The sequence below is a fragment of the Nelumbo nucifera genome, chromosome 8, assembly GCF_055504915.1.
Source record: "Nelumbo nucifera cultivar China Antique chromosome 8, China Antique-T2T, whole genome shotgun sequence".
NCBI lineage: Eukaryota > Viridiplantae > Streptophyta > Magnoliopsida > Proteales > Nelumbonaceae > Nelumbo > Nelumbo nucifera.
This window is the reverse complement of record NC_142656.1, coordinates 33,500,764-33,561,711: the sequence shown is the minus strand read 5'-3', so window position 1 is coordinate 33,561,711 and position 60,948 is coordinate 33,500,764. Positions and strand designations below refer to the sequence as shown.

General features: G+C 37.6%; 1 pseudogene across 1 annotated transcript; it reads left to right on the top strand.

The window, feature by feature from the left end:
- The first annotated feature begins 7,028 nt into the window (after nucleotides 1-7,028).
- On the top strand, nucleotides 7,029-31,562 carry LOC104603176 (histone H3.2-like; annotated as a pseudogene). The gene is made up of 3 exons (XR_016079152.1): nucleotides 7,029-7,720; nucleotides 7,938-7,995; nucleotides 30,611-31,562. The product of XR_016079152.1 is annotated as a histone H3.2-like (transcript).
- Nucleotides 31,563-60,948: the final 29,386 nt, after the last annotated feature.

Sequence of the window (60,948 nt, the reverse complement as noted above, 5' to 3'; positions counted from 1 at the left end):
TATCAACACAAATCGTTTCTTACTACATATACAATTAACTATTTATGAAAGATAAAAAGACATATAACAGACAAATAAATTATGGGTTATTGGGTAAGGATCATGTTTGAGTCTATGAGGAGAAAATCTCACATGGGAAATAAATAAGTGGAGTCAAGGGACTTATATATATGATGATTGCTTGGATGTTCTGTTTTCCCTTATGGTATGTGTGGTATGTTTGATTGCTGAGAAAGGATGAGATGAGAAAGAATGAGAGGAGAAAGATTGGGATGGGAAGAGAATATATTTTTTTTCTCAATTTTGCATCCCGTGTTTATTTCCCAAGAAATGATATGTTAAAAATTCATTTTCTTGTGTTTATTTATTGAGAAAATTGATCAGTTTTGCAATGTAATGTTTTCAATTGCTTCACATTGTTCACACTAACACATGCAATAATATGATATGTTTGCTGACATGGACGTATGTTTTGCCACATGGCATACATATAATATGGTACATATTTCGTCCATTGCCATGTGGCAATGTGGCAATGGACCACGAATTGGTTTGTATTCATCTAAAAAATCAGCACAAGAAATTGGTTTGTATTCATCCCAAAAGTCAGCAAAATAATTGGTTTGTATTCATTCCAAAAAGCAGCACAAAAATTTGATTTGTATTTATCCCAAAAATCAGCACAAAAAATTGGTTTATATTCATCCAAATATTGAGAGCAACGCATCCATCACACGATGGTATTCATCCCAATAATGTGTCAAAGACACCTTGGTATTCATAAGAAATGAAAAAAATAAACACAAAGCAACGGCCATGTGAACATTGTTATCCATCACACGATGTTATTCATTTCTCACCAAAAATCAATCCATCTTCTCAAATCAAATGATATATAGATCTCAACCCAAAAATCCAAAAAATGATACAAATCTCAACCCAAATCATATGTATTTGAAGAAAATGACCACAAAACTGAAAAAAATATACAAATCTTACGGTAGATCTATTGCTCAATCGCGCGATTGAGCAAGGATATTTGGACCCTACAAGTTAGAAAACACAAAAAAAATGTTAGATCCACAAGATACAAGTGTAGACCTATAGAAAAAATCAAGCTAACATGCTGGAAAGAATGGCTTCTGGCCGGAGAGCGACCATTTCTTCCTCTCAGCAAGAGGAGCCTGATGACTGCAAAAATGGTATAAAAAATACTTTCCGGTCATTGGCGGTCATGTTCATGGTCGTACCTTAGCTGGAGATCAATGAGAATGGCACCGATGAAAAGACCATTGTTGACGTAGGTATGCAGTCCGGGTTGGCTGAGAGAGAATAGGAGGAAAAGCCCAATAGTTGATTCTCACAACTTTCTTTTCATACTGGGGTCGCACCAAATCATACGACCAAACAATGGAAAATGGGAATTAATGAGAATATTCCCATTTTCCCTTCCCTGTTGCAGCAACCAAATGCACCATTAGGTATACCCCCTTCTATGTCGTGCCATTCTGTCCTCCCGTAGACTACAACGCTTTCATGTGTAAATTCAAATGAAGGAAGACATCTTCATTATTTCTTTTTTAATCAAAACCAAAATAAAAAACTACCAAAAAAACTTACAACCTAAAAACAATGTCCTACGGTGCACAATCCCTCTTTCTTTGAACAACTAAAACCCTCTTTCAATTGTCCCTCTTGTGTTATTTCTTTATAATGGTTATTGGTTATTTATCTTTTCTTTCATTCTTTCTCCCTCTCCATAGGAATAGTACATCCTTTTTGTTTGTTTCCCTCTTCAATCTACACTTGACTCTGGGTGTTCCATTGCACCATCATCTTCTCTAGTCATGGTGGAATCAAGAGTCAACAAGGTCTTGATAGGACAAAGAAATAGTTAAGGCATATAATGACTCAAAAAGATGAGGCATAATCCTTGAGGCATGGTAGTTAGATAGCGAATGCCCTTAAACTCTAATCAAATTGATGTATTCTAATATTTATTAATGAATAAATTCAAATCATTTTTATTTTGTGTGTGTTTAGTATGTTTCTGTGTATTATCCCTTAAATTGGGCATTTATGAGACTTATGTTACTTTAAAATATTCATATCCATTTAAAAAACTTTAGGAGTTTATCATGCTAAGGTTGATACTAATGTACTATAAACTTGGCAAAGTAGTTTGTCTCAACTATTACGGTTAGACCCAAGGTGCAATTAGTGGGTGCTTACGGAAACACTAAGTAGAGACTATTTTTAGTTATACCCTAGACCTTGGAGATAGAAAGGCAAAATTAAAAAATTATATTTAACTACAAACTTGATAATGGTATTGCACTAAGTGTTGGGCTAGGCTGCTTTAGACGTACCAATCAATGGCATCCTTTAAAGATCAAATAATTGAGTATGTTGGAATAGTTTGGAATACCACTTGAGTAGGTGATCATTATGATAGGATTAGCCACTTTGTCGAATAAAGAGAATATCTTGATCTACACTCTGTTTGATGGAAACCTAAAACTACCAATAGTGGATTTCAATGTATTTTGAAGCCAATTTGCACAAAGTATTTATATTTCTAAGTAGTTTATTATATGAAAAGGATTTGCAAAAGGTTTTAATCCCAAAATTCATCTGTGAAAACAATGTGACACAACATTTTACAATTAAGGAAGATGTCATTTGCTATGATAGCGTTGCATATTATGGGCTTAGAGGTTAAGAGAAAATCTTTTGGGCTGAAATCTGATGAGCTTATTTCTCATACTAATTTCTTAGATTTGGGATTCATAAGGTGGCTGAAACCAAAATCATGTCCAAGTGTTGTGGCTATTCTACTCCAAATTAGATTTGGTAAGAGGTTCACTGGGCATATCTAGTGAATTTGGCCCATGTGGTTTTCTACATGGGCTGAACCCATATGCATTAGTTTGAGGACTAAATGGGTTTTGTGGAATACAAATATTCATTTGATGAGCTAGCTAAACTTGTGATTTAAGCAACTTGGGTCAATGGTCCAATTCACCTTAAGGACTAGTGATTATAAGGGTTTACAAATTGGACTATATAGGTTGAATTTGACTTGGCCTTGGATCTTTCTTATTTTTAATATGATTAGGAGGGTTTCTAAATTAGGGAACTTCTAATTAAGTTAGAAATCAGATTTGGAAACTCTAGAAGGACTATAACTTTTTAGCTCTATATAAGATAGAGTAGGAGAGAATTTTGAGAGAGATCATCACACATTCTCATATCTCCAAACCATAGTTCTACCAAGGTTGAAAGGGGAGAGTTTTCTTTCTTTTTCTCTGACTTTTCTAGGAAAAATACAACATATTCAAGTCATTAACAATTTCACACAAAATAGCTATTGAAGTAGAACAAGTTCTTGGATTAGAGTTGCGCCATCTTCAGTTCTTGGACGTGATTTAGACCTAAGTTGTGGGCATGAACTACCACTTTAGGATCTGTAATTTGTGGCATCTGTATCAAGTATGCTCACAACTCATTCTGAACATCAAATTTGACAATCTAAACCTAGATTATTGATCAATCAAGAAATTTGTTTTTTGATGAGAATTTTGAATTCTCCTTAGTTGGGCTAAAAAAAAGATTTAAATTTCATACCTATAAACCCAACAAGGTGCGACCTTTTTTGGGCACAAATCAGTTCATTTAATAGTGGTATTAGACCATATGGTTTGATCTAGGATTAGAATTGATCCAATTTGATTCTTGGATCAAATCGTTTAGAACTAATCTAAGCGATTTTTGTAGTTTTCCACTATACCTTGAGAATTCAATTCTCATATATTATGGCCTATGATTTGAATGATTTTGTTTTATTTATTTCATTGTTTAATGATAATTTGTGATGAATTCAATAGTTGAATGGCTGGAGTGTGGTGGTGGTGATAAAATTCTCTTTATTTCATTCAAGATGAAAACATAGGTAGATTTTCTATGTTGTTTAATTATTTTTGTTTGTATTTTCTAGAAAAACTGTACTATGTTTTTCCTAATCATTACAAAATTAGGTTTTTCTTCAGATTTTCATAGAGTCAGTAACGAAATCATCTTCAAGATGGTCTTAAATTCGATGCATGGTAGGGACCAAGATCAATGCATAGAAGGGATTTTTTTTCACACCAACCTTAATCACAAACTCCTAGCCCATGATAACATGATATGATTATGTTTTTGTATTGTTTGATGTTGTTTTGACTATGAAAGTTGTGTTGGAATTATTTAGCTCATATATTTTAGATTGTTATGTAAATTGGAGAACCAAACTCTAGGCCGATTTGACCTGGGATGGGTTTAATAATTGGGCCAATTATAGGGTTCATGACCAGACTGTTAACAACCCATTTGCTTGACTGCAAATGCCAATTGGATCACCTTATACGATGATAGGGATGTCATAGATTAGTGGATTTGATCCTGATATGGAAGACTCTTCCATGTGACCTTGGGGCTCCTAATATGTAGGTCAATACATTCCAATTAGAAAGATTTACCTTAAAATGGCTATGAATCTTGTCAAATGGAAGCCAAAGAGGAAACTTATAAAATATGAGAGAACACATGATCTTTTACAAAAAGTGATGGTGATATATAGTTGAAATAATTGGCCTCATGCACCTATGTGTTTTCTTATATTCTTAGAGATGTTAAAGTATCTTTATCACTGAGATAGAAAGAAATCTCAAAAATGAAAAAAAAATGAGGGTAGAACGTAGATAAAAGCCCTTTCTATGATTAATTACATGAAATAATATTAGATTGTGGACAAGTTATACAATTTTGTGCATTTGTAGAACTGACACATAAACCATTTGCTAGATCCTATATGATGATAAACTTAGGAGACCCAACTACACTGACTAGAGATGCAACCTAAACACACTACAAGAAAAATGACTTTGGGCAACAGGCACTTCATTACAGTTGCCAAAAGATAAACATCAACAACAATTGATCAATGCTGTTGCTAAATCAAGGGAACTGGCAACAAAGGTTACTTAATTGTTGCTTATTTTATCTATAACTGTTGTTAAAGCAATGAATTGGAAACTAATGTGAATCAACCGTTGTAAATTCTATCTTTAAATGTCAGCAATGCCATTGAATCTTTAGCAACAATCATTGAAAACTGTAATTACAAACATATTTAATACATCAACAAATGGAATAAAGAGCAAAAATTCATTTTAGTCAAGCTTGGATAAACCCAAATGATGTGATCATTTGACAATCAAGCAATTAATTAATCAAAATAGGATCAACTTATGACATCACAATTAAAATAATAATATACAGAAAAATTTTATTAAATAAGATAATAAAATATAAAAAATTAAAGAAAATATGTAAAAATTATATTAAATATTTAAATATAATGATTGAGATTTTTAAAAATATAGAAAAATGCAGAAAGGGAAGAAAACCCAATGTTTTTGGGTTTTAACCTTTTATTTCTATTTTTGGAGTTCAGATATGATAACAAACTTAACTAGTAATGAGACCTTGAGGCAAGAATGGTTAACCTATACTCTAGTTTTTATCAATGTTTAAAAGCCGACTTGAAGGGAGGTTGAACTATTTTGTCCTATAGGTATAGTTAATAAAAACAAGTATTTTATTAATAAAAATGTATAGTTATTTTTTAGATGTAATATATGCGTATTTAATTAATATTTTTAATTTTTATTTATAAAAAATTACTAATAATTATGATTTTAGATCTCAAAAGATACCTAAAATAAAAAAAAACTTAACCAAACATATGAGTACAAAGTTATGGCCTTTGAAAGTTTGCACATACATTGAGTGTGCAACTTGTGACCTAGTGATTGGGTTAAACGATCAAGAGTTCAATTGCTTGGGTTAGTTGGCTATTTTGAACCATCACCTGACCAAGATTTTGGGTTTAGTTTTGGTAAAACATGTAAAATAGTAAAAACCATTGACTTGGTCAAACCATCTGATCTAGATGGTTGGACCATTGACCCGTTTGCCTTGGTGACTGGGTCACAAGTTGCAAACTAAATGTGTATGCAATCTTTAAGAGGCCAAAACTTTGCACTCAAATGTTTGATTGATGTGATTTTTTTTTTGAGTAACTTTCCGAGATCTATGCATCCCAAGGGGCCTATGGTGGCTTACCTCACTATTTTCGCAAAAAAAAAAAATCTCTTTTTGGTCTCAAATTGCAATTTTTAATATTTTTACAAATAAAAAATTTAAAATAGAAAAAAATAATAAAAAAATAAACACAAAATAATACATATATTACATGTAGGACATAGGAGTGCTCACGGTTTGGTTAACCGAACCGTTGGGCTTTTTCTTGGACCGAACCAATATTACTGGTTTTTGGAAAATTGGTAACTGAAACTAAATCGAAACTAGTTGGTTAACCGATTACCAATTCAGTTAACCGTCGGTCTGGTTCGTCGGTTTTTTAATTTTTTAATATATATTATAAAAATATATAAATATATAATAAAATTATAAATATATATAAAATATTATATTTTAATTAATAAATAATATATCATATATTATAAATATATATTTATATATAACGCATATTTATTAATTTATAATATATACAAAATATAAAAAAACATATAATATATATAATATACATAAATATATATAAAATATATAGAAATATATGTATACCGATTGGTTTGGTTAACCGACTTTTCGGTTCGGTTTTGGTCGGTTTTTTTTATCACCTCTAGTAGGACACAATTATACATTATTTATTGATAAAATACATGGTCTAATCCATTTAACCTAAAAAGTTGAACCGACCTGTGACCCAGAGGCAAAAACGGTTCGGCCTCTGGGTCAGTTTTTAAAACATTAACCTATTCATGATTTAATACAAGAAACCTAAATTATTTCAGTTGCTAATTAAAATAATTATTGCTATTGTTTCCTTATCAAATTAAATCTTGATAGTTTTGTTAAAATAGTAATTAGAAACTTCCCTTTTCCCACCATGAGGCCACCGTGTTTTATACTTTTCCCTCCATTAATGAAACTTACGCTCCAATCCCAATTCTTCCTCCATCTCCCTTCCACTCTTTCTTCTACTTTAATTCAAACACCATCACGCGCCAATCCCAATTCTCTCGCTCTCTCACACTCATTTCTAAATGATAGGTCGAGCCAAACAGGGGCATTATGGATTATGGTCGAGAAAGACAGGGCCTCTATTAGTTTGTGTTTTTGAAGTTTGTAGAGCTTAGAAATCCCTTCATTTTTCTATAATCTAACTCTCCAAATTTCTAACAATCTTTCTCCTCCAATGGCGTGTACTGAGCAGACTGCCAAAAAATCCACCAGAGGAAAGGCTCCAAGAAAGCAATTGGCAACAAAGACTACCAAGAAATCTGCTCCCGCTACAGGTGGCGTAAAGAGCCATACCAGTTCAGGCCAGGAACAGTAGCTCTCAAAGAAATCATGAAGTACCAAAGACTACCAAGCTTCTGATTCGCAAACTTCCATTCCAACTCTTGGTTCGTGAGATTGCTCAGGATTTCAAGACTGATCTTCGGTTCCAGAGCTCCATCGTTGTTTCTCTTCAAGAGGCAATAGAGGCATATCTGGTAGGTCTCTTCGAAGATACCAACCTCTGTGCGATTCATGCTAAGAGAGTCACTATAATGCCAACGAAAATTCAACTCGCTCGTCAAATCAAGGGGTGAGCGCGTGCTTAAGTCTTTTTTATGATGGATTGCTAGTTACTTTTTCTGTATACAAGGGTTCTGTGGTCTAGATCTTATTTTACTTTTGCTTTTGGGAGGGGTAGGGATTAAATGTTTGGGTTTTCTCTTTATGTTTCGTTATGTCTTCTAATCGGTGTTTTGTAAATAGATCTAATGGAAACAAATTGCAATTTTCTTGTTGAAAAAGAAAAGAAATCCCTCACAGGATTGCTATTGGGCTTTGGTGTCAAAAGGATGGAGAAAATCCAAGGTACTGTGTTTCATCTCTAAAAGAGGCTTTTCGTGCCTTGCCCCCTCTTAGAAAACCTCTTATTTATTTATTTATCATTAAAAAGGTTATTGTGCATGATCATTATGGACTGTGGAAAGAGTGAAACAGAAAGATGAAAGCTAAAATTCTTTATTGAATTTGGTTAATTAGAAAATTTGAGCTACATTCTATATTTCTGCAATGTTTGGAGAGGGGAGTTTGGTAATGAAAATCAAGATAGAGTTATTAGTTTTTTCCCCAATAAAATCCTTATTTGTTCTTGCCCTATTTGGGGTTATTAAAGAATCTAGTGTTACAAATTCCAAATAATAATATTGGATGGGATGGTTTCATAGATATAAACATGCCCATGTTTCATGAATAATGATTTTGTATTAATAGTTCAGGAGTATTCTAAATCTGGTCTCATTGAATTCATATTGATAAGATCATTCAAACTTTTTAACCTCTGCATTTGGGTATATTATATGTTGAATATAAAAAAAAAAGTAAATGAGCCTTGATTCAATAATGGGCCAGAAATGAGGGATTGCTTTTAACCCTGATTAATTTCCAATAGTTGTATTCCATATTCTAAATATTCATCTTAAATTCTTCAGGTTGTAATTTGCATTTGTTAGATCTTTATGTAGTCAATTTTATAATAATTGTTTGTTACTATCAAATTTGCTTACTCTTGAAGTCAGAAAAATGGACATGATTAGAGGAAAGTGGATGGTATGACTCATATTTAAAGTTGGAATATTCCATGTATTGCATATACCCAAGTAATGATTTCATTAACAAAAAGAAGCAAATCAAATGCTTCCACCATTTTGAACATGCATGGTTGTGAAAGTGTTAAGCCAATGCTAAGTGGAAGGGAGCACACCTAAGCAACTAGCTGCCAATCTAGATGTTGATTTTGATTAAAAAACTTAGTTAAAAGTAACTTATATTTTCCTACTTCATGCTGGACAAGGTGGACGTTACTTCCTCCATTCATATCATATAATGGATGAGTATTTGATAGAATTTTATTTTAATCTCAATCGAAAGAAGAAATGATTCAATATCCATAAAAACCTGTCTTTTTTTTTTTACCTTTGTAGTAGTTATTTAATTTATGACACTGGATGCATGTTAAATCCATATCATGTAATGCATATTGATTAACATTAACCGTTCCATCTATGTGAATGCATAACAAAAGAATTTCTATATGAAAACATCACCTCTTGCAGTTCAGGTCTCATGCAACTATATTGGCAATGTGAATGCAACATAACCATTGGGTACTTTAGTGTGAAATTAAACTATGGAGATTATTTTGCTTATTTATTTACTTTTTGTTAGATGTCATGTCATCAGTGTTTATCCACTTAGAGAGTCCAAATCCAAATAAAAATTTGGATTAGAAACCTCCTAATTCAATTAGGAGTGGTGCTACTTAAGGCTTATAAAAGGAGAGATCAAACTGCTCTAGTTACACATCTGCTCTCAGTTCTCTCTCTCTACTCTTGCCGTCCTAGATATCCTAATTCGCTCTCCATCTTTGTGATTGATCTTGTTTAGTTTTGATTTTTTATTTTTGCAAGAAAATATCAGAATTATTTCGTGCTCACCTTTCTTGTACGATCCAATCAGTTGAATTGCAGTTTTGCTGAAAACTGCATTGCTGAACCGGCTTTGTTCCAAGCTGTGCCATCTTTAGTGGAGGTTGGTTTTGGGATTCAGTTTGGGCGTGAACTACCACTTTGGGAGCTACATTTGTAGAATCCGTATCAGGTATACTTCTCTCTCTAGTTTGGTTTCAAATCTGGTCTGGTTTTGGTGCAAGAACCATCATTGAAAAATGCAGTTTTTCTAAATTAGGGAATATGATTCCCGAAAGGCTGAAATAAAATTTTTGAAGTTTTGCCCAACCATCTAGCATGGTTCGGCCATCCATATGATGGAATTTGCCTTCCTTCACTAGGAAGAAGCTGCCTCACCCTAAATGACAACGAGGAGGTGGAAAAGAAAGAAGAAAATGAAGCCACATTGTCAGCACAACTAGTGTCCTTAACTTCGCCACTGGCTATTGAGATCCAAATGGCTCCACAACCGAAAGACTTCATGGCCCCTAGCTTGGATTCCTATGATAAAACAACTACCCCGGTCGACCACTTCGATAGCTTCTAGGCCCTAATGCAGCTACACGGGGCAAACAATGCAAGCCTTTGCATGGCCTTCCTGACCACTTTCTAGGGAACAACTTGGATGTGGTATTTGGGGCTACATGTGGGCTCCATTAAGAGTTGGAACCAATTTGTCGACCTATTCACTACACACTTTGCCACAAGCAAACGATGCCTAAAGTCTACGACCTGCCTACTCAATGTCATCCAGCGATCCGATGAGAAGCTCTGGAACTACATCAAATAGTTCAACTTAGAGCAACTTTAGAATCCCAACCCCGATGCATCCATCTAGCTCACCGCAATGGTCAATGGCGTTTGGCACCCTGATTTCCACTAGGAGGTCAAGTTGAACCCTCTGGCCTCCATGGAATTCTTCAACCTAGCGGCCATGCTTACAAAGGCCGAGGAAGTACTTGGACCCTGGTCGTAGTTGAGCAAAAAATAGAAGAGGTCAGAAGATGAGTTGAGGAGAAGCAAATAGCGGTGGAAGAGCAAGTCACCAAGGCATAGTAGGTTCCCCCGCAACCGTCGTAGGTCACCACAAAGAAGAAGCAGGTCTCTGTATAGAAGCAGTGGATCCTCGGGTTGGCTTTCTCGCACCCTTCCTGTCCATAACCGTAACTACACTGCACTAAACATGAAGAGGAGAAATTTTGATGTAGATCAAGATGGCCAGGTACGTTAGATGTCCATATCAGATGAGAGATCCTGCTAACAGGAACCCGAACAAATATTGTCACTTTCATTGGGACATTGGCCATGACACTGATAATTGCTGTAATATCAAGGATGAGAAAGAAGAGTTGATCCACCGAGGTTACTTGAAGCAGTTCATTCGGCAGGAGGACCGAAGTCGATCTACCGGCCAGCCAAGAGAAGTGCCATAGTTGAGCAGGGACTAGCCTCCCCGAGACCCACCACTAGTAGAGCGACCCATCCGTGGTGTTACTAACATGACCTCAAGAGGGCCCATAGTGGTAGGATGTAGCACCTTGGCGGGAAAGAACTCAGTTCGGGAGCTCGAACATGAGGATGAGAACCCATCGAAGAGCCCTCGTGTGGAGAAAGTGACTTACTTCACCGATGATGATGCTCATGGGGTCCAGTATCCGCACGCTGATGCCTTCGTAGTCAAGTTAGTCATAAACGACTTCGAGGTAAAGCGGATTTTGGTTGACTCTGGAAGCTCGGTTGATATTACCTTCTTGGAAGCGTTCGAGTGGATGGAGCTCGAGAGGAAGGATCCGTAGCCAAATAACGTCCCTCTGGTCAGCTTTAATGGAGAAGTGGTGTAGCCCCTAGGCCGGGTGAGAGTTCTAAAAATAGCTGGCTCGACACCAAATTCTGTACGCTTCGATCATGACTTTCTAGTGGTCGCGACCCCCTCACCCTACAACACCATTCTGAGCCAACCTATCTTTCATGCCCTTTGAGCGGTAGTGTCGACTTATTATCTTTCGATGAAGTTTCCGACAAACTATGGAGTAGGAGTGGTGCGAGGTGATCGACTCGAGTATCACAAGTGCTACGTGGCCACACTGAAGGGGATAGGAAAGTAGGCCATCGGTATCGACTTGGATCCACCTCTGGAGAACGGAAATGAGAGAGCTCACCCCATGGAAGACACCGTCCTGTTGCCGGTCTCGGATATCAACCCTAAGAAGACGGTGCGGATTAGAGCTCACCTCACGGAACCACTACGCTCTGAGCTGGTAAGTTTTTAAATTAAAAATGTAGATGTCTTTGCTTGGTTGGCAGCAGAAATTCCTGGCATATACCCCTCTATGATAACTCTAGGTTAAATGTTGACCCTTTGGTCAGACCAGTCCAATAGAGGAAGAGGAGTCTCGCCTAGGAGTGGTGGAGGATAGTAGATGAGGAGGTTGGGAAGCTCCTCACAATAGACTTTGTTTGAGATAGGGGTCGATTTGAGCTGAGCCAAGCCGAATACTTGGCTATTCAAGATTGACTTGTTGAAACTGTGTTAGGCTCGAACTCGGTTCGAGCTAGAGATTTGAGTTCGAGCTTGGCTTGGTTCAAAGCTCGCATGTCAAAGTTCGGCTCAGCTCGAGCTTGACTGCAAGTCAAGTTTTATTCTAAAAAATAAAAAGTAGACATAAAAATATTTTTTTTACATACAAAAAAATAAGAATTATAAAAATTATTTACCATTATATACAAAAAATAAAAATATTATATATAAAATATTATTATATAATAAAAATGATTTATTATATATGTTTATATGTGTATATGTATGTATATAATAAAAAATTATTTATTTATTATACTAGGCTCGTGAGCTTCATTGGGCTCGATCTCGACTCGATTAGCAAACGAGCCTATATATCAGGCTCGAACTCGACTAAAAGATTAGTTTAAATCGAGCCGAGCTGAGCTTTTCACGAGTCGAGCTCGAATAGCTAGTGAGAAGCTCGACTCATGGCCACCCATAGTTTGAGAGGTCCAATACCTGAGCTAGATTGCCAACCCAGTGCTTGTGAAGAAAGCCAATGACAAGTGTCACATGTGCATCGACTACACCATCCTCATCCGAGCCAGCCCAAAGGACAACTTCCCACTCCCTAGGATTGACTGCGTGGTAGATGCGATCTCAAGGTTCGAGCTGTTGAGTTTCATGGATGTACACTTTGGTTACAACCAAATCTTGATGGATCCGACCGATGAAGAAAAAACTGCTTTTGTAACTGAAATGGGCTTGTATTGTTATATAGTTATGCCCTTTGGTTTAGAAAAACACTGGAGCGACCTACCATTGCTGTGTAAACAAAGTTTTACTTGATTTAATTGGAAATAAAATTGAGGCTTATGTTAATGATATGGTTGTGAAAACCCAGTTTTCAAATTCTTTAATTCATTATCTTAATTGTGTTTGACATTCTAAGAAAATACAACATGATGAAGGGAAGGGAGATCCATCGTATGGATGGCCGAACCATGTAAGGTGGTTGGGCGAAATTTCATTTCTCCCTTCTGGGAATCGTATTCCCAGTTTTAGAAAAACTGCATTTTCAAGGATCGTTCTTGAACCAAATAGGACCAGATCTGAAACCAAAAGAAAAGGAGGGCATTACCTGATACGGAATCCACACGTGTAGCTTCCAAAATAGCTTTTCACGCCCAAAGAGGGTACCAAAACCCGCTTCCATTGAAGATGACGCAACATGAGATGAAGCAGGTTCAACAATGTAGTCCTTCAGCAAGAACTGCAATCCAACAGCTTGGATTGAGCAAAGGAGTATGAGCACGAAATTTAATATGATTGTCTTGCAAAATCAGAGGTAGGAACTAATCTCTACCAGTCCAAAAATTGGAGATCAAATTAGGGTTTGGGCGGCAAGAACAGAGGGAAAGAATTGAGAGTAGAAAGGTGAAATCTAGAGCAATTCGCCCCCTTCTATTTATAAGCCTTAAAGATCAGTTTCTCATAATCCAATTAGAAGCTTCCTAATCCAAATCTTTATTTGGATATGGATTCCTTAAGTGGACAAGAGTTATCCTCTTATCTCATTGTTGATCTAAGCCCATATCCATACCCAAATTCACCCATCTCACATGACCGTTTAAGCTGTCATGTGACTTCTTAACTAATCCAGTTAATTATGGGCCTTAGGGCCCTATTCGATTAGGGCCCACTAGAAATCTGGCTTTATGAAAGTCAGTGGGAGACACTTTGGTTTGACCTAAATTAAAATTGAGTGTAACTTTTGTTCCCTCCTGAAATATGAGTGCATGTGATCGGGAGATTCATATGATGAACTCTCTAAAGGCCTTCCATCATTAGTATGAAGATGGGTCCTTCAGTAATGAGGAAACACGCCATAAAATTGGGCTATCAATTTACTGCTAGATCTGTTGGAATGTTTCATAAGATGATAGGGGCGTCATAGACTAATGTGGGAGGGGCCTATCCTAAAATGGAAGACTCTCTCATAATACCTTGGCATTCACGAATATGATGGGTGAGCACTCACTGGACAGAAAGGTTTAACCTAAAATGGCAATGAACCTTGTCTGGTAGAGGCCAAAGGGAAAGCTCATATGATGAGTGGATATGATCCTTTACAGAAAGGTGGTGGGGTTATGCAGCTGAAACAGTTGGCTCCATGCACCCTATGTGATTTCCCACATTTCCAGAGACAATTCGCAATTTTCATCACTAAGATAGGAGGGAAATCTCGGAGATAAATAAATGGGAATGGAACATAGATTAAAAGCCATATCTATGTAGATAACATGAATCAAATTAGGTTGTGGACTAATGTTTGTTTTTTATTAGAAATGACAAACGGACAATTTGCAAAGCTGTTGGATGACAACAAACTTAAGGGCCCAAACTATGCCGACTGGTACCGTAACCTTATGCTGGTCCTAACTTCTGAGAAGTTGGACAAGGTGGCTAAAAACCCGACCCTGTAGCGTCCGGAAGATAGGGCTTCTGAGGCTCATAGGAGGGAATACCTTGAGTGGGAAGAAAAAAATTCCCTAGCCCGGTGCTATATCATTGCTTCCCTAGACAATCTGATACAGAGGCAGTTCGATCAGATCGAGCTGGTCAAGGACATATTGGACAGTCTAAAGACAATGTACGAAGAGCAGAATTGTTCTACTCGGCAGAAGGTCTTGAAACAGTTCATGACCGCACAGATGTCCAAGGGCTAGCAGGTTCATGACCAGTCTTCGGATGATGGGCTACATCAATGAACTTGAGGCTCTTGGATCCGAGCTAGACCATGTCACTAAGGTAGATGCCATCCTGAATTCTTTGCCTTCTTCCTTCAATCCGTTCATCATGAATTACAACATGAACAAGCTAAATGTCAGCATTCAGGAACTTAGCAATATGTTGCAGAGGGCTGAAGAACTCATTAAGAAGGATGAGCCTCTTGCTATGCTTGTTGAAGCTAGCAAGTCGGGCAAGAAAAAGAGGAAGGCAAAGAAGAAGCCCCAAAAGAAAGCCACCAAGTCCAAGAAGCAGAAGAAGGACAGAGCATCGAATGCTTGTCACTTCTGCAAATAGACCGGCCACTGGAAAAGGAACTATCCTCAGTACCTGAAATCCAAGAAAGGTAATTTCGAATCCTGTGTCATAGAAACCAATTTGTTGGTTATTTCTACTTCCTGGTATATTGACTCCGGGCCATCGACTCATGCGTGTAACTCACTGCAGGGGTTCAGGATAAGCAGAAGACTGAGTGACGGAGAAGTAACTCTTTATTTGGGGACTTCTACAAGTGTTGCAGTTGCAGCCATAGGGATTGTAGAGTTAATTTTCAGAGAAGGAATAATTGTATTGAAAGATTGTCTTTATGTAAAAAATTTGAGAAGAAATTTGATTTCTGTTTCAAAATTGTGTGCGGATGGATATTCTATTCTTTTTGGTAATATGATTACTATTAAAAGAAATAACAAATTCATCACATACGGAGAACTTGAGAATGGTCTCTATGTTCTCCATCATTCTCTAGAAATTAACATAGCCGAAACTACGTTGGATAATATCCCCAAGAAAAGAATCCGTGATACAGTTAATCCCACAAGCTTGTGGCATTACCGACTTGGCCATATTAATATAGATCGTATCACAAGGTTGGTAAAGGATGGTCCTTTGGATTTTTTAACTGTAGAAGATCTTCCCACTTGTGATCCTTGGCTTTAGGGTAAGATGATGAAACGACCATTTAACGGTAAGCCTGAAAGATGTACATGCACGCTTGACCTTATACATGTGGTCCTCTGAGTGTTAGGACTGTAACCGGCACGTGTATTTTATTACATTCACCGATGATTATTCTCAGTATGGTTACGTGTATTTAATGAGACACAAGTCTAAATCATTTGAAAAGTTTAAAGAATTCAGACAAGAGGTCGAGAAACAGTTAGGGAGAGAAATTAAGATCCTTCGATCAGATCGAGGTGGTGAATATCTCTCTGACAAATTCAGGGACTACTTGAAGGTCAACGGGATAGTACCATAGTTGGCTCCTCCTGCTACACCACAGCTAAACGGTGTTTCAGAGAGGAGGAATATGACCTTATTGGATATGGTCCGGTCACTTCTCGTACACTCAAAGTTGCCCACATCCTTTTGGGGTTTTGCATTAGAGACTGCAATATACATTCTGAATCGCGTTTCAACCAAATCGGTTCCGAATACTCTATATGAACTTTGGACCGGAAAGAAACCAAGTGTTAGACACTTGAAGATTTGGGGTTGTCCAGCGCACGTTAAAAGAACGAGTGCGGACAAATTTCAATCCAAGACCAACCGTTGCCTATTCGTAGGCTACCCCAAGGGCTCTGTGGGTTACCTATTGTATGACCCACGTGAATAGAAGGTGTTTTGTAGCCGAAATGCCTATTTCTTGGTAGAAGACTATATCCTGAACAATCATCGTCAGGAAGTTGTTCTTGATAAAGAGAGCTCAGGGTTAGTAGGAGGTGTCCCACAAGTTCTAGGTAGTGACCAGCCTAAAAGATCTACCTGGGTATCCAGGCCTCCAATTCGTTTTGGCTATGACCATGATAGTTACCTAGTGAAAGCTACGACCAGTGAGGAGGATCCCGTGACTTACATGGAAGCTATGTTGGACATAGATTCCTTGAAGTGGGTAGATGCCATGAGAGCTGAGATGGACTCGATGGAGACCAATGGACTCTGGACTCTAGTAGATCCGCCCCCTAGGGTAAAAGCAATTAGTTGCAAATGGATCTATAAGAGGAAGAAGGGCCCCGATAGTAAGGTTGAGACCTATAAGGCTTGTCTGGTGGCAAAAGGGTATACTCAGAAAGAGGGCATCGATTATGAGGAAACCTTTTCACCAGTGGCTATGCTTAAATCCATTAGGATCCTATTAATTGTAGCAGTATACCATGACTACGATATTTGGCAAATGGATGTCAAAACTACGTTCCTGAATGGAGATCTTACTAAAGATATCTATGTGCAGCAACCGCAAGGTTTTATAGCTGCGGGTCAAGAACACGTGGTATGTAAATTAAATAGATCCATAGATGGACTTAAACAAGCTTCTAGGAGTTGGAACATCCGGTTTGACTCTACCGTCAAAAGGTTTGACTTTGAGTAGAATCCGGATGAACCCTGTGTGTACGGGAAATCCAGTGGAGATAAGGTTACTGACGGGTTTGTCGAAGCCCTCAAAATTAATACTAGTCCCACAATAAAATATTTGTAGTAAAAGTGGTACTAGGTCGAATCCCACAGGGAGCTAAACAATAACCTCTTAGCAGAATGAATAATATAATTGAGTGGGAAAATTTAATAACTAAAATTAAAAGAATAAGAAAGCAATAACAAACTAAACAAACAAGAGAAAATCAGTCTTACCGAATTCTGGTTCAAAGGTTCGGGTTGAATCAATTGGCCATCGATCCTTGGTAAATTTCAGCATTCTTGCAATTCAAGCATTTAACCTTAGATTTATTAGGATAGCCATAATAAACCTTGTGTTTTCCTAAATCAGTTGACCAAACCCAGCATTCGATCAACACTTATCTTTAATCAATTGGGTACGATAGCGCTTCATATTAATTAATGATAGCATTAAGCTTTGTGAAAACAGTTAAACCAGAATAACAATAATTGAGATAGTTGCAATTATTGAATCTTGTTCCATCGATTCCCTTTAGGTTAAAACATGTCAATACATTGGTCAAAGGCTGTCACGAACAATTGACCCAAAAATATATTAATCTAATTGCTACTTGTACCACTATTCGTGACAATTACGGATCACCAAAATCATGGATAGCAGTAGGAAAATCAACATTAATTCAGTTTGTCAGACTAATTAACATTAACATCCAATAAAAATGTGCACAAGAACCAATGAATACTTGAATTAAAAAGCAAGAAAATAAATTAACTACAGAACCTCACAATGACACAATTGAACCTCCCCCCTTGAACCAGAAAAAAGAAGCTTAGCTGCTCATGATCTGCGCAATCTCCATGCTTTGCTTCTCCATAGCCGAACTGCTTTCTTGAGCTTCTTGATCTTCTTGATGATCTCTTAGATTTGGGAGTGAGTGATGCTAGATCTGGTTCGCCCCCCTCTTTATATAGCCAAAGAAGAGGGCTATTTTCCAACTCCTTCTAGGAGATCATCTTATCTTTAGGGAGTCTTGATCTTCTTTGAACTAATCTTATCCTATCTCTTATCTAATGATCTAATCTCAATCTTCTTATCTCTCTAGGATTACATTCAAGACTTTAGATCTGATAAGACTCTCTCTTTGGAGATTACATTCGAGATTTGGACTCTTGACTCTTGAATTCGAGTTGGACTGCTTTAAAACTTGGGCTGCTTCAAGGTACTTCTGCGAGTTGGGCTTAAGTTGTGAAATGGGCCTGGCTACGAACTTGCTCCGAATTCGGGCTCATTTTCGTACTCGATTCGGGCCGAATCTATCAAAACCCAAAACATAAAAGTTGTGGGCATTCCTTTCATCGTTATAATGCTTCTTGAATTGTCCAATTCGGAGTCCGGAATTGAGAGTTAGGCCCAGATTACTGACTGTCGCCGAAACTGTGCAAAATCACCCGATTTGCCCTGTTTTCTTTCAATTGCCTTCTTTATTGCCCTGAATCGAAATACAAGAGTAATGAGTTCATTTAAATGCTAAAGTGATGTAAAAGAATGAAAATTAGGGGACAAAAATAAGGTTCTTTTCAGTCTCATCAAATCTCCCCACACTTAAACTTTGCCCATCCTCGGGCAAGGCAAAACTCAAGCAAAACAAGAGAACCTAACTACTGATTTTCAATCTTTCTTTTTCTCTACCTGAGGCCTGGTTCATTGCATGCTTTAGTTCAGACTCGGTAACCTTCCTTCTTTCATATCTTTCTCCCCTTCTTCTCGTCCAAGAGTGATCGCAAATCACCCTTTCTCATGGTCCCAGGTTAAATTGACAGTCAAGGAGACAAACCTTCCCGACTGAAACTCCCTGGCTGAACGGGTACTCATTGCTTTTAACAAACCAATACAGCCAGATTCACTTACCATTCTTTGTTTCTTAAACCAAAACAAGGTGTGCTTATTGCCATAAGCTTGCTATGTATCACATCTCCACCACTTAGTATGAATTCCTAGGATCTGAAGGTGAGAATGGGGTTGGGGTTCTAGGGTGAGTGCATTTTATGCTCCATCTCACCCTTGCCTTCTTTTCAAGATGTGAGTGCATTTTATGCTCCATCTCACACTTCCTTTCGTTTCTAGATGTGAGTGCATTTTATGCTCCATCTCACATTAGTCATAGTTTTATTTTCAATGTTTTTTTTTTTTTTTTTTTTTTGCACAAGAATCACAGGGTTTCGCCGCCTGATCCATGAATTCATTGGTCGTGGTCTCAATATGCCTAACACAGCAAGTTCTAGAATAATCAACCCATGTTTGACAGATAATTATGTGAAAATCAATCAAACCCTTATGCATCTTGCCTATTGATCGATTAAAATCATGAGGTACCATATGCAGCCAAGAAAGATTCAGTTAGTCATGCTTGCATCCTATCTTATCTATTCAGCCTGAGCACATGATTCCTGATAAGTTGAAATCGTTCAAGGATAAGTTTCCAAGGAGTAGAAATTTCAAGAAGGTAAGGTATCCCAAATTTTTATAAGATTTCCCTAATCCCCCCACACTTAAGTTATATATTGTCCCCAATGTATGTGATTATGCATAAAGTAGAAGGATTTGGGGGTACTTCCCTGTTTGTCTTGTTGGGTTCCTACTAAACACAAAAAAGCAAAACCAAACAAAATAACGAAATTAACTAAACACAATGGATTGCCTCCCACAAGCGCAATTGTTTAACGTCGTTATGCTCGACATCCTCCTTTGCTACTTTAACTCTCGTGGTTGCAGCTTTCGGTGTGCTCCCCTTCCATCCATCATGGGCGGGTTCAAATCTGGAATAGGAGCCTTGGTATCCAATTGTGCACTCGATTCTAACTCCTCATTCATATCTTTTTCAAAAATTTCCTACACAGTTGGACCAAAAGTGTCAATCGAATAGATCGAATGGTCTTCAATTGGGTACTTCATAGCTTCAAAAATATTAAATTTAACAGTCTTTCCGTCACATTCAACGGAGAGGGTACCCTCATCCACATCTATTTTGGTCTTGGCCGTTTTCATGAATGGCCTGCCTAATAGAAGTGGGGCTGAACCTTTGATCGTGTTCTCCTCCATCTTCAGAATGTAAAAATCAGCTGGGAGAATTAAATTGTTAACTTGCACCATTACATTCTCAACAATCCCTTCTGGGTAGGCGTTAGAACGATCAACTAATTGGATAACAGCTTTAGTATCCCTTAAAGGACCTAATCTCAAAGCATAGTAAATCGAGTATAACATGACATTGATAGATGCACCTAAGTCCAGCATGGCATGCTCGATTCGCTTATTGCCAATCACACAAGGTAGGGTGAACATACCTGGATCAGCATATTTTTCTGGTAAGGTCCTCTTGATCACGGCTGAAACGTTCTCTCTAACTCTTGAGTCCTGTACCTCCTCTTCTTTCTGTCCTTTATCCACCTTCCTTGGTGAGGTAGGTTCTAGCTGCAGTTCCTTCCCGCTTCTCAACACCACTGCACTTACATTCTCCTTGGGGTTGACTACCGTTTGTGATGGTAGTTTCCCGGAGCTCTGCGCCTCCAACTTGCTAACGGCAGTGGCAAGTTGGCTGATTTGGTTCCCCAAATTTTGAATGCTGTCTCTTGTTTCCTGTTGAAATTGCTGAGTATTAGTAGCTAGAGCCTTAACTATATCTTCTAATGACGTACCTGAATTCGGGGGTTGGCCTTGCGTTGTGATGGGTGTTGAATACTGGGGCTGTCGACTGAAAAAATGGGGCTGATATTGCTGCTGTCCTCCTGAGTTCCTGTAGCTCAGATTTGGATGATCTCTCCACCCCTGATTGTAGTAATTGGAGTAGGGATCATACTTTTGTTGGGGCTGGCCTAGGAATCCTCCTACGACACTCACTTGTTGAATCGATCCATCCTGTAATGATGGAAACATGTCCGTAGGATGACCAGGGATCGAACAGATACCACACACCCTGGTTGTTTGTAATTTCCCTGCAGAAAGTTGCTTAATCAAAGCTGTTAGATCTGAAATCTGATTTTCTAAATTGACATGGCTTACCTCATTAACCCGTCTAGTGGTGCCATCTATCCTTGCACCGAACTGCTGTGAATTTTCGGCCATGTTGGAAATTAATTCCCTGGTCGCTTCGGGTGTCTTGTTCACTAGGGCTCCTCCACTAGCTGCATCGACCATACTTCTATCCATGGGCTGAAGCCCTTTATAGAAGTATTGGATCAAAAGCTGTTCGGGTATTTGGTGGTGTAGACAGCTAGCAACAAGTTGTTTAAATCTTTCCCAATATTCATATAGCGTCTCACCACCAAATTGCCAAACTCCACATATTTCTTTTCTTATGTTTGCAGCCCGGGATGCAGGGAAATATTTTTCTAAAAATATCCTGTTCATCTCATCCCATGTGCGTATTGAACCGGGAGGAAGAATATACAACCAATCCTTTGCTTTATCACGTAAAGTAAATGGAAAGGCTATGAGTTTTACCTGATTCTCGGTCATACCGTGGGGTTTCATGCTTGAACAGACGACATGGAATTCCTTCAGATGCTTATGAGGGTCCTCACCTGGAAAACTATGAAATAGAGGTAATAATTGTATCAAATCAGATTTCAATTCAAAAGCTACCTCAAGAGTGGGGTACGTGATGCATAAGGGTTGTTGGTTCATAATCGGTGCAACCAACTCCCTCAATGTTATCTCTCTGTCAACCATTCTTTCTCCTTCTTCGAAGATGGGAAAATCACAAGTGGGCAATTCGCAATCTGAGTTCACCCTTTTTGGTGAACGATCCTTCCTTTGCTTAGCTTCCTTCCTTAAATGACGAGTGGTCCTCTCAACTTCGGGGTTGTACTCGAGTTCACCTCGTTGAGAAGCACGAGTCATAAAACAAAAGAGGTTATCAAAGATAAGTAATAGCTAAGAAATTAAAGTTGCTCCCTGGCAACGGCGCCAAAATTTTAACGGGTTTGTTGAAGCCCTCAAAATTAATACTAGTCCCACAATAAAATATTTGTAGTAAAAGTGGTACTAGGTTGAATCCCACAGGGAGCTTAACAATAATCTCTTAGCTGAATGGATAATATAATTGAGTGGGAAAATTTAATAACTAAAATTGAAAGAATAAGAAAGCAATAACAAACTAAACAAACAAGAGAAAATCAGTCTTACCGAATTCTGGTTCAAGGGTTCGGGTTGAATCAATTGGCCATCGATCCTTGGTAAATTTCAGCATTCTTGCAATTCAAGCATTTAACCTTAGATTTATTAGGATAGCCATAATAAACCTTGTGTTTTCCTAAATCAGTTGACCAAACCCAGCATTCGATCAACACTTATCTTTAATCAACTGGGTACGATATCGATCCATATTAATTAATGATAGCATTAAGCTTTGTGAAAACAGTTAAACCAAAATAATAATAATTGAGATAGCTGCAATTATTGAATCTTGTTCCATCAATTTTCTTTAGGTTAAAACATGTCAATACATTGGTCAAAGGCTGTTATGAACAATTGACCCAAAAAGATATTAACCTAATTGCTACTTGTACCACTATTCGTGACAATTATGGATCACCGAAATCATGGATAGCAGTAGGAAAATCAACATTAATTCAGTTTGTCAGACTAATTAACATTAACATCCAATAAAAATGTGCACAAGAACCAATGAATACTTGAATTAAAAAGCAAGAAAATAAATTAACTACAAAACCTCACAATGACACAATCGAACCTCCCCTCTTGAACCAAAAAAAAGAAGCTTAGCTGCTCATGATCTGCGCAATCTCCATGCTTTGCTTTTCCATAGCCGAACTGCTTTCTTGAGCTTCTTGGTCTTCTTGATGATCTCTTGGATCTGGGAGTGAGTGATGCTAGATCTGGTTCGCCCCCCTCTTTATATAGCCAAAGAAGAGGGCTGTTTTCCAACTCCTTCTAGGAGATCATCTTATCTTTAGGGAGTCTTGATCTTCTTTGAACTAATCCTATCCTATCTCTTATCTAATGATCTAATCTCAATCTTCTTATCTCTCTAGGATTATATTCAAGACTTTAGATCTGATAAGACTCTCTCTTTGGAGATTACATTTGAGATTTGGACTCTTGACTCTTAAATTCGAGTTGGGCTGCTTTAAGATACTTCTGCGAGTTGGGCTTAAGTTGTGAAATGGGCCTGGCTGCGAACTTGCTCCGACTTTGGGATCGTTTTCGTACTCGATTCGGGCCGAATCTGTCAAAACCCAAAACGTAAAGGTTGTGGGCCTTCCTTTCATCGTTCTAATGCTTCTTGATATGTCCAATTCGGAGTCCGGAATTGAGAGTTAGGCTCAGATTACTGTGCAAAATCACCCGATTTGCCTTGTTTTCTTCCAATTGCCATCTTTATTGCCCTGAATCGAAATACAAGAGTAATGAGTTAATTTAAGTGCTAAAGTGATGTAAAAAGATGAAAATTGGGGGACAAAAATAAGGTTCTTTTCAGTCTCATCAGTTACGTTCTTGGTTCTGTATGTAGATGACATTCTACTCATTGGGAATGATGTAGGAATGTTGACTACGGTGAAAGTATGGCTTTCACAGCAATTCTCCATGAAAGATCTTGGAGATGCCTCTTATATACTGGGTCTTCGACTCTATAGAGATAGATCGAAGAGGATAATAGGATTATCCCAATCTGCTTACATTGACAAAATTGTCAAGAGATACAGCATGGAGAACTCCAAGAAAGGAAATGTTCCTTTCAGGCACGAAGTCACTCTCTCCAAGGGGATATCTCCCAAGACTCCCGAGGAGATTGAGGGCATGAAGGACGTTCCCTATGTCTCAGCCGTAGGGAGCATCATATATGCCATGCTGTGCACTCGTCCTGACATTGCTTAGGAAGTGAGTGTGGTAAGTAGATTCCAGGCCAACCTAGGGCAGGAGCACTGGACTGCTGTGAAAAATATACTTAGGTACCTTCGAAGGACAAAAGAGTTTTGTCTTGTATTCAGTGGTAGCTCACTACAGATCCAAGGGTATACTGATGCCGAGTTCCAGTCCAATCCAGATGATAGAAAGTCTACATCTGGGTATGTTTTCATGATAGGATTGTATGTTGTTTGTTGGAAAAGCAGCAAATAGGGGTCCTAAGTAGCGAAAATAACAATCCACAACCCAAGACGAACACATTGTCGTAAGTGAGGTTGCCTTATGAATGAAGGTGTTTATTATTGAATTTGGAATTCAGCACATCACCCATTCTACTGTTGTGTGACAATACTGGATCTATGAGAGATTGATGTTAAAAGGTAAAATCAGCGGAGAAACACGTGGAAAGTCTGAGACTCCGGCTTGTACCAGATTGGACCTAAGTGCAAGTGGGAGTTGTTAGACAGCGTATGCCCTTAGCTCCAATCAGAATGATGTACCTTATGCCATTTAAAATAAATGAATAAAATACATATTTGATTTGTGTTATTATGGTGTGTTTCTATGTAATACCCTCAAACTGGACACTTATGAGACTCATGTTAGTTTAGAATGTTTACAGCCGTTGGATAAGTCTAGGGAGATTTATCCTGTTAAGGCTGACACTGATTTGCCGCCAAGTTGGTTGGGGTAGCTTGTCTCAGCTACCAGGGTGAGACCCGAGGTACATGCAGTGTAGGTTTACTTAAAACCCTGAACCGGACCAGAATTCCAGTATGCCCTGGACCTTGGTGATTAATGGGCAAAACTGAAATGTTACACTAGACCCCTAGACTCAATTATGATACTGCACGAGGTGTCGGATTGGGTTGTTTTTGATATGCCAATGAGTGAGATTCTTAGAGGGGGTCAAAACCTGGGTATGTTGGAATAGTCTAAGAATTCATCTGAGTGGGTGATCATAGTGACAGGATCAGACCCTTTGTCAGACAAGGGTAATGATCGTGGATGCATTATCTCTGATGGAAACCAAAGCTGCCGGCAGCCGATTTCAATTGTTGAAATTTGTTTTTGCAAAATATATATATATATATTATGGTTTCAAAATGTTTGCAAAAGGTTTTAATTCCCAGGATCCATGTGAGTAGAGAGTGCAACATTGTTCCTTGCATCCGAGGGAGAGGGCCTCTCTTGTCGGGCAGTGTTTGATCATTATGAGCTGAGAGGTTAAGTGTAAGACCATTGAGGGTAGTACCTGATGGGCTAATCTTGCATCTACCCACAGTCCCTGGGTTTTTATAAGGTGGCTTGGCCCAGGGACCACTTAGTGTAAGTGTTGGGCCCATTAAAAGCCCATGGTGATTGCCTTAGGGGTTCACTGCCCATAACAGTGAATTCGGCCAGGCCCTGTCATAGAGGCTAGGCTGAACCCATGTGGCTGATGTGTAGATCAATATTTGGGCCCCACGCCATACAAGGAAACCCAATTGGGCAGCAGTTTGGAAGGTAAGTGAGCACATGGACTTAATGGGCCTAAAGCCCAATTCGAACTGGTCTAATTGGATTAGTTCAAGAAGGGGGTGGATCTGGGACTGGGATTAGCAGATAGGATAGAGAGTTATCCCTATCCACTCAGAGAGTCTAGATCCAAATACAGATTTGGATCTGGAAACTCCTAATAAGATTAGGAGGGCTGATCTAATCTGCAGATAAGATAAGGGCTTATCCTTATCTCTTAAAGAGAACTCCTGATCCAAATATAGATTTGGATTAGGAAACTCATAATGAGATTAGGAGATCTCTTTTAAGGCTATGAAAGGAGGAAGGGGGCGAACCATTCTACATATCATCTCATCAGATCAGATCAGATCTGAGATCATAGAGAGAGAAGACAGGTACAGTAAGACTGCGCCATCTTCTGCTCTTGCGCCCTCCTCTTGCTTCCGCCATTGCCAGTTCAATCTTCTCTGTAGGAGCGATCAAGAAGTGTTCTTGATATCAGTCTTTGGAGAAAGACTGATCTGAAGTTGTGTTCACACTCCTTCCATCGAATTCTTGCTGAAGGATTCGGTTCTTGTGAAGAACCTGTTGATTCTGCTCCACCCTACGCTGTGTCATCTTCAATGGGAGCAGTCTTTAGAGTTTTCCTTGGGTGTGAACACCTTCGTTGGGAGTTACTGCTACTCCGTATCTGGTACATCCCTCTCCTACCTTTTGGTTTCAGATCTGGTTCGGTTCTTGGTTCAAGATTGATCATTGAAAATGCAAATTTTCTAAAACAGGGAATGTGATTCCCAGATGGGAGGAAGAGAAATTTTTGAAATTTTGCCCTACCTTTTTGTAGGGTTCAGCCATCCATATGATGGATCTCTCATCCCTTCAGGATGAAATAGGACTGTTAGGTGCAAAATCGGCTAAAACTCCCATGGAACCAAATGCTAAGTTGAGAAATGACACAGGGGAAATTTTTATGGTCCTGGAAGGTATAGACAGATAGTGGGGAAGCTGAACTATTTGACTATCACAAACCTAAAGGGAGGTCCAGGCCATGGGATATTGTACAAACCCGGAGGAAAACTTGAAGTAATTGGGTATACAGATGCAGATTGGGCAGACTCTGTGTTTGATAGAAGATCTACTACAGGTTACTGCACATTTCTTAGAGGAAATCTTGTGACATGGAGGAGTAAGAAGCAGACGATTGTGGCAAGGAGTAGTGTTGAAGCCGAATACAGAGCCATGGCACACACTACATGTGAATTAGTATGGCTGAGGAATCTACATGTGAATTAGTATGGCTGTGACAATCAAGCTGCACTCCACATCTCATCCAACCCTGTTTTTCATGAGAGAACAAAGCACATAGAGATTGATTGCCACTTTGTGAGGGAGAAGGTCCTTACTAGAGAGATAAGCACAGAACATGTGGGCTCAGGTGATCAATGGGCAGATTTGTTTACAAAAGACTTAAACTTAGGGAGAGTGAACTATATATGTAACAAGCTGGGATTATCTGATATATATTCTCCAGCTTGAGGGGGAGTGTTAGAGCTAGCCGAATAAGGGTAGGTTAGTCAATTTATTTCTGTTAAGTTATGTGCTTGTGTGGTAGTCTTAATAAAGACTTCCTGTCCCATACTTAAGTGGGGGCAGTTTAGTCTTTATACCACTAATTAGAGGCTAATCCATATTAAGGGTCGACTGATAGGGTTTAACCTATCTGGTTCGACTGTTCTCTTCATCTTCTTCTTCTTCTTCTTCTCTTCTCCTGGTTCAGACTACTGTAGCTACAGAAATAACAGTCCTAAAGGGATTAAATCCATCGCTAGCTAACCCAAGGCGAACATTTCGAGGCTCCTTTGCAAATTCTTCATGTCTTAAGTCAAAGCTTTGCCATGCCGATGAATCCGCAGGATGACGCAATACATCATCATCTACAAGCTCATCTTTTTTCCATCTCATAAAAGCAGCCATCTTTAATGACATGAACAATCTTTGCAACCTTGGCTTTAATGGAAAATGGTGTAGAACCTTAATAGGAACCTTTCCTGTCTTAGAATAATTTGGTTCCTCATTATCTGAATTACACTCGGCTGTTTTCCATCTTGAAGCACCACAAACAGAACAAGCCTCTAACTTGGCAGCATCTTTCCAAAATAGCATACAATTGTTTTCACATGCATCAATTTTATTGTAATAGAACCCTAGATTTGAAACAAGCTTCTTCATTTCATAGAAATTTGTTGTTAGCATTGGTCCTTCTCGAAGGACCCTCTTCAAGAAGTTAAGCAGCATGTCAAATGACTTATTGCTCCATCCATTCAAACATTTTATGTTTAACAGTTCCACAATGAAGTACAACTTTGTGAACTTGCTTCCAGGGTACAACTCTTGCTCAGCATCTTCCATTAGCTTGTAATAGGTGGAGGTTTGTACATCAGGCCCCTCTGCATCTCCAGGTTCTGCCTCATTGTTATCATTACTCTGATTTCCAATTCCAAATGCATCATACAACATTTCTTGCGTGCCATCTTGTACACTAGCATCCTCATCATGAGCAGACATTGAATGCAATGAGTCTTCACCATTACAATCCCAGTGTGTGTAACTCTCTCGAAATCCATTCCATAATATATGACCAAGTATTTCATCTCCATCAAGCCAAAATTGATTACAACAACGCGTACATGGACATAAAATCAATCCACCTTGACATCCATCACCAGTTTTAGCCCATTCAACCCACTTTCTAGCTCCATTAATGTATTCATGACTATTCCTACATTAAAAATATGCATATCAACACATATAATATTACATAATGAGCTAAACTATATAGGTACATATTAATGAATCTCTTATCCATATCTAAGTTCTCCGATCCAGTCTGAAAAGTGACTAATTGTTAACCATAACTAACAAGACCAACAAATAAGTGCAAATATACAATCTTTGTTACTATATAGTATCTTTTTATTTCAATGTTGGGTCCAGAAAATTGGATCCTAAAAAAACCATATGAATAGTATCTTTTTATTTCAATGTTGGGTCCACATAATTGGATCCTAAAAAAACCATATGAATTTGTTAAAATGCATAAAAAGTCAAAATAACATGTCTTTTGTTATTAAGCAAGCAAGAAAAAGTCAAAAGAGCATGTTTCTTGTAGTGTTAAAAAATACAAAAATACCTAATATCAATAAGTAAGAAAAGTCAAAAAGGAATTGTAGTCATGCCTATTTCCATTCGATAAATTCATACCTATATCAGAAAATTAATTTAGAGTCTAAGCAAACTCAAGAGCTGTCTTAAACTCCACATATGCCCTCTCCAGATCCTCTCCTCTACCTAGCAAGCAATCCTATGACAAACAATGTGGTTACATTACAAAGGTGCTATATGATGGTGAAATCTCCTTTCAATGGCATGGTAATACCATTTTCTAGACTATTTTTACAATTTAAGTGTTTGAATCTAAAGATGAATACACACTTCTATAATGTATCTACTACACCCATTCAAATAGTTTAAGAGCTACTAATATCTATCACTAGCTGAACCTATTCAATCCATCAATTCAAAGAGTTTAAGAGTTGGTAAATTCAAAGATCCACCCCATGAGCATGCCCATGCATTAGAATTGAACAGAAGAGAATGGCAAAACAGGATTCATGTAGCTGACCCCATATAGTTGGGACAAGGCTTATATGAAAAGCTTGGTTTAAAACCAATGCTTATGGTTCAACAAGGAATAGCTGATTCCCCCTGCACCTGTGCCTCACCAAGGAATAGCTAGTGAGAAGGAGCATGGAGATTCAAGATATGTCCTGTTGTTTGTGTGGGTAGGAGGTTAAGTTCTTTAACCATCTATGTATTAAATGCCCCATTGCCTTTAGCATGTTGACCCATTTTCAACAGTATACTTCTCAATCTTTTCCTCTGTAATTTGTAGTGGGATGTATGGGAGGAATTATTTCCCATGCAGTAATGATTCTGAGGATGAGTGAAGGGTCTCCTACTAATTAAAGTAATCTTCTCTTGTATATTGAAGATACTAATACCATGGAATTTTGCTACCAGCTTGTTATGTTGCTGTTTGTAGTATCAAGGATTCCTGATTAAGCCTATGCTATGCTTATGTACTTTGAGCTTGCCATTTGTTGATCGATTCTCCTAGAGAATAACTATATTTACCAACAAGCTCTTGGTTATTTATTTATTTATTTTTTGGTATTTACAAGCTCTTATTTTAAGACAATCAATGTTGCACTTGTATTTACAAGTAGAGTCATATGGCTGTGCAAAGACCTCAATCAAGCTCAATGGCCTTGGTTATGTAGTCAACCTAGCTGGACCAGACCTGGCATGGATCCTCAAAGTTTTGATCAATTTGCTATCTGGAATCATCTTCAGAGTTCAGACATTATAAGGTTGCTTTAAATAAAACTCAGAAACTTGTTACCTAGAAAATCTTCATTGGAAAATGTTTAGCACTAGAACTTTTCCTGAATCTATCATTATGAACAACAAGGGCATTCAATAGAATCTTGTTCTATTTTCTTCATCACAGAACAAGATGGTCTGAATTTTGTTGCTGGTCTGAATCCTGTATTGTTTACCAACCAAATTTCTCTACCCTATCAAATGGTTATGGTCAAAACTCTTCCTTCTTGATAGTCTATAGTTTGTTCTTAATCCATCAATTAAGATGATGATGCTCACTTTATAGTTTCTGATATTTTTGGAAATGATTTTCATCTACTTAAAATTTTGTCAAGACTAACTGAAACTAAAACTAACTTCTCCAGAGTAAAAAGAGGCTAACTCACTTAGACAATTATTCTGAACTGTGATGTTATTTTGTTTCAGGAACATCCCAACTTGATGAAAGTTGAGAAAAGGAGAATTTCTGGGTTAATGGATGTCAAGAAGCTGACAATGGAAGCAAGCATCCATGCGTGCAGCACAAAATGAGTGTCTTCCACTCTGTGTGGTTGTCCAAGTTCTGTTCTTTGAGCAAGTCAAAGCAATTTTTATGGGATACAATGCCCCAGAAAATGTCTAGGCCCTGCTCTGAAAGTGCAACAACATAAGGCATTGTTGCATTAAAGGATGAGATTTATTTTGACCAGGTTAACCACGTAGCTGATTAGCCATCACTAGAATATTTTACATGTCTGTAAAAGAATACAACTATTTGTACAATATTTATTTGAAGAGAATGAAAGAACAGGGGGGATTAGAAGAATACCAGAATGGTTAGAAACACTACCTCTATACAGAAAAGAAGGTCAGGATGATTCGTCTACAGTAGTGGTGTTTCTTTGGTGGCAGGAGCTGTCCAGAACGACAGCATGGAAGATGATGGCACTAACAAAAGCCGTGGATGATGAACGGTTGTAGACAGGTGGTGTTTGAGAAGAGAGAAAATAGGATGACAGGTTGAGACTTCAGAAAGACGAAGAACCTAACTCAGAATAGTTTGGTAGATTGGAGAGTCATTTCTTCAAAGAACTTAGGATGGTTTTCTTTTTCGTTCAGAGAAAATAGGAAGAGCCATTTCTTTTTTTGTTTGAGAGGGAGAGGCGGGAGATTTTGTTTTAACGGTAAAAATCAAGTTCACGCATGCGCACCCAACGGGCGCCCAATTGGAGATGTTCCCAATACACGGTTGGGATGTGCTGTGGGTAGAGGTGTAAAACGGACCAGCAAGGCCCGTGGGTGGCCCGCACAAAGTGGGGGCTGTCCTGGGCCATGCCGCCCTCCGCTGGGATAACTTGGGGGTCAGTCCAACATGGCTCATGGCCCATGCCTGTCATGCCATGCCGTGCTGTAGGTCAAACCTTGGGCCATGTCAGGCTGTGGACCGAGCTAAAGCTATATTATTTAAAAAAATGAAAAAACACACATAAATTTTAATTTTATATGAATTTTGATGTATACAATTGCTTATATATACAATAATTAAATAAATTAGTATAATAAAATTGAAAACAATTGTTTATTTTATTAATATATTACATACTATATATTGTTATATAATTATAATTATATAATATATTATATATTATATATAAATATATAAAATATATAAATATTATATATAAATATATATGGGTCGGGTGCGGCACGACACGACCCATTCAGTCATGCCGGCCCCAGCCTGGCTTGCGGACCTAAAACCCTAGGCCTAACACGACTCGGACCATCGTGCCGGGCCTGGCAAGGCCCGCGTGCCATCATGCTAGGCTGGTCCAAAGTCAGGCCGGGCTACAGGATGTGAATTTGTAAAAACCTTTTATTGGTTTTTTATTTTGTCTTATTATTTTAAACATTTTTAAATTATAATTGTCTTATTATTTATTTTTATTAATGCTTGAAAATTTTAAAAACTTAAAAATTGTTATTACTAATTAGTTATAATATTATTGTTTTTTTCTATATCAATTATTTTATTTTTTTGAAAAACTTAAATGTTTTAGTAATCAATTTAAAATTTTCTTAATGTAATTATTTTAGCATTAAATTTTATCTTTATTGATAAATTTTAATTATGGAAAATTCCTGGTCAATACCTTGTGCTTTTGGCTCGAGTGACAACTTGGTCATCGAACTTTAAAATGCGACAATCCAATACCCGAACTTTCAAAATGTGACAATCCAATACTTGTCGTTAAACAGTCTGTTAATCACTTGTTAAGTGATATTTGAAAATGTCAAAAATGTTTTTTGAATGCCATCTAATTCTCTTTATCAACCATCAAAACATTGATAAAAAACTGAACAGTCCCAAATCCTAGCCTCTTCTATTCAAAAATGTTGGTGATTGTTTAGAAGAATCTATAATTTGGGACTATTCATTTTATTGTGAATGTTTGGATGGTTGATAAAGAGAATTAGATGGCATCTTAGGGCACTTTTGACTTTTCAAATGTCACTTAACGGTTGATTAACGGACTGGTTAACGATAGGTACTGGGTTGTCATACTTTGAAAGTTTGGGTACTAAATTGTCGCATTTTAAAGTTCGGGGACCAAATTATCACTCAAGCCAAAGTACAGGGTACTAATAAGGAATTTTCCCTTTTAATTCTTTAACTATATTTCTTAACTTTTAATTATTCAATACTATTTACTAGTGACTTAATAAAAACTATACAAATATAACTTCTCTGATGAATTTTAATTATTTAATTATATTTCTTAATTTGCAACTATTTAATATTTTTACTAGTAATTTAATAAAAACTATATAAATATAACTTCTCAAGGGTATTCATTCAATTGGTTAGATCTCAAAAAGTTACCCAAAATAAAATAAAAGATCATCTCAATTGCACACTTGAGTGCAAAGTTATGGGCTCTAGTAGTTTGTATTTATATGCCAGGAAATTTTCAAAAAGCCTGACAGATTTTCTAAAATTGGGACTAGTTCACCAATTTTACTGGCTAGGTTGACAATTTTAGCCAATTTTTTACCCAATTCAGTTTTGGGGTATGACCAAACTGGCTAGGGCCCAGTCATGATTCAATTGGTCTAACTAGCCAATCTAGTCCAATTTTCTTAATACTGATTACAAATTCAACTAATGTCTTCATGCCTTGAATTTGCAAGTAGAGATTATTAGACTATGGGCCAAAGCTTTATAATGGTTTGAAATTCTTACATTTTTAGAGTTTCACCATTGTTCTAGAAATTTACTAAATGCTAAACAAAATTAAATATGAAGACACTAGTTAAAGGGTTGGAACACAAAGATAGGATTAGGGATGATCATTTTGACCCAATCTAATCCAACCAAACCCTTAGGCTATGTTTGGTTTGAAGGAAAAGATAGGGAAAGGAAGGGAAAGGTAGGGTGTATAGGTTTCCCTACCTTTCCCTTCCTTTCCACTACTTTTTCCTCCAAACCAAACATAATCTTAAGTAGGTCAATGGTTCAACCACCTCAGTCAAATGGGTTTTGTTTAAGTCAACCATTTTTAAGCTAATGGTGACTTTGAAATTAACCTAAATTAGACTGCAATTTTATACATATACCTAAACAAATTTAGGCTAAATTGCAAACAATTTTATACATATGGTGACTTAAACAAATGTATATATGTATATATATATGTATGTATGTATATGTATATATACATATGCATAAACTGCAATGGAATTTGAGTGATGTTTCGACTCAAACTCTTGATAGCTTAATTTTATTGTTGCTATAAGGGGCAAGGTGGGTTTTGTTGAAGACCCAATTGAGGCTGAATTTGTAATTTTGGAAGTTATATTTCTTGCTAATGATAGGAGTTGGAAAGAGCTGCTAACAATTATCTATGATGATAAAGTGATGGTGAAGGCTCTAAAAGTACATAAAGCAATCATATCTTAGAAAATTTCTTATTTGATTGATAGAATTAGGAATTTGACTAAGTTATTTTCTGTTATAAATTTTGTCCATAAGACTAATCAGCTCATATCATATTGATGATGTTTTACATCGAACCCTTAAAAAGTAATTATTTGAATTTCCAAAAGTGTGTATGAAAAAAGTGGAGTTTTACATTGAGTTATCAATGCAGTATTTACATAGATAATCGATGTAAAACTCTGTTTTGATAAATTTTTACATCAATTTATGACATAAAGCTCCACTATCCAAATGTATACAAAATTGAACTAGAGTAGAATTTTATCGATGACGTTTTTATATGGCACCAAACGCAGCCTAAGTATTGATGGTTATATTTGAAACTCCCCTCTTGCTGGCGAAACTTCTTTCTCTCCCTCGTTTCTTGAATGTTATTTCTTTTTTTATTTATCAAAAAATAAATGATGCTAAATTCCTTCAAGAATTGGGTATGGTGGGACTTGAAACTATCATACTGGGGAACATTCCGGAAAGGGAATCCTCTGGCTAATCCAAACAAAAGATTGATCCGGAAATCACCTAGATGGTGGTCCACGCAAGGGGAGCTAGATCTGGGAGCTGAGTAGGTGAGTGGGAGGGATGGGTCTCCCGTGAACGGAATCGTCGTAGTTGATTAGAAACATGAATGCGACATCTAGGACTTTATAGCAGAGGGAGCAAACCACGTGGAATCTTGTTGTCATCACGAGAAGAAAGCGACGTTTTGTGATTGGCTGTTACGCCTCAACTTTCGTCTCGTTAAAGGAAGGGCAGGGCACGGGACAAGGCGGTAGAACTCACTTTTACCATATGGTTTTAGAAATTACTAGCCTTAATTAACTCTTTGATATCATTTAAATAAATAATTAAAATATTGGTGGGATCATATAATAATTGGCAAATAATTATTTACTCATATTTGATAAAAAATCTAAAAACAAGTATTTATTTTATAAATAAGTGTTTTAAAAATGGGATAATAGCATATAAGAACAATTTTTGGGCCCTAATATCAGTAAAAGTAATATTTAAAAAAAAATAAAAAATAGAGCAACTTTTGAAAAATAATATCAATAAAGGGAAGAATCACTTTTCATCTTCTTCCTCTTGCAGTCTATTCACTAGTGCCGCCGCTCGTCACTGCCCACCGCTGCCTTCGATAGTGTCTTCGCCCACCTCCACCTCCTTTTCTGGCAACGTTGCCGGAGGTGGGCGGAGGCAGAGGCAGCAACGACAGCGCTGGTGGTTATTTCTCTGCCCAATGCTGCCACCACCGCCCACTAGCGCCGCCGCTGCCTCTGTCTCCACCCACCTCTAGCAACACTGCCAGAGGTGGAGGCAGAGGTGGGTGGAAGTGGCGGCGTTGGGCAGAGAAATAACCACCAGTGCTGCCGCCGCTGCCTCTGCCTTCGCCCACCTTCGACAATGTTGCCGGAGGCGGCGGCAGCGGACGGCGAGCGGCGACACTGGTGAATAGACTGCAAGAGGAAGAAGATGAACAGTGATTCTGTCCTTTATTGATATTATTTTTCAAAAGTTACCCTATTTTTGAAATTTTTTTAAAAATATTATTTTTACTGATATTAGGGCCCAAAAGTTGCCCTTATATGCTATTATCCCTTTAAAAATAAGCTGATTCAAGATCGATATTTTAAAAAACAACCACCAATTTCGAGATTGACAGTTCAATCTACTTGACAGCACATTAGTGTCAGCCTTGATAGGAGAAATTTCCCTAATAAAAATTCTAAGATGGACTAAACAATCATTCTGCCTTATTTTGATCGTAAAACTAAATTCATACCAAAAGTTATTTCGAGACGTCCTACCCATGTTACATGCACGGATTGCCGACGCCACCACGGGAAGTGACACTAGCAAAAAGGTTGTGCAAGAAGTGACTGATTAACATGGAGTAATCGTCAATAATGGAGGCGATAAGTATGAAAACAGTGAGATTTTTATAGGGATAATGATTTGAAATGAAAGCCCGTCCATTTTTAATTGGACCCATGTGACCAGTCTGGTAAAGGTATCTCTAATATGATTGGAGATAGTGATCTCAAAACCGGACGAACATGAACCTGAAAGGACCGAGAGTCCAGATCCCGGCTTTTCTAGTTGAACAGGGCAATTTATCAACCTTAGATTAGAGTGATGAATTGGGGTCTCCTGTCAATAAAATACGTTCCAATACCCTACTAACATGATCTGACACCAAATATCTCATCATGAGATTGAAATCATTCATAAAAGTAAGATCCACCACGTATGAGATGTATGGTGTTAGATCATGTTACTAAGGGGATTGAACGTGTTTTATTGGCAGGAGATTCGAACTTGAGGGTGATTCATACACCCAACCTTATGGTCTAACCCTTAGCTCTGCATTTCTGAGTTACCCTCCCCTCTTTAAGGTTCAAAATATTGATACAACCTGATACGCTCCTATTGGCATATTAAGTTGTACCGACCCTCGCTCATCTCTTTTTTTTTTTTTTTTCTTTGTGAACTTGGTTTAGAGGGGTCAGTCTAAGGCCCTTCTACCCCCTGAACCGGGTAAAACCCCGAAACACCCCCTGTAGGGCGTATCAGGAGGCTCCCGATACGATACTTATTGGTCAATACAGTCTGATGCGTATCAAAATTTCAAACCTTGTGCTCGAGCCTGGCCCAATCCAAGATTAAGCCCATATTTATCAACCTAATCCAAACTTGAGCTCAGCCCAATACAATTTGGGTTGGGTTCAGGTTCAAGCTGGGCTAGATCAAGTTAGTTGGGCTTGCCGAGTGAGTTGGTGAATTTAAAAGAATTTATGTATATATTTTTTAGATAGTCATCTTTTATTGGGCTTTATGGCCCAAATTAAGAGTATAATTGATTGAAAATATGTACAAATTTTATTTACAAATGAAATGTACATACAGTTACTTTATACATACAATTATAGAAAGAAATATTTTATATAAATATAATACATATATGTATATACTTTTTTCTGGTAGACTCAAATTGGGTGGCTCAGGCTACCCAAGGTCTTAACACACACCTAACCCAAATTTAGGTTAGGCCCAAGTTTTCTAGCGTTGGCCCAGATTGTAGCCCTAAAACTTAAGCCCAACCCGTCTCGGATTGGGTCGGGTCAGGCTTGGGTTAGACCTACCTAAGTTGCACCCCTATTTGATACCAAATTAGTTTAAGTACTGTAAGAGAGACATAGAGATGTGGCAAAATGAAATGGTAATCGTTGATGTATTAAGTGGTATAAATACAATGAGAGTTGTGTTTACCCATTATAGATTGCATGATAGGCTCCATCGATTACAAGTTGTTAAGATACCTATTTAATATAAAAACAATAGAATACGTGGCTGACTATCACGTGTCACTAAGTAGCTTATATAGATGTTGCAACTAAACAGAATTCAACTTTGGTGCCAAGGCCATCATACAACAAACATGAAACTCTATGAAGAAAATGAAGGGACGATGAACTTTGCATGATGCTAATTGGTTGGGCAAAAGGCTTCACGCTCATGCTAACAAACTGAGTAAACGAGCATTGAAGGGTGTAAAATTTGCGAGTTAGGATATCCTGCACATTTATTCCTACACATTTCCCTGCACAATCTATTAAAGTGAGACACGTTCGGTGGTTACCTCATCACCAACTTTGGTCACCGCCTCCGATCAAACCAGGAGTATCAGAAACAGAAAACCCAACGAAACGATTGAACATTGAAGAAAACAGAAAACAAAAACAGAGCAGAACAATTCCAAATATCTCACAATACCAGGCCAGGTGATGATAAAAAAAGTAGAACAACACCCCTCGTCTTACGTTCGTCATCAACCGGACATTACAGAGACAGCTCAACCAAGTTTCACTGCTGTCTCTCATGGTTGGTGATCGAATATTGCATTTGAGAAGGGAAGGATATTAATTGAAAACATAACAAAGACACAACAGAAATTACGGGAGGGGTGAGAGCTTAACTAATTCGGTATTTTAGCCTGAACTCGGTTTGGAGTTGCAAATGATGGCTCGGCTAACTTCAGTATCGCACTATGTTCCAGTAGGCAGCACTAACAACGAAGGCTGATGAGGAGTTCTGGAGCATGATTCGCCTGAGTAGATGACGACAAATCGCCGGAATCCGATTGGTGACCAAATAGATTTCACTGCTGCACGCTGCTTTCTATAGACGGAGAACGGAAATGCAAAACACACAAAAAAAAAAAGAGGAAAGAAGCAAGACGGTGAAGGAAAGGAACAATGGGGAAGAGAGTTCGGAGAAGAGATCACCGCTAGTCGTTCACCTTCCCTATGACGAGTGAAAAAGGGGATGAACAATGCTCTCCCCAGGGCTCTCCTCTCGATTCTCTTCTTGCCCGCCCTAAATGAAGCACTCGGCCCCCTTTCTAAAGAACACCTAGGGGCAGTTTCGTAAACTAAGAAATTCCGGGGAGAGGCTTGTAGTTTTGCACACGCGGGTCAAAAATGGTCCAATGGGTCAAACCGGGGGTTTGGTTTGATGATGAGTGGTTCCAGGTTAAAGAAAAAATGGAGGATTGACCGCAAGGGCTAGCAAGGTTGGTAGAAATGGAATCGTTTTAGATGAAAGGGTAGATGAGGGTATTTTTGGCTGACATTTTACAGGATGGGGTTTATGGATATTCTTAGTTGATTGGAAGGATTGGATTGGCCCAATTAAGCTCAGATTGGGCAGATCTGGAAAGGGTTTGATTCAGTTAATCTAGGGCCTCGAAACAGAATCTTTGGCGATTGAAGAGTAAATGGAGGTATTTTGGGCTGAGATTTTATAGGATAGGATTTTTGGGTAGTCTGAGGTGATTGGTAATGTTAGATTGAGTCAACTAGGAACGGATCACACATATTTTTAATCCGGTCAATCTGGGACCTTGAAATAGAATCTTGTGTGATCGAGGGACACACAAGGTCTGTTTTGAATGAAATTTCATAGGGTATGATTTTTGGGTAGTCTGAGGTTATTGGTAAGGTTGGATTGAGCCAATTAGGCCCAGATCAGGCAGATTTGTAATCCCGTCAATCTGGAACCTTGAAATGGAATCTTGGTGCGATTAAAGTGTAAATGGAGGTACTTTGGGTTGAGATTTTACAGGTAGGGTTTTTGGGTAGTCTGAAGTGATTGGTAAGGATAGATTAAGACAACTAGGCCCAGATCGGGCAGATTTGTTATCCGGTCAATCTGTGACCTTGAAATGAAATCTTAGTGCGATTGAAAGGTAAATGGAGGTACTTTGGGCTAAGATTTTACAGGTAGGAGTTTTCTAGCATTCTGGGGTGATTGGCAAGGTATGATTAGTAGATATGTTTGGGTCAAATGGATATTGGTTGCGGATGCGAAAGGGGTCAAAATAGAATCTTTGTTTAATTGATGGGTAAATGGAGGAATCTGGGATCGAACCTTTATGGGCAGGTGTTTTGATGTATCCAGAGTTTAATGGTGTGGTTTCATTAGTTCAAATGTATTTGAATCAAGGGGATCTGGGTTTGGGGTGTTTAGGCTAACGAGAAAGATCGAAATGGAATCTTCGTTTGATAAGGGGGTAAATGGAAGAATCTTGAGTTGAAAGTTTGCGGGTAGGTGTTTTGGGAGGTCTTGGGTTTGATGGTTCTATCTGATTTAATAGTTGAGGTGTTGGTAGGGGTTTATCAGGGCCATTAGGTTAGTATTAGACATGTTTAACGGTAGATCTAAGAGCTTTTGGGTTTTTGGGTGTTTCAGAGAGGTAGAATGGGTCTGATTGGGTATTTAAAGTAAATTGGAGGTTCAGGCAGCAGATCGAGCAGAAATCAGGTGCTGACAGCGAGTATAGATAAAGTTGACTTTGACCTAACCCATCTTGACCTGTGCGATCCAACCCATTTTGACCCTAATGGGTACCCTCAACCCAACCCACCCTGACCCTTTTCCATTAACCCTAATGGGTTACTCGACCCAAATTGACCCACCAATAGATTGGGTGGGTTCCAAGGTGGGTAGGTTAAATGGGTTAAGGTCAAGATTGCTAGCCCTATTTGTTAGATCAAACTGCCCATTCTTTATAGAGTGGTTAACTACTTAGAAACAAATAATTGACTAATTGTGACACCCAAAGAAAGTTTAGCCTGATTGAGAGATATTGTTGGCTACCCTAGATAACATAGTTGACTAATTGTGACAGGCAAGGCATAAAATGTTATGATTGTGAAATATAGTCGACTACCCCAAAAAACATAGTCAACTAAATGTTACAGTCAAGGCATGAATATGCCCTATAGAGTAATTGACTACCTAGGAAAGCATAGTTGACTAAACCAAATAGACTAAGTTCAAAATGATATTAGTTGATTGATATGGAGGAATCAATTGACTATAAGAGGAAAAATATTCCTTTCTTTGTCAAATAGCCAACTAGTAATTTTGATAGTAGACTACTTCAAAGAAATTTAACCGTTTAAATGCTTAAATGGATATAACGATAAAGCCTTTTAACATGTTGGAAGAAATTTGAATCATTTCTAGAAAGGAAAATCCCCTCTAATGGGTAGAAAATAGTTCCTTGATCTCAAATCCTTTATAATTAGAGGAGCTTTGCTTAATTCAAAACAAGAAGCAAGCGATTAAATCCAAGATAGAGGAAAACAGCTTGCGCTTTCCTTCTACATAGTATATAGTTATTTTTTAGAGAGAGCAAGTTAACTGGAGTCAATTTAGTGGAAGAGATCTTTGATCTTCAATAGTTTTAGAAGTGAGCAATGTTGAAAACCACTTGAGTGTGACAATCTCACCCATCTATTGCAGATCTCTTCATGTTTCATTGAGTTAAGCATCTATAGAGAAACTCTATCAACTGAGTAGTTTATGCTTTGTATTGTAATATCTGCCTATTTAGAGGCTTCTCTTGTTGTAAACCTACTTGAGATAAAAACTATATTATCATTGAGCAGAGGTAGGTCTTTATGTTTTTAGCACCATTATGGTCTCGTTTCCACCCTTGTTAACCTTAACTACAAGGTCTTGCAGTTGCATGGAAGTCATGTTGGCACCCATTAAATCCAACTAGTTTAGATTTTATAGGCACGCATGAAGTTTGACTAGTTGTAAAGGCTTTACTGGCATTCAGGGAGTCCAGTTGGTTAGTGGAATTCATTAGTGGTGGTTTAAGGTAGAGGACGTTGTGTGTGTGTCTCTTTTGTTCAAGTTTAGCAGCTTGTTTATATACTAACATCACTAACACCCTTAGATAACTATAATAACTTGAATCTTTGAGATCTTGTAGACATTTCTTTTATTATTTTCTTTCTATGGATCTACAAGTTACAAGATCTTTTAGTGTAGTTACTAAGCTATAACTATACTAACCACACTAACTATTTGGTTCAACAGTTTGGGTTTTATTATTTATTAGCTTCTTCCAATTCCAACAGCTAACCATTTATTTTAACAACTCTACTTCACTTTTACATTTACATTTTCTAAACTTTATTGTTCATTTAATATTTAACTATATGTACTTTTTTGTAGTTAGATCTATCATTGAGATTCTGGTAATTGCTCACAACTTCTTGAATCTCAACTTGATCATACATAACTACATACCTATAGCTGGTCCACATCTTGGTTACCGTTAGTGGTAGGTCCTCTCTCTCTCCCTCTCCAGCTACTACTTAAGGCACACACCACTGGTGCAATTGGGATTTACTTTTACTATTTATTTACATTTAATTACCCATTTAGTTTCTACAATTATTTGCATTCAATGTTTATATTAATTTGTTTTAACTATAGAACAACTAACCAAATGGAAAGCTATAGTGTATAACTATTTCATTTAATTACTTTCAGTTGCTATCATCTTGTTATTGGTTGTTTGTTCTCGTTGTTTATATCTATTAACTACTATCCCTTGGAGCTCTTGTTATCACATTGTTCATTTGTTTTGTACCACTGCATGTCTTATTTCAATAGTTAGGCTAATCATTCAGAATAGCTTCTTGATTAACTATTGAGCTTAATTGACTAAGCCTTTATTCTACTACATCTTGATTTTGATTATCAAGAAGGCTTAGCTTTAATTTTGGGGGAAGGGTTTTGAGATTCATTTGTCCACAGACAATGAATTAATTTCTTTCTAAGATCTTTATCCAATTCACCCCCTCTTAGGGAAGACCATAAGCGTTGACCCTATTGTTTTGATGATAACAAACACATTCAGAGTAATAATGGTATATCCATGTGTACAACATCTTTAGTAAGTTTCTTTGTATTTAAATTCTACAAACAATTGTCAACAACCAATTTTTTCTTAGTCCCTTCACCCCACCTCTTTATACCCTCTTTTAAGTCCCAAAAACTTGAACACATAACTAAACCAACCTGATACTTATCGAAATCCAAAATCCCCTCTTGTGTGTAAACTATATATATAAACTTAAAAATTAACGAGAACATTGAGATCAACATCTAACACTATATAGGCTTTAGTACTCCAATCAAACAAGATCCCTAGACTTAGGAAGCTACAACTTAATTACACATTAAATTTTATAACTAGACTCTAATGATCTATCATTCATCACACAAACTCTCTCCAATGGTCCCAATTTATGTATTGTTCCAAACTCCTAAATCCTACCTCAACCTACGACAATCAACCTTAAATATGCCAAGATTTTATTTCAGTGACCTTGGATGAATATTAATAGACAACAAAGATCAACAAATTCTTTCTTAGATCTGAACCTTCCACCCGATTCTTGATCATAATCTGTGCCCACACACCAAAATTCAACACAAAATTCCATTGTTTAACCATTTGATTAACAAAGATTCTATTTTGATGTTTATAATTAAAGTGTGTAAGAAGTTGTAGCCCAAGCAATCAAGCACCTCTCATAAAGTCCAAAATCATCAACATAACCCATCCATTGAATTTTAACCTTAAATTCCTTCATTTCTGTGCAAAGTAAGTCGAATTCCATTTTAAGCCCTCTCATTAGTTGATAAACCACAAGCTAAAACCTTATTCCAGACTAAATCTTTCAATCCATACCTCTAATCAAAGATCTAACTCTTCCATCAAATTTAGGACATCCAAATATGCCTATCCACCAAATTTCATCCCAAGCTTCCCTCATTGATTAGAAGTTATCAATTTTATATCTCCGTCATCTAAACCATACTTGATTAATTAGACCACACCACCACATTCAGAGACCCAAATGTTGGAAGGAATGAGAATTTGATTAAACATGTGTGAACCTATTACAGTTGCTAGCTAAATTAAAAAAAAAAAATCAGCCCAACCTGAGAAACAATTTATTGGTATTTTGAAATATGAATCGATCTTGCACTAAACCAAACCTGATTTTTAAGTAGATAATACCTGATGTGGAGTCCAAAATATGCTGATGTGGAGTCCAAAATATGCAGCTCATAAAGTGGTGATTCACATCCAATATCAGACCCAAATCGGCCTCCAACTAAAGATGGTGTAATTGTTTGTGTAAAAGCCAATGCAATAACATTATTTTCTACAAAACCGAGCTCCAGTCTTCTTGGAATTGATGCAAAAATGTAAATCTGAAGTTGTATGATGTTTTTCTCCAAAAACATGGTAGAGGACTGATGAAAATCAACCCTTACCATGGCTGGTTCAAAGTAGGGTTTTGGGGTGCAAAGGGAGAAGAGAAAGAGAGCAAGAATGTGGAAAGAATGGATAGTTCACTCCTTCCCTCTAAGCCCCTTATATAGAGCACTCTCCTAATTCTTTTAGGAATTAATCCAAATCAAATTTGTATTAATACATTATCTTCTTAATAGAATAGGTACTCTATACCTAAATTTAACCCATGTCACAAGACAACTTAAGTTGACATGTGACTTCTTAAACTAATTTTATTAGTAATGGGCCTAAGCCCCATTTTCCTTAATAGCTCACATATCAAAGCATTGGATGGCCACTAAGGCCTGAATATTATGTGGCATAGGACCCACAAAGGTCTCATACAAGTCTACATGGGTTCAATCCATCATTGGAAAGGGACATGCTGAATTCATTGCCTAAGGGTAGTGAACAGTTAAGCTAATCAAGTTGGGTTCAGTTTGGGCCCAACACTAAAACATAAGTGATCCTTGGGTTTAGCCAGCCTATGGAAACCCAAGGATAATAGACTTATGTAAAATAAAGTCCAACAAGTTATTAGCCCTCTAATGGTCTATTGCCCTTAACCTCTCAGCCTTAGTAATCAAAACATTACTCACAATGAATGACCTCTTCCCTGATTGAAAAATGTAGTGTTACACTCTTTGCTCAAATGGATCCTAAGATTGAAACCTTTTGCAAATCCTTTTTTATAAAATAACATAATATATGTATAAATACATTTTGCAAATACAAATTCAAGTACTGTTGAAATCAATACTAATAGTTTTAGGTTTCCATTAGAGAGAGTTTAAACCCTAATATTCACTATTTCTAACAAAATGGCCGATCCTATCACTATGATCACCTACTTGAGTAATTTCTTAAATTGTTCCAACATGCCTAGGTATTTGACCCTTGATGGATTTCGCTGGTTGGCATATCAAAAGTAGTTCAATCAAAGACCTAGTGAAGTATTATAATCAAGTCTGTGGTTAAGTGCAATTTTTGAGTTTTTACCATTTGTCTCCAAGGTCTAAGGCATAGCTAGAAATTAGTTCAAGTTTAGTGCTTCTTTTAAACACCCACTGACTATGCATGGGGCTTAACCCTAGTAATTAAGACAAGGTATTCCACCTATATGATAGTGCACCAATCAGTATTAGCCTTGTCAAGATAAACTCCCCAAGTCTATCTAATGGTTAAGATTATTCTAAACTAACATAAATCTCGTAAGATGTAGTTTAAGGAGTAATTCATAGAAACACAAAAATTTAAACATAAAACAATAATGTACATATATTATTCATATATAAATGTCTATGTACATCAATTTGATTGGATCTAAGGGCATATATTATTTAATAACTTCTACTTACACTTAAGTCCAATGAGGCATAAGAGTCTGTTTCATCCTATCTACATGTTTGTCAAATACTTTTGTGCTAGTGGCTTAGTCAATGGGTTTGTTGCATTTTTTGTTGATGCTACATTCTGAATCTAGATATCCCTTTACCAATAATCTCCCATAGATATGATACTTCATCTCGATGTACTTTGGCTTCAAGTGAGCTCTTGGCTCTTTGGCTTAACCAATGGTTCCAATGTTGTCACACAACAATGGAATGGATGATGTGCTAGATTGTATAACTCTTAATTATTGGATGAATTTTTTCATTCAACTTACTTCTTTGGCAACCTTACTTGTGGCAATGTACTCGACCTTGGTCATGGAATCTGATGTGGACCATTCTTTGTTACTTCTCTAATTGACAACACAGGATCCTAACATAAAGATGTATCTATATGTAGACATTTTATGATCTAGATCAAATTGGAAATTGGCATCTATGTAACCGATCATTTATAATGAACTACCATCAAAGACAAGATAATAGTCGTTAGTTCTTCTTAGGTGTTTTAGTATGTTTTTCACAACTGTCCAATGCTCTTGTCCTTGGTTGATTGATATTTTCTTACAACACTAACATCCTAAGCTATGCCAGGTCGAGTGTACAACATAGCATACATGGCTCTCTACAATAGAGGTATGGAGAACCTTTTTCCTATCCTCTATCTCTTTAGGGGTCTTAGGTGACATCCCTTTGTAGAGAGTGACTCCATGTTTGAAAGGAATAAATCCCTTCTTGGAATCCTACATGTTGAATCTCTTGATTATCTTGTCAATGCAAATGGACTGAGACCATCCAATCAACCACTTTGCTTTATTTCTATAGATTCGAAGTCCTAAGATATAAGAATCCTCTCCAAAATCCTTCATGGAGAATTATTGTCAAAGCCATACTTCCATTGCTGTTATCATTCTTGTGTCATTCCTAATAGTAGAATGTCATCTACATAGAGTACTAAGAATGTAACCTTATCTCCCATTGTTGTTTTCACCTGAATTTTGCTCAAAGTTAAACTATTTAACAATTGAGTCAAGCTAGATATTCCAACTCCTTGAAGTTTACTTTAATCCATGGATCTACTGAGCTTACACACCATGTGTTGTAGACCTTTGGCAACAAAGCCTTTTAGTTATTGCATATAGATATCTTTAGTAAGATCTCCATTCAAGAATGCAGTTTTGACACCCATTTTCTAAAATTTCATGATCATAATGTACAACTCTAGGCAATAATATCCTAATGGACTTTAGCATAGCCATAGGCGAGAAGGTTATTCCTTCTTTCTAAGTATAACATTTTGCTATAATTTGAGATTTGTAGTTCTCAACCTTTCCATCATGGCTTTTTTTTCTCCTATAGACTCACTTGCAACCAATCTTTTTTACCCTAGGGGCCAAGTCTATAAGAGTTCAGATTCTATTGGTGTTCATTAAGTCCATCTTGGCTTTCATGGCATCTACCCACTATAGGGAGTCTATGTCTAATATAGCTTCTATATAAGTTAGGAGGTCTTCACTATCTATGGATTTCATTAAGTAACTTTCTTGCTCATAAACGAAATGAGTAGGAGGTCCGGACGCCTGAATAGATCTAAGTTGGGTATTGGTGTTTGGAACTTGTTGGTTATCTACTACTCCTAAGCTCTCCACATTAAGAATAATTTTTTGATGACGATTGCTTAAGATGTAGTTCTCTTTTAGGAAGTAGGCATTTTGATTGGAAAATGTTTTTTTTTTTCACTTGGGTCATAGAAGAGGTACTCAATGGATTCCTTAGGGTAGCCTATGAAAAGGCAATGCATAGTTTTGGATCCTAATTTTTCCGTATATGTCTTTTTAAGATGTATTTGAAACCCTATACCTTAAAGTGTCTAACGCTTGGTTTATTGTTAGTCTAAAGCTTATATGGAGTCTTTGGAACTGACTTAGTTGGAGCCTGCTTTAACATGTAGATTGCAGTCTTTATGATACACCATTCAATTGTAGTGTAGCAGTAGAAGATAGTTGTAATATATCCGATTGTCCTTTAAGTAATCTCTAAATATGTCAGAGAGATATTCACCACCATGATTTGATTGAAGGAGTTGGATTTGTCTCAACCATTTTTCGATTTTTTGTCTGAATTCTTTGAACTGTTAAAAAGAATTTAGACTTATGTTTCATTAGGTACACGTATCCATACTGAGAATAGTCATTGATAAAAGGTTATGAAGTATTAATATGGATTACGTGTCCTAACATTTAAGGGACCACACACATCTGTATGTGTAAGGTCAAGTGTGTCTATACATCTTTTAGGCTTACCTATAAACGACCTTCTAGTCATCTTGCCTTTGGAGGGGAAGTTCATAAGTTGGTAGATTTTCTAATATGAGAAAATTTAAAAGACCATCATTCACCAATCTTGTGATTCTTTCAATGTTTATGTGGCCAAGTTGGTACTGCCATAGGTATGGGCATTGGAAAACGACTCACTTGAGCTGATTTCTACCACCTATCAATCAAGTGAAATGGAAGTGATGACACCTTTGGGAATTCCACTAAAACTCATTTTTCATTTATAGTGACTCCAAAACCCAAGGCATTGGCTAAACCCATCATGGTAAGATTCGGATGGGAGAGGGAAGGGATTAGGCACCCCTCGCCTGGATCCAATAGGCAGAGCCCACATAGGTAATTCCAAGGCAAGCATAAACATAAATATAAGTATTTAATCAATCATACTAATAACAAATAAAGCAAACTGGAATGATAATCAAACTTGAATAACAAATAAAGAGTATCCTACTTATATATATATATATATATATATATAAATTATTGATTTACACTTTTAGTTTTCTATTTTATTTTTTATATTTTTATCATCGCATATTTTTTTATATTTTTATTTTCTTTCTCTTTTTTATTTTTATTTTATTATTATTATTATTTATTTTTTGTTATTATCTTATGGGACCCTATTTGTTTATTTGTTTTAAGAATTTTTTTTATTGATTACAAGCAACTGTGATTAATGGTTTCTCAAGTTCTTCCCATGGGGTTGCTTTCCGGAGTTGTCCTTGTCATATTTGTTTTTAAAGAAAGGGTGGAGTACATAAAGACCATTCTTATGTTCTCCATAGGCAAGGAACTTGTTATTCAATTTAATTGTAATATTACTACTAAATAGGATGAAATAACCATTTGTGAGCATCGGGAAATGGCTCACTTGGGCTAATTAGGAGTCTCCATCCACCAGTCAAGTGAAATGGAAGTAATGGGACCTTTGGGAATTTCATCAAAATCATTTATCATTTTATATTGACTCCAAAAACAAGACACTGACTACACCAGTCTACGCAAGACTCGGGTGGGAGAGGGAAGGGTTAGGCACCCCTCTCTCAGGTCCAATAGGTATGGCCCACAAGGGGTTCCAAACAATCTTAAGCACAAAAGGCATAATTAATCAAGAGCATACTAATAACAAAAAGCAAACTACAAGAACGAATCAACCCAAAAGAGAATTTCCCATATCACTTTTTATTTTTTTATCATCATCATCATCATCATTATTATTATTACATAATTTTTGTTTTATTATTTTCTCCTTTCCTTTTTTATATTTTTCAATCAATTATTTATTTACTTTTTGTGTAATTTTTTTTCAATGAACCCTACTTGTATATCTACTTTATGGACTTATTATTTATATATATTTTTTATTTTTTTGAACTATATTAAAATCTTTTATACTTTTTTTAATTCACTTTTTATTATTGTTTTTGCTTTTTGTAACTTATCCTCCCCTTGTTCGAGCTTAATGAACTATCCACCCACCCTTTTTAATATATTTTATATTTTATATTTATTTATTTATCTTTACTGGATTAATTTATCCTCCACTACGCATCACTAGTTTCTCCTATTTGGCCTTTTATCCTCATATTGCTCTTATTCGATTTTCATCATTTTTTATATTCTCTTATTTATTTTTACGTTTCTTTTCTTATGACTGGATAGGTTTCTATGACCGGGGGTCTAGCATTACTAATCTTCTTCGACCTTGGTACCCCTAATGTCAAATAGGAAAATAAATCCTGCATCTCATATCACCATATCAAGAGGCTAAGCCAGACAACCATTCAACTCGAGTAGGCACATTTGAGAAATAGTAGTGCACACCACAGCCAATCAAAACAGCAATAAACAAAATGTAGCAATTTTCAATTTTGATATGATCATAACACCCATGATTTACTAATAGTAAAATAACTAAATCATTAAGCAGCAAAAGAGAAGAAAAGAAACACTACAACAATGTTGAATAAGAGAATAAAAGACAATGTCAATATGTAAGCAAAATAAATAGGATGATCCATCATCAAATTCCTTAGGTGTGAATCTTGTTCAACGTCGAGAGAATGATAAAATTTTTCAGATTATGACCGTCGGCCTTGGTTTCACTCAACTAATGAAGAAAATAGAGGGTTTGTGATTGGTTAGGGAGGTCAGAGTTGTGAATTGAGAGAAGATAAGTGATATGGGAAGATGAAGAAATTGTGGAAGGAAGAAACACACGATCGTGATAGAGGAGGATTGGTGAAGAAATGTCCGAGGAGGAAGGATTAATGCTGTTGCTAGTTTGATGTGTTGAGAGTCAAAGAAAATGTGCAATGCCAATGAATTTATCGATAGGAATTGAAAAGGGTCGGAAAAAATGGAGAAGAAAGAGGAAGGAGAAAATGACAGAAAATGGGGAGGAGAGCTTACAAGAGGGGACTTTCACAGTCGCTCTACTACTATGAAGGGGATGCTGAATAATGCCCTTCAATGGATTAGGACAATTAGGCTTTATGAAAACATAAGTTTAAGTTTATATTTAGGGGGGAGGATGTTTTCATAATTTTTGTGGTGGTTAGGGCATTTTCAAAATTTTGGATTGAAGAGGGTCAAATCAGAATTATGACCTAATGGTGAGGATTTTGGGTCAAATCATGAAGGGCTAAGATGGGTCCGAGCATACGTAGTGGTGTTGTGTGTGTAGGCCAATGAGATTATTAGAAAATGTAGTCTTTTTAAATGAGTGGGCAATTAGGGTATTTTTGTCTAAAAATTAGCTAGATGGGGTAGGTTTGGAAGGGGCTTGATTCGGTTAATTTAGAGTTTTGAATTAAAATCTTTGTGCAATTAAGAGTAAACAAGGGGATTTTTGGTTGAATTTTGACAAGATGGGGCTTTTAGGCATTCTAGATCTGGTGGTAATATCTGATTGGTTTAGGAGCTCAAGATCGTAGAAATTTAGGTCAATAAGAGGATTTTAAGTGGAATCCCAGTTCAATGAAGGGGTAAATAGGGGAATTTTGGGTTAAAACTTTGGTAGGTAGGCATTTTGAGATGTTTGGGATATGATGCTGATATCTGATTAGTTTTGGAGGGTAATGGTCATGGGAATTTATGTCAACAAGATGGTCTAAAATGAAATCTTGGTTTGATGGAGGGGTAAATGTGGTAATTTTGAGTTGAAAATTCATGGGTAGGTATTTTGTGATGTCTTGGGTCTGATGGTGGTATCCGATCTAAGGGTCGAGGTGTAAATGGAGATCGATCAGGGTCATCGGATTGCTAATGGATGGATCTAGGAGCTTGTAGTTGAAGTTTGGTTTCTACTAAACAATGTATGCCCTTAGCTCTAATAAGATTGATGTACATATACATTTATTGTAAATGAATAAAAGTACATAATTGATTTATGTTATATTTGGTGTGTTTTTGTGTAATTACCCTTCAACTGGACACTTATGAGACTCGTGTTTGTTTAGAATGTTCTCAACTGTTGGATAGACTTGGGGAAGTTTATATTGTCATGGCCGATACTAATATGCTGTCTAGTAGGTTGAGGTAGCTTGTCTTAGCTGACAGGGTTAGACCCGAAGCACATGTAGTGTTTGCTTGTTTGAAACATTGTACCTGGACCATTTTCCAGTTATGCCCTGGACCTTGGAGACTGGTGGGCAAAACTGGAAAGTTGCACCTAACCCTAGACTCGATTATGGTACTGTACTGGGTGTCGGATTGGGCTGGCTTTGATATGCCAATCAGTGAGATCCTTTGGGGGTCAAAACCTGGGTATGTTGGGGCAGTCTGAGAGTTCACTTGAGTGGGTGATCATAGTGACAGGATTAGCCCCTTTGTCGGACAAAGTGAATGATCAAGACTGCACTCTTTCTGATGGAAACCAAAACTACCGACAATCGATTTCAAACTTGTTTGAGATTTGTTTTGCAAAATATATTTCTATATATATATATATTATGTTTTATGAAAAAGGTTTTCAAAAAAGTTTTAATTCCTGGGATCCACCCAAGCAGAGAGTGCAACACTGCACCTTGCAGCCAGGGGAGAAGTCCTCCCTTGTCAATTAAGTGCTGAGAGGTTAAGTGTAAGACCATTTAGGGTTGTTACACCTGATGGGCTAATCTCACTTAAGACCATTGTCCTTGGGCCTTCATAAGATGGCTGGACTCAAGGACCATTTAGTGTAAATGTTGGGCGCATTAAGAGCCCATGCTGATAAACTCAGGGGTTCATTATGCTCTGTAGTGAATTCGGCCAGGTTTTGTCATAGAAGATAGGATGAACCCATATGGGCTTTTGTAAGGTCATTGTTGGGATCCCACGCCATACAAAGAGAGCCAAATTAGCCAGTAACTAAAAGGGGACATGAGCCTACTTGCTTAATGGGCCTAAGGCCCATAATTAATTGGATTAATTAAGAAGTCACATGGCAGCTTAAGCAGTCAAGTGACTTGGGGCGAATTTGGGTATGGATATGGGCTTAGATCAACAATAGGATAAGAGGATAACTCTTATCCACTTAGAGAGACCAGATCCAAATAAAGATTTGGATTAGGAAGCTCCTAATTGGATTAGGAGAAGCTGATCTTTAAGGCTTACAAATAGAGGGGGGGCGAACTACTCCAGACTTCACCTTTCTGCTCTTAGTTTTCTCCCTTTGCTCTTGCTGCCCAAACCCTAGTTCATCCTCCATCTGGTGACTGATCTTGATTAGTCTTGGTTTCTAATTTTTGCTAGAGAAATCAGATTTGCATCATGCTCGCATCCCTTGCTTGATCCAAGCTGTTGGATTGCGGTTCTTGCTGAAGGACTACGTTGCTGAACCAGCTTCAATTCAAGTTGCGCCATCTTCAAAGGAAGCTGGTTTTGGTGTCCTCTTTGGGTGTGAACACCACTTTGGGAGCTACTCATGTGGAATCTGGTCCGTTCGGTGCAAGAACGACCCTTAAAAAATGCAGTTTTTCTAAAACTGGGAATACGAATATCGGAAGGGTAAAATAAATTTTTGAAAGTTTGCCCGACCTTCCAGCATGGTTCGGCCATCCATATGATGGTTTTCCCCACCCTTCATTCTTTAGGTTTTTGGGTGTTGTGGCAAGATTGGAAATGTTTGATCAAGTGTTTAAGATAGATTGGGGGTTCAAGTAGCGAACCAAGCAAAAATTGGGTGTTGATAGCTGCTCCTCTTTATAGTAAAGCAACAAACTATGAAATAACAAAGTCCTGAAAGAAGCACACAGAGGTATTTGTGGAGGATAGACCTAAAAGGTGGTCGAGGTATGGAAAGAGGATGATGATAAGAAACAAAGATTCTTGTATGGCATCATTCCATTTTGTATAAACCATTTATTCTTGGAAAAGTGACCCCTTTGAAGTATCAAGGAACCTTAGAGAATCAAGGTATGTTTTCCATAAAGAAAAAGCATAGAAAACAAAGATAAAAACAACTTAACATGTGAAAAATAATTAATTTTAGCAAAGTGACCTCTCGTAGGTATCAAAAACCTCACGGAATCAGGGTATATTTTCCATAATGAATAATAGAAAAAGCAATTTATAAAGTGAAAACTATTTACTTTTGGCAAGTGACCCCTCCTAGGTATCAGGGTATATTTGTTGTAAAGGGGAAACATTTAAAAACAAGTAAACAACAACATTAAAAGAAAACTCATCATGTGAAAGCCAATTATTTTTGGCAAAGTGACCCCTCCTAGGTATCAGAAACCTTACGGAATCAGGGTATATTTTCCATAATGATGATATAGAAAACAAACAAAACATAACATTACAACCAGCTTAGGAAACTAGGTATTTCAACTTAATCACAAAAACACTCATAGATATTCTTTAGTTTTTCTTCTTTTTTCTTTTGAAAACATTTTGAAAGACTTTAGTGAAATATTTTGGAAACTTGACAGAGGTCCTATGATTGATATTGCATAATTGCTCTATGGTCAGGTGAAAAACACCCTTCAATATAATAGTTTATGCTCAAAAACTTTGGCGAAACAATCAATTAATCCAATGACATTGCAAAGTGTTGTGCTTTTAAATGCGTGAAAATATTCATTAAAATACAAATACATGATTAATATGATGTCTTAAGTTATTATTCTCACTCATGATCCTTGGGGATGATGGGGGTTTTAAAAGGTCAACACAAAAGTGCAATGGCTAAAAGAGTTTCTAGACATGCTGTCGCACGAGAAGAAATGATGAAGAACCTATTGCAAAGTTTTCATATTCATTTTCTTTCTCATCATCATTCATCATTTTTTTTATATTTACCACGATATGTTGTACTTCAATTAGAAATAAAGACATTAATGATGATAAAATGTGTGTTACTCGGCAGTGTAATAAAAAATTTTCTATGTATTGGGAAAACAATAAGAATTATGTTGTGCAATAATACAATAACACAATCATTGGTAAAAGATGTGCTATGTCATGATGCAAATAATAATCCATTGTAAGCTAGGAAATCAGCAAAAAGCATGTAATGCGTTATTTCGCAAGGGACTTTGATGCCACAAAGGACTTTAGTGTCGCAATGGACTTTGGAATACATATGATTCACATAAGGAGTTAAATGATTTTTAACTAAAATAGATGACTTCTATGCCTAATATGCATTATGCCACGACGCAAATAAAAATCCATAGTATGCAGGAAATGAGCAATGGAACATTAATATCTCAGCCACATGGGACTTTAACGCTATGAGGGACTTTGGTGTCACATGGGACTTTAGAACAAGTATACTTCAAATGAAAAACTAATGATATTTTCCTAAAAACATGACTAAAATAAGAAATTAATGATTTTTAAATAAAAAATGTTGATTTCAATACCTAGGTTGTGTTATGTTGCAAAACAAATTAGTAGAAACCATGCTATGCCATGATGTAATTATCAACAAGACACTAATATTTTAGTCATGAGTGACTTTCATGCTACAAGGGGCTGATGGCATGAGGGACTTTGATGGCATGAGTGTGAGTGTTAGAAATAACTCATTTGGGCTGAAATGGAGTTGCCACCCATCAGTTAAGGAAATGGAGGTTGTAGACACCGCATTTTTGCGCTCTTCAGTCTTTCTGTGACACTTTGAACTTCAAGCATGCTAAAACTAACCTCTCAGCCGATCTAGGGGTATTTTTGGAATTCTACAAAAGTTGAGGACTCAAGGATCCAAGACTATAGGTATGTAGAGCCTAAAAAACCAAATCCAATGACACCAAGATCACCCAAATCCAACACTGTTTACCCCTTCATCCTAAGATCCGAAGCTAAAACCAATTTCGATCATCCGATCATAGTCATTTTGACCCTGAACCACATTTCACATCAAATCATAAACCCAAAACCATAAGTATGTAAAGTTCAAAAATCCAAGTTTGACGACATCAAGATCACCCAAATCCAACACCGTTTACCCCTTCATCCTCAGACCCAAAGCCGAAACTGATTTCGATCGTCCGATCAGAGTCATTTTGATCATAAACCTCATTTCACATCAAATCCAAAATCTGAGACCATAGGTACATAAAAAAAAATAAAACCAAACCCAACGACATGAAGATCACCCGAGTCCGACACCGTTTATCCCATCATCTTAAGACCCGAAGCCAGAACTGATTCCGATCGTCTGATTGGGATCATCTTTAATTCTGAACCTCATTCCACATCAAATCAGAAATCCAGAACCATAGGTACATAGAGCCCAAAAATCCAAATCTGACAACACCAAAATCATCCAAATCCGACACCATTTACCCCTTCATCTCAAGACCCAAAGCCGGAACTGATTCCGATCGTCCAATGGGGTCATTTTGATCCTTGAACCTTATGCCATACGAAATTTGAAATCCAACCTTTTAGATGGATGGATCTCAAAATTCCGAGTCCAACAGTACCAAGATTGTCCAATTATGACATCATTATCCCCATCACTACAACTTCAAGCCTAGGGCATCCTACGACCAAAACTTCCACTCAGCCTCTAGAAGCATCTTAAAAGTCCAAGATTTAACCAGATAGAAACCTCGAATCAATAAAGCCAATCATCTAAATTTGGAATGTCCAATTTAGCTAAATTGGTGAAATCTTCCACTCTTTGTCTTTATTGATTGAGAGGATCTCTTGCAAAGATGTCTTGACAACCCATTCTCTCAATCAATCTCCCTCCAAAAACCCTTTAAACCTCAGCCATTGATCCTCTCTTGTCTCCTATCTCAGCCCTCTATTCCTCTATAAAAAAATTTATAAATACCACCCCTTTCTCACATCCTAGACACACAACTTAGCTTAGGGAGAGATCTCTACCCCATTAGCCTAGAGAATACCCCCTTCATGTTCCAAGCAGCCCCAACTCCCACAGCCATAGGTCAAGCCTACACACAATCTAACCTAGACACAAGCTAGCTTAGGGAGAGAGCTCAACTCCCACAGCCATTACCCATGTCCCAAAGCCTCCCCACTCACTCTCTAGCATCCCTAGAGTCCCTCCATATCATTTTGAAGCCAAAGAACACCCTTGGGTCGTGCCTCATTTCAAGAGAAAAAGTATGAAGCCTTCTTGAAGGAATATCAGTGTAGCAGAAATTTACAAGCATTCAGCAATCGTTCCACACCATTTGGGTTACATAATCCACATCCTTGGTCCACCAAAATGAATCAAATTTCATTATAAAGTTTGGGGATCACTCAAGGAGAATAAAGCATCCAAAGAAGTGCAATAAGAGTGGCAATCGAGGTCAATGGTTTCGGTTGCATGTTTGAAAACTATTGAACGTTACGTTTGGAGTAGTAAGGCAATCCTCGCAAGTCATTTCAAAGGTGTGTTTTCTTTATTTGAATGGATACCCTTTGTAGATCTTAGGACTGTTGGTTATAGAATTGTTTTTGAACTAATAGCTATGCATATTAATACTTATGTTTTGTGTATTTGTTTATCATAATAAGATACTAGTTTTTTTTTTATCCTCTTAGCAATTGGTCCCACCATTGAAAGTTTGTATTAGAACCATTTTACATCCCATGATAAGTCCTCTCATTCACTTGCATCAAACATTTATGTCCATACTTCATGGAAGTCCACCACATGGTAGATAAAGATGTATTAGATGCCCTCACCATTCATACCATGCATAAACATTTAGTAATAGGACATGCAATCTCACAAGCCAGTGATTTCATTCCAAATCTATCCATCCATGGTCACCATTCATGTCCTCACCATTCATACCATGCATCAAACATTAATCTCACAAGTCAATGAGTTCATTCCAAATCCCTCCATCCATGATCACCATTCACATAGTCATTGCATACTTAGGCACACAGTCCAATACATGTTTTAGACTATATGTATATCTACTTTTTTATATTGCTTCTCACAATTCCAACATATGTAGCTAGCTAGTTTCAGTAGTTTTCAAATCTTTGTCTTAATTTGTTAATTAGTCTTTTGTTGACTTAGTCCTTTTTCTTTCAATTTGGTAATTGTTTGGATCATTAGTTTAGTTAAATAATTTTTTTATCCATCCTTTTCTTAATTGCTTTTCTCCTTTCTAGCATTATCTTGTTCTTTATGGATAAACCTTTTTTTTTTCTGCTATTAGTTTGCTAATTTATCTTCTTAAGCCCAAATTTATTAAATCTTCCTTGGAATATTGGTGAAGTAGAGGCCGGTTCAACCAGGCATATGTGGGGTGCCTAACACCTTCCCACACCATACCTTAGTCCCCGGACCCTATGAATCTCATCCCCATTGGGCAATGAGTCACCAATAAAACAAATTGTTTTTCTTGAAAAATCCTGGGTTTTCCTAAATTCCCAATTCCAAAAATTTAGGTGGCAACTCCAAACTCCATATCCATAACCATCCCCCCTAGCTCGGGTAGCCACAGATTGCGACTCCACTGGGAATTTTCTAAGAGGACCAAACTCAAAAAATCGAGTACCAAGGATATTTAATTAATTTTGTACACATGTTGCACACACATCACTCATGTTGAATTGCATTTTGTCATTCTGACTCAAGTATAGACGGTCCCTGGTATGATTGCTTAGGGGTAACCGTCCTAGAAAGAGGAGGACCCTTCTCTCTTACTTCCGGTATACCCAACCACCTCTTGAATAAGGTTGGTGGTTCTAGATAAACAAGGTGAGGCCTCAACAACATACTCAAAACTTGTCTTGAGGTATATGAGCAGCCCGACCCGACTGAGGTTCCCCTACACCCCTTAGGAGTCTATAGAAACAAACCCAAGCCCTTGCATGTAGAGCCCTAGCAACTACCCTTAGGAGTCCCAACTAGGCATTTTAGTGCATTGGTACTTATTTGCATTTGTCTTTCACTTACACTTAGTTTTTGTTGTCTTGCATTTCTCTTTTTGTTGCATTTGTATTCTTGTTTTTGTCATTGCTTAAGCAAGCGGGTAGGAGCAGTTGTGTGTCCACTCAGGTACAATTCTTCCTTTTCTTTCAAATAAAAGCATGCACAACCAAAACCCATGGCTACAACCCAAGGTCAACCTAACCCAAGTATGGACTTCTCCCAATACATAAGGTTTATCGAACAGATGTGCCAGAACCAAATGGATAAATTCCAAACTCAAATAAATCTATTTAAGAGTCAAGTCAGACAGCTCCGACCCAATGACCAAGACCAAACCAACCAGGGGCAAAGCATTCAAGCCCAACCATCATGGGCTACATCTATGCTAGTCCAACCCAACCAGGGGCAATATAGCCAAGCCCAAACTTCATGGTCCCCATGCTTGTCAATTCAGCCCAACTACGGGAAAATCATTCAAGCCTAACCTTCATGGGTCTCATCTATGCTAATCCAACCAAACCAAGGTCAATACAGCCAGACCCAACCATCGTGGGTCACATCTATACCAGTCCAACCCAACCAAGAACAATACAATTAGACCAAACCATTATGGGCCACATCTATGCCAGTTCAACCCAACCAGGGGAAAAATACACAGGCTCAACCATCATGGACCTTAGTTCAACCAAACCAAGGGCAACACACCCAAGTCCAAACTTTATGGACCTTAACCATGCCAGCTCAGCCCAACCAAGGGCAATACAATCAAGCTCAACTTTCACAAGCCCCGTCTATGCCAATTCAGCCTATTCAAGGCCATCCAAGGCAGGCCCAACCATCATGGGCCATAATTTCAACGCAACCCATCCAAGGGTATTCTTGCCCAACCCATCCCTCACCAATGCCAGTCTAGTCAAACCAAGTCCAGGTCCCACTGCAAGGGTCAACAATAGCCCAACCAATCTAGACCCAAACACCCTGGTACTTTGTTCCAATACGTCCACCAACCCAAAATTCCATACAAGGGGCAACATTCTTGCCTGTGACCCCAATTGACACAGGGTTGGACCAACGGTTAGACCACATAGAGCAAAGGCTAAGCAAGTTGCAAGGTAACAACCTAGACTTACCTTGACTTGACTACTGGACATAGGCTACCTCCAGGCTTTAAGTGGCCTAACATGAACATATACGATGGGACTGGGTTCCCAAGAGCCCACATTAGAATGTATTAGTAAATACTAAGGCCCATGGGCATAACTGATGAGCTTCTAGCCCAATCATTCTTAAGGAACCTAACTGGACCTGCCGCAACTTGGTTAATGAACACTGACCCTAGCCTAGTAAAGACTTGGCCAAGTCTAGTTGATGCATTTGTAAACCACTACTCGTATAACACAGACATCCTATTGTCAAGGCGTAAACTAGAATTGGTCAAGTAAGGACCAAAAGAATCATTCATAAACTTCATAGCTAGGTGGAGGGCCCAAGCAGCCCAAGTCATTAAGAGGCCTTGTGAGGGAGACCAAATTTCAATGGTCTTAAAGAGTTTGAATAAAGAATATGCTAGCAGGTTGACTCTGACTTATCATCATACTTTTCAAGCCCTATTTTGTGCAGGTTGCCAAGTAGAAGATTCTCTCATAGCCGGTAATGCATTCACCATCAAATTATCACCAACAATTGACATCTCATCTGACAATGAGCACATCATAGATGTTGAGTTGTTAGAAATCGAGATGGACCAACTAGGGAATAAGCTTCAAACTCAAGCAACAATCTATATTGCATCAACTCCAAACAGTCAACCTCAACAAGCAATTTGTGAGGATAAGTCAACTTAAGCCCTAGAAGACAAGCATCAAGTCAATCCTCAAGGCCCAACAAAAGAGCAACAAGCCCTACCAAGTCGTCAAGTCAACACCTTACAACAAAAGAGTCAACCATTTGATCCCACCAAGTACATTAGGCCTATCTAGTCTATGAAGGTGTTATCAATAGCCAAGGAAGATAAGGCTTTTGATTCGACAAAACTCATTAAGCCAATTCAGAGGTCAAGAGAAGAACCCCCCTAAAATGGTAACATGCATTATCACTATGATGTAGTAGAAAACTGAAGAAGATCAACCTTTCGATCCAATTCAATTCATCAAGCCCATAAAGTAGATAGACATCAACAAACCAGTTCAAAAAGAAGAACATAATGTGCAAACCAACCAACTAGACTTAGAACAAGGTTCTATTGCCTTAATTCAAGTGATTCCCACAAACCAGGGGCAAGAAAATCTTAGTATAGGTCTAGACTAGGGGAATGTTCTGCTCTAGAATCTCAACAGGCCACCTCTAAATTTGACATAGGAGATTGGCATGGTATGAAGCAAGACGTAGAAATTTGGCATGCTAGAAGGCAATTGGAGCAAGACTCAAATTGGGTCAATCAGGACATCATCACTAAATCAGAAGGCTGACATGTTGCATGGTAAGAAAAGCTAGAGCCGAAGCAAGTTGACCTAGAGCCCATCTCAAATATAGACACGGAAGACTAGCATGACACAGGGCAAATAAATCAACAACCTCAACAGAACAATCCAGAGCCTAACCATGTCATAGAAATAAAAGATTGGCAGGGCAAAAGACTAGGAAAGAGAAGACAAAATTGGGTTGACTAAGACTCAACCATTGGCAAAGAACCAGAAGGCAGGAAACATCAAGGGTGGGTCAACCATGACCCTAATTAGCCTAACTTGGGGGTTACTGATGACTTAAGTCTAGAGATGCAACATGGAAGCCATCAGGATGCAGAACAAGCTAGCCATGAATTATATTGGTCCAATCTTGAGCCCATCTATTACCTAGAAGCAGAAGAAATGACCCTGCATCTCCTACAAGATATTAAGCAAATCAAGCTTCTCCTAGGATGGACCGACTCAAATCTTGTTAATAACATGAACATCATGGTAGAACTCTTGGACCATCCACATGGTATGCCTCTCAAACCTCTTGACCCACTATGGGTGACTCCTAAGTCCATCATTGATCA